Below are 61,679 nucleotides of genomic sequence, written 5' to 3' on the forward strand. Positions count from 1 at the left end.
TCATTTAATTTTACTGGGAAAAAAAAAAAACATTAAAAAAATTCTTGTCCTTAAAGATGCATTGAATGAAGCGGAAATTCTTTTTCTGTCTCCATCAGGGTGTTGGAGCCATTTCCTCTAAACTTCATTGAAAACTGGCTCTCAGAGCCTTCCGTATGTTTCATAACTTTAGTTGAAAAGGAGGAAGTGAAACCGAGGTCTAAGGTTTTACAAGTCGCTCCTAAACAAGAATAAAGAATTAGTGCAGGAAGATTAGCTGTTCCTCAGTATATGAGAAGGAAAGATCTGGAGTGACTTTTCTGGATCAGTGCAGGGCCTCGGCTGTTCCGTTAATAACAGCCTCTGAGTAACAGCTTTGCTGTGTGTCTGACCCACAAGGTCGCTCTTCCTCCCGCATGCCATGTAAAGTAGGCGTCCTCATCGCGTCTTTACGGGAGAGGCACCCACAAGGCTCACGGGTTCTTGTCTGGGACCACACGTGCGCCTGGTGATGAGGCTGCCAGCTGATTCCAGATCGTGTGGACTACATCCGATGCCTGCGTGGTGTTCACAGTGTGCCAGGGAGGGCTCTCTGCCCTGTCCGCATATGCGCGGTGGTGTCCACCCCTTGTGTCGTTGTGAGGATTCTGTTAGTTATCTGTCCCCTTTGTACAGATGAGGACCTGGGGGCCCGAGGAAGCCTGGCCCAAGGGGAGGATTGTCGCAGCCCTTCTGGCCCCAGTATCTGTGCTCTTAGTCACCAGGCCGACTGCATCCCAGGTAGGATAACAGAACGTGTCCACATCACCACCAGCAGAGGCTCTGATGACAAGGGCTGTCTCCGTTCTCACTTTCATTGTGGCACCAGAGGGGTGGGCCTGGAGGGGGTGCCCCGGCAGCCAGGCGTGGGTTCCACAGGGAGCTTGCAGAGAGGGCAGGACGGACAGGTCACGTGGAGATGCTACCGGCGACGCAGTTCTCGGGCTCCGACGCCTGGGTTCTCTCAAAGGCGCGAGGCTGGGGAATGTGAAACCGGTTGGGGGAGCTTGTTAACTGTGCGGGCAGGACAGTTTGGGTGGAGGGGTGTTGGACCACTCAGAGTCCGTGGTGGTCTCGAGGCAGATGTGGATGGATTGGAGAGGCATTGAAAGCTGAGCTGCCGGGCCTTGGTAGTGATGAGTTTGAGAGTGTCGGGTGTTTTTGTTTTCGTTTTTAACTTTAATTTTTATTTAGGACAGCTTTCTGATGTCCTACATATGGAGGTGACACTTGGAGAAGCACTTGGGTTTGTGAACAGGACTGTGTGTATGTGTGTGCGCCCGTGTGTGTGTTAATACTCGTTGAATTAGCTGATCATTGACATTGGTGTCCTAGATTTTGAGGCCTTCATGTAAGCAGAGTTGAATTTAATTGTTTTTCTAAAGGGCTTTGCTTGCTGTGTTGTTAAAGGAAATTGAAGACGCTACAATTGGCCTTTCCAGGTCAGGGGGGAATAGGATGTGTTTGGAAATCGTAGAAACTAAAACACGCACACCAGGACCATATGGTGTTCAGAGCCTTCTGTCATAATTTCAGTGAATAAATAATGTGCTTGACAGTCAAACCTAAAAGTGTGCTGAATGCTGATTGCAGACTTGGAGATGGCGCTTTGGGAGATGAGGAAGAGATTAATCAGGATTCTTTCATACCTCCTGATGCCCTCACGTGTCATCTCTTAACCGGAACCTGTGTCATGTGAAGATTATCTTTATCATTTGGTGTCGTATCTGTGGGGAGAAATTCAGATCACTATTGATGGACAATTTGCTGAATCAGAAAGAGCATGTTCTCCTAATAGTTTATCATCTTTAAATGTTGTGATTCTTTTTCTCTAACCAAATAAAATTTCATGCCACTAAATAAAATTTAATGCTTGGAAACCAATATTGTATGACCAGTAGCTTATTAAAATTTGCCATGGGCTTGTTTTTTCCTGTTGACATTAGCTCTGGGTGGATTATATAACTATAAGCCCAGTTGGGTCATATTACTCCCCTATCTCGTACCAGATTTCCGTGTGACAGGTCCTGGCTTGTCTTTACGTGGAATTTATTTGGCGTATCATGGTGTGAGTTGAGAGTGCTTTCCATTTGTCGTGTGTGACGTATGGTTGACTGCGGGCGTGGGCTGGTGGGTGGGTGGTACAGGTGTGCAGACGCGTGCACTCAGACGGTAATACGCATTCACAGTATTGATTTTGGCAGTTCTGAAAGCATGAAATACTTATTGGCGTCATAATACATGAAGGAAGAAACAAGTTTTATAATGTCTTGGTTAGTGTCTCTTTTTCTCCTTATTTGAGTAACTCATACTTTTACATTGAACTTGTAAAACCTACAAGCATAATAAAATGTCATTTTACAGGAACGAATGGATATTAAATGACTTATCCGAAGAGAAGATGAAAAAAATATGTTTCCCCATTGAGCGTTAAAAATGAATGATGTTTCCAGCATATTTATTTCCCTATACCTACAGTGCGGGTAGGTTTATTTTTCTTAAAAGTTGAAAAAGGAATAGTGACTTCCTTTCCGTTGCGATCTGCTCTTTGTTAGAGACGCACACCTGTGACAGGCCGGCTGTCCTCCGCCCTGAGCTTCAATGAAGGTGGCTCCGACGAAGCGGCAGGCTGGTCGCCTTTTTGGTGGGTGCACAGCACTTGTGCGCTTTGGTTCTGTTCTGTTTTCTGTCTTGGTGATTGTTCATAGAGTGTCTGGATAATACTTGTGCTGTTTGTGACATTTGTTGAGTGAGTAAACGAATGAACGAATGCACAGAGAAGGCCCTGGGGTGCTGTTTCTGTCCCCTGAAGCGCCTGCTGTGTAGAAGTAGTGGTTCCTACCCGAGCGCGTGGGAGGAACCATGTCCTTCACCCCCGTGTGGTGGGCTGAGCGCTCTCTGACTGCAGTTGCGGGGTGGCATTCAGAGAAGTTTCCATCAGCAGCTTACCAGTTATCTGTCCTTGTGTCTCGTAATTTTTGATGATACAAGTACAAAACGGATTCCTGTTTGGGAAGGTACCTTCCTTTCTCCCCTCAGATGAAAGAGGGACATCAGTTGCCCTCTTTACGCACTAGGTGTGATAAAATCTGTTCTTAGGTGCAAAGGGATGCTTCTGCTTGTGTGACATCATTCTAAAAGGTCCTCAAGTTCTTATGAGGAAGGAGGCCGTAAGGAATTACATCATAGAAATTCTTATTGGAAGTAGTAACGGCGGGGATTTAGACCTTGGTCTCAATTTTTTCTTCTAAACTTGTGTTCAGTATCATGTTAGAGTTGTGCTAAAGGTACTGATTTTCCTTTGTTGTCTTTTTTTCCTGTTTGTCATAGTCTTCAGATTTGTGCTGTCTCATGGGAGCCACTGGCCACATATGACTATTTAAACTTTAATTAAAATTAAATAAAATTTAAAAGTCAGCTCCTCAGTTGTACTAGCCACATTTCAAGTGCTGAGTTGTCACATGTGACTGAGTGGATAACTTACTGGACAGTGAGGATACAGGGCAGAAAGTTCTATCAGATAGATGAGATATGGTTATTCAGATCTTTGCCTAATAATTATTCCAAGAAAGACAGGGGAAAAAAATCTCGAATCTGAAGAAGAGAGAAATTTCCAGACTAGAATAAAAATTAAGCCCATCAAAAAAAATTACTACATAAAGAAGGCTCATCATTATGCCATTTTAGAAAATTATGAATAAAGGCAGTATCTAAGCACTTTCTGGATTGAAAAGAATCATATGAAGGATCTGGAATCAGAATGACATCATTTTTCTTAAGTTGGAACACAGACTGAGGTTTGAATTCTGGCAAATTTATTTTCAGTCAGAATTTGAAGTCATTCCCTCACTAGTTGTTCATTAAGAATCGCATAAAGATGTTTGTACATGTTCAGGATGTTGGTAGAATTCAGCTTTCATACATCACTTCTCAGGAAGCTACTAGGGAATATGTCCCATCAAAACGAGAGACTAAACCAAGAAAGGGGAGATTTGGGGTCCTGGAAACAGAAAGAAGCAGAAGGAATTCTGAAGATGCTGGTGTGGTCTCGGGGCATCTGCTCAGTAGCAAACTTAACTCTGACAGGCACACACAAGAGACCAGAAGTTTCCAAAGGAAAGTCTGGTGTGTGTATATATCTGAGAGTTGGGGGATGGGGTATGATGTACATTGGAGCTGACAGATTATTGGAGTGAAAAATTAAATTGAAAGATTGTGGAGTGTTGGAAGAATTATCAAAGAAAACAAAAACAGAGGCGACTAATAATCCCAGGAAAATTTAAGAGTTGCATAAGAAAGGAATCATAATCACACTGTACTGCTTGCTCAGAGGTGCCCATTCCATTGACAAAATAAAATGTGTAGAGTTTAGGTTTAACCAAAAAATGTGATGCTGTTGGGGAAATGTGGGAGGGTAAGCACAGAATCAGTGATGGGGATTTAAACAACCAAAAATCCTTGTTCATATGTGAGAAAATCAAGTAATATCTGAAGTTCATAGGATATATTATAAGCTGCTTATTTAAGAACATGGAAGTTTATACCAGAGAGCACCGTCAGTAAGAAAAATTGTTCTAAGACTTGAGAGTGGTTGCTTTGGGAAGTAGAATGGGGGCTAAATGGTGCTAGAAAGCTTGCAATTAAATAGAGGAGTCTTTTGCTTCACCTGTGTATGTGTATTACTTTGGAAAGAATAAAAATTGTTTAGAAAATCAAAGTATATGCCTTCTATAAAATTATGGAAATTTTAGTATGGTTCTAATTAGGGGTTCTCAACCTAGGGGATACTGACACTTGAGCCAGATAGTTCTTCGTGAAGCGTGCCTGTGCTGTGTGCTTGGGCAATTTAGCTGCATCCCTGGCCTCACTAGATGCCAGTGGCATTCTTCCCTGACTCCTGACAACTTGAAGTGTTTCTGGACATTGCCTGGCATCCCAGGGGGTGGGGAGGTGGGGCAGAATCAGTCGCATTTGAGAACCACTGATTTAAAGGATTTAAAATCTGATATTTAGTGAGTCGTCTCAATATATAAAAATGCGGGGCAGCATTGGTAGTGCAGGAAACAGCAGCTTTGTCGCACAGAACCTGAGCCCCTTACGGAACCAGCCAAGTGGCTGGGGGCGCTGGGGCGCTCTGACACCCCGGTCCTCATGCTGCAATGTGTCTTAGCCTCGGCTCTTCACCCGGTTAATTCGGGGCTCACTAAAAAAAGAAAAGGCCTCAGGAGGAAACCGTAGCTCCTCTATCATGCTCAGTGACTTCAGAAAACATATTTTAGATTTTTCACATTATTTTCATGATGGTACAACTTGGATTTTTCCAGAGCGGAAATACTAATCATTATGGCAACTTGGAAAAAAATTGCACTCTTTGGATCTATTTCTGTGCTCTGTTGGCTGCAGGACAGAGATACATCCCTCCTTCCTCCCTGCCTCCCTCCTTTCCTCCCTTCCCCAGCAACTCTTTTGCAAGTTCTTGGTTCAGTTACTTGCAAGGTGTCTTCTCTTAGAATTTACAAAAGGAAGTCAACAGGAAAATGGTTCCTCAGATTTTTTTTGATGTGGATGAAACCTCATAAATAATTTAATACCCTCATTTCACAGCTGAGGAATCTCTGGTCCAGAGAGAGTCTCGTGTAATTAATTAGGAGCAAAGTGAGGCCTGTAACTCTGCTCTTCTTTTTTTTTTTAAAAAACGTTTTCATTTTTTTAAAACACACCATATGTGCACAGTGATGCTGTGGAAGGGAGACGGGCAGTGGGGCGGCTCAGGCCCCTGGCATAGTCTGCCAGCACTGTCATAGCGTTAAGGGTTCCGAGCATCATCTATGGTTGTGGGGTGGGTGGGGGCACTTCCTTGTAAGTGTAGAGAAAATGAAGAAAAAAAAAAAAAGGCAGCAATTGTGTCTATTATCTTTTCATTAGGTGCTCCTTAACCCCGCTTCCTGATGGTACCCTTCCTGAGGGGAGAGGTCTAGTGGACGCAGGAGTGGGTCAGACGGGGAAGCCCCTTGGCTCCCACCTTCTGTCGTCCTGGTGGCCTAGGAACCGGTGTGCACCACCCTCACATGGTGACTTGAGAGTGAAGTTGGTCCCTACTGGTCAGGCAGCCCCTTCGTCTTCCCTGAGCAGCCTTCCAGTCCTCTGCTGTCAGCCCTCCCTTCCCAAGCACCATGAACGGGTACCCCACCATTTTTGGAAACCCCTGTGCCCTTCTCTTGCTCCCGTTCATTGCCTCTGGCACCCCTCGAGCTGCAGCCCCTTTCTCTTCCTCCTCACCTGCCTTCATGCGCCAGCAGGAGTGCCGCCTCCTCTGTGAAGCCTGTCTAGATTTCTTCCAGGCATCGAACATGTGCAGAGAAGATGGCGTGCGTGATTCCTTGTCCTATCAGTATCGGCTGGTCCCCCTTGTCACCCATCTCAGCAGCAGCTATTTGCTGATCTTTCCTGACTTCCGAGAGACGGGCTGTCAGTAGGTGCCAGGGACACCACCCCGTTCTGGATTCCCTCCTGCCTCCCTGCCCTTCCCCCCTGTGTCTCACCAGCTCCTTCTTCCCAGGGCTCCATCCTCAGCTCACAGTCCTGAGACCATTGGGTCTCAGCGGGGCAAGTGTGCCGTCCAGGGGACACTGGGCAACATCTGGTGTCAATTTTGGTTGTCACCTTGGGTGGAAGACGGGGATTGCTCCTGGCACCTAGTGAGAATACCCAGGATGCTGTTCAAAATCCTGCAGTGCACAAGGCAGCCCCACCACAGCGAACGGTTTGATCCAAAGCACCGGCAGTCCCAGGGATGAGAAACCCGGCTTTCGGCACTTGCATCCCGGTGCAAAGCTTCAAAGGTCTCGGTTACAGGAGGCCTCCGCTCCCACTTGCTCAGACCCGTGTTTAACTACCTAGTTAACGGTTGGCTTGGAGAGCCACCGGGCATTTCAGAGTGAAGGCCGTACAGAAGTCTGGATTTGTCCTCGGCCCAGCCTTCCTGCATCTTGGGCACTGGCACCACCTTCCGAATGTTGCTCAGGCTCTGAACCTGGATGTTGTCCTTGCTACTTCTGTCCCCTCCCCTGCCGACATCCGCTCTACCCCGGAGCCCTCCAGACCACACCTCCAGCACACCTGAGACCTCGTCGTGTCTCCCCATTGCACCTCGCCTTCCCGCCAGCACTGCGCGGGCCCCTTGCATCTCTCTACTAAGCAAGAGCTTCTTTGCATTTTGTTCTAGGCACGATGGGGGCCTCTGAAGGGTTCTTAAGTAGAAGCATGTTCAGATTTTATTTTCTCCTTCAATCTGGTGCTGAGTGAAGAAAGATGAAGAATGGATCAGACCCCTTTCCGAGGGCGGCAGAGTCCTCCATGACCGGGTCCTCCTGTCTCTCACTTTTGCAGCCTGGCCCACTGGCCTTCCTCCCTGTCACCGAGATCCTTCTCACCACAGGACGTTTGCACTTGCTGGCCACTTGCTTTTGGCCCCATTCGAGCACTTCCCGTCAAAGAGCTGTGTTTTCACCTAGCATGTTAGGAAGATAGAGAAAAATGAGCCCATCCTGAGAACTGAGCAGCTGATTGATTCAGTTGTTGGAATCCCCTGGTGTGATGGTGATTGGTGCTGAGATAGTGAGTCTTGAACAGATCTCTGTGAACAACCTCGCTGTATGCTTTACATGGACTTGGAAGCTTGAGAGTCAGTGACGAAGTTTGTCTACCCTCTGACAGCATTACTATTTCAGCTTCACGAGAGCCCCCTAATTCAGAAATCCGCCTGCTTCTGGAACAGTCGAGAATGTGCTTTGAGATATATTCGGTGACATTTCTTGCCTTACTTTGGGTATTTTTTTCATTGACAGGTAACTGAAGACAGAAGACAGGTCTAAAAATAAACCCCAGAAGGAAGAAGGGATTTGCCTACATTTGACTCTGAGTAAGTGAAATTGTAAAATGTATTTCTTATTCCATAACGAGTATCTTGTCAGCCTCTCCGTATTTTCTGCGCTTAAAAATGAACCATTTTTGTGTTAGGTTTACGTGCCAGAAACAGTGATTTCTCAAGATTCCTTGTAACAGGTGATTTGCTAACAGAAGAATGCTGTATATCTGCTTCAGCACTTCATAACAAACTCCTTTTTTATTTAGCTTCCGGAAGTCAGAAGTTTGAGGGAAGAGAAACGGAGGTGGTTATTAAAACGGGTGCTTTTGAGAGAAGCTCCGTTTCTGCTGTTCTTTCCCACGTCCCTGTCAGGTCCTTCTGACTCAGACGCCTGCCTGGTTACTGACAGACAGAGGTTTTCGACTCTTGCGCGGATTACAGGTGTTGGCTGTGCCCCGCAGAATGTGTTTGGAGAGGACAGGCGGTGTGTCACTGCTTGTGGGCCAGCAGAGTTTTCAGTGCAGGCCTGTCTGGCACCCCAGTGAGGCAGCCCGGCCTGTGTGTTGGCCAAGGGGAGGCATTTTCCTTCCGACTAGGCCCCAAGTGGACTCCTGTCGGCAGAGAGAAGGCCGGGCCCCCTGGGGTCTGGAGCTGCCGTCTTGACTGCCGTGTTTCACCCTGTTTACGATGAGGCCTGGTTTGTACCGCAGCTCAGACCAGTTTGCGTGGAAACTCTTCCATTTCTGGGATGACCACGCATGGTGGAGTGTACTGAGATGTGTGAGATGCGTCTTGCTGTTTAGGGTGCGGCATTCCTGCCAGAGTGGATGGCTGTCCCGTAGGTATGCAGACTCCCCTGCTGCGGGGGTCCTGGGGCCGCCCGTGCTGGAGCAGCTGAGGGAGGCTGGTTTGGGTCTGGTGACGCATGGCATTTTGAGACCTACTGGAGGAGTGCATTCTAGATGGGCCACTCTGAGGGCAAAGGTGAGGAACCAGGAGTAAGAAAGCTTTCTGTCTTTAGGGAAAAGTTGATAAGCTACCTGGTGGAATGCTGGGGAGTGCTGCGGGGAGGGTGCAGAGAAGGCGTAAGGAAAAGACAGGGAATTTGAACCGGACCTGTCTACGCACTGCCCACGGGAGACCCGCTCTGATCCTCTTAGCGTCAGTGCTGCCATCTTCTTCTGCCTGGACGCACCTGACGGACACTCCCCACCAGGGTCGTTTGAAAGAGCACCAAGGATGACTCTTAGAACCAGCCCGCACAGTGAAGAGAAAACAGTAAATTATGGCAAAACACTCATGTCACACTTACCTGTGCCCGACACCGCCGTATTTGGTGACAACTTTATTGAGTGACAATTCACATAGCTGACAGTTCACCCATTTGAAGCGTGCAGCTGAGTGGTTTTTACTATGTTCCCAGAGTTGCGCAGCCATCCCCACAATCGATTTTAAACCATTTCACCACTCCCCAGATAATTTCCTGCCCATTAGCAGTCACTCCCCAGTCCCGCCTCCTCCAGCCCCTGACAGCCACCAGTCTGCGTTTGGTGTCTGTGCGTTTGCGCACCCTGGATGTTTCTTATAAATGAGGTCGCACGGCTTGTGTTCCTTCTGACTGGTTTCCTTTACTCAGCTTAATGTTCTCAGGGTTCTCCCACCTTGTAGCACGTGTGAGTACTTCACTCCTTTTTATTGCCAAGTACTATTCCATGGTACGAGTAGGCCACATTTTGTTTCTCTGTGCAACAATCAGACACTTATTTTTGAAGCCTTCTATTTTGAAATGATGTTAGACTCCGCAAGAAGTTGCAAGAATAGTACAGTGAGTTCCCGAGCACCCTCCCCTACCACTGATGACGTTGTGTGCAAAGATCCGGCCTTATCAAAAGTAGGACATTGACATTGCCAGCGCTGGCGCACAGGCAGACCTTATCTGGATTTCACCAGTGTTTACGTGCACATGTGTGCGGGCACGCACATGTGGCAGTTGTGTGACATGTAATCACACGTGCAGACGTGAGCAGCCACCACCATAGTCTGAGGCTGGACCGGACCGCTCCATCCCCGCGAGAACAGTTTCATCATGCCTCCTCTGCAGGGTCACCCTCTCCAGCTCCAGGCCACAAGTGGGTCCTCCTTTCAAGACTTACATCAATGGACTCACCCCGCACGTGGCCTCGTGAGACTGCCTTTACTCACTCAGCCTGCGGCCCTTGAGATCCATCCACGGTGTGCTGTGTGTCAGCAGCTCCTGCCTCTGCAGTGCTGACTCGAGGTCTGTGTGTGGATGCACCAGCATTTATTCATCCACTCACTGGTGGAAGGGCGTTTGGCATCTGTCCACTTTGGGGCTGTGACAAACAGGGCTGCCGTAAACATCAGTGCACAGGCTTCAGTGTGTGGGCCAGACTGTTTTCAGGTCCCGTTTATTCCTCCTGCCGCCTGGGGAGGCGGGTTGCCTCTTTCTCCAGACAAGGACGGGGCGTCCTGGAGAAGCCCAGAGCCTCAGGGGTAGCACAGGCAGCCTGCTCAGCGAGGAGCCAGCACTGCAAACTGACCCCTCCTGCGGCTCTTCTCTGCATCCCTTTGCTGGCTGGAGGCGCCGAGGCTCCAGCGATCAGTCATGCTGGGCTTCTGCACCTTCAGGACCCTGTTCGGGAGGGAGCGCTCTGGCCAAGCAGATGCGGAGAGTGAGCACCCCAACCCCCTAAAGAGGAGCAGCGCTGGACCCGGCCCTGTCCTTTCATGGACAGAAACAGACCCGCCCAGATGCAGCCAAGCCCCTTGTTCTGCTGAGCTGCTTCCCCCCTTGAAGACGGCTTTCAAACCAGGTTTGTCTTCTTGAGTACCCAGACCACACACAGGAGCCCCGCAGACACTGCCTCTCTGTAGATTATCAGGGAAACTCTTTCTCTCAAGAAGCTACTGCTTACTGCCTCCCCCTCGAACCCTCGCAGACTGGGAAAGGGGTGTTGGGGGCAGTGATGCCCCAGCTAACGGATTGAAAGTCTAGTGAATTCCTTCGTGGTGGAATCTGACCCAGACGGATGTTAGGGGCTGATCAATTAAATTCAAGAATAAGCTCTTAAAATTGGCTGTAGATTCTGGTAGTAAAGTGGCCCTGAAAATAATGAGAGATTTCTTTCCTTTCTGACATCTTTGGCTATTTCAGGCTCTTTTACCAAATCAAAGTATGTTTTTTCCTTCATGTTTCCATTTGGTTTTCTTTGTAGACACGGCGGTTCCCAAAGATCTATTTCTTGGTTTAGGACAGTGGTTCTCAACTGGGGGCAACTTTCACCCCCAGGGGACACTTGGCAAAGTCTGGAGACGAATTTGATGGTTATGATTGGGGGCTGTGTGTGTGTGTGATACTGGCACTGAGTGTGCAGAGGGCAGGGATGCTGGCAAGTATCCTGCGATGCACAGGATAGCCCCCGCCCCTCACACACCGAACAGTTTTCTGCCCCCAGATATCAATAGCATGAGGTTAGCTGGTGGGGATAGGACCCCAAACTTTGCATATGTTGAATATTGCTCTCCATCTGCTTTCACAGTAGTTTAGTAGCATTGATTTTGAAGCACCAGGATAAGGAACTACACACTTTTGAGCCTCCTGCAATGACTCAGTACTCAGCATGACTATACGTTTACGAAAGAATGTCCCTGGGTTTCTGTTCCTAAATTGTGTTTTCCTTTGCATTAAGAAATGTATTTTTGACACTACGATCATGCGTGTAAATTCATAGGTATCGATTCAGTTGCACTCCATTTAGTTTGTAGTCTATGAAAAAGGAAAATAGTTTGCATGGTTTGGGTTTGTTGTGGTCAGGAGTAATTCTGAATCTTTATTATTTAGGATAATTATGGAATTCTCCAAGTTCCTACTTTTATAAGACACCCATATACAAATTAGCAAGTTTTTAATGGAACCTCCAACATGAAAATAGTCCTTCAGAAGACTGTAAGTGAAACATCATGCCTTTTTACTTAAAACTTGTCTAAGTTGGATTTACGAAGGGTTATTTTTATGGTGATAATATATGCATGACATTTAATTTACCATCTTAACCATTTAAAAATGTACATTTCAGTGTCATTAAGTCCGTTCACACTGTTGTGCAGCCGTCACCACCGTCCACGTGTGGAACTTCTGTCATCTTCTCAAACAGAAACCCCATTAAACAGTAACTCCCGGACTTCCCCCACCCTTGGGGACCCCCCCACTCCACTTCCTATCTCTGAAGTTGACTATTCTAAGGGCCTCATGTAAGTGGAACCATATAATATTTGTCCTTTTGTACCTGCTTTCTGTCCCCCAGCACCATGTCTTCACAGTTCAGTGACAGTGTAGCATGTGTCAGAATCTTTTCCCCTTTTGTGGCTGAATAATACTCCGTTGTGTGTATTATGCCTTGTTCCCTTCAGCTTCCGAAGGACAGAGCAGAGCAGTAGACGGACTCTTTGATCGGTAGCAGAGGTGTTCAGTTGGTGCTCCACACCGGCCCACTTCCCGCCCCGCTCTCTTGCAAGGAGACCTCTTCCTCCCTAGCTTTTGACCACAATCCTCTAACAGGGAGGTGGGACTGTCCCCCAACTGCCCCTGAATATGCTTTCCTCTTTCCTCCTCCTGTGACTTTACTTCTCTGCAAAAGTATAAACTCGCTCTGTGTGTATAAACTTTTGAGACTCCTTGCAATCAACATGATGAAGTCCGTATGTGAAAGGATTCTTGATTATTCTGAAATGTGTCTGTAACTTAAGCATCATCTACTAAAATCAGTGCTCTATATTGGGAGCTGATTTGGTCCTGACACGTTACTGAAATACTTAATCCTAAAGCAACTGCTGTTTACTTACAGGGGTATCTTTTCAACTCTGATGAGTTTGTAACTGAATTTACACAGAAGAATCAAAATGAATTTCTTTGACATTTTGGTGCAAAGCAGGAAAACAGAATTGATACTGTGCATGTGTTCGTGTGTTCAGTGCCATCTGAGTGCTGCGTGCTGAGAATCGGGCAGAATATTGATTTGCTAGCGTTGCCACCCAAAGATTTGGTCTGATTTTTTGTTGGGGATGGAGAATGGGGTTGGGCAGACTTGGAGCTTGTAGTAAGGGCGTTGACATAGTTAAAAAATCTGCTACAAAATTTGTATTATCCACAGCAAGTTACATTACCCAACAGAGTGCTCTGGTGGCATTTTTAAGTCTCTTAAAACATGCAGCTACCTTTTGTCTTTTCAGACTAACTAAATGAGGCACTGTCAGCCACTTTTTATTTTGTAAACCTGAAGAGAAGCTTCATTTGTAAGGCAGGAGGGCTTCCTGGTTTATACAGGAGGCTGCATTTGCCTTTATTTTATGTTGCTGATTAATTCTAAGTATGCTTCACATTTTCACTTACAGCTTCTTTGTTAAATTAATTACGTTATTGGGTACTTTCCTTCTTTCATTTACAAACTTTCCTTTTTGGAGGCACTGCATTTGACAGTGATGAAAGACTGGGTATTTCTTGACCTTTAATATTCTTTCATCCACTTTAAAGACATTTTTCTGTGTGACCACGGAGTCCTTGGTTTAAAAACTATATATCCCTCTAAAACATCACATTTAAACTGCAAGTATGTTTCCGACGAAGTCTTTCCACAGTGTTTACTTACACAGAATACTGTTACCTTGCACTGTAGCTGTTTGTCTTTGTCAGCAGATGTAGGTAGAATATTAATCTCGTTTGAAATTCAGATAAGCAGGGAACACATGGATTTATGGCTCTCGAAACCTCTAAACTGTGTAGCTGTGGTGAGTTGTTGAACTATGAATAAAGAAATTCTGGACTGTGGCTTGCAAGGGCTGGCGTGACCTAATTTGCCACAAAATACATCACCGTGTCGGGGATCTGTTCCCTGCGATGCGCCTTCTCTGGTTTGGTCCTGATGCTGTGTTACTGCAGCACTGGGCTCCCTTTGAGAGGAGGGTGAGGGGCCTCCGTCATGCGGGTAGCCCGAGTGTGGGCAGGCCAGCTTCCCATCCCCAAGAGGCTGTGGGGTCCCACTGGCTAAAGCAGGTTCTCGAGTCCTTTTAGTCTCTCTTGGGGAGCATCTGCCCCCCAGGCTCCAGGTCAGCTAGGTCGGGGTGCAGGAGAGGCCCGGCTGAGCAGGGATCCTCCTGGTGTCATCATCTGTGTGACTTCGTTGAGAGGACGGCTGCAGATGCAGAATGATCGGAGTGGGTGTACTGGGCCACGTGGGGATCTTGGAAATGGTGGCTGAATTAACACATTTTGGAATCCCTTTTTTGACTTTAGCTGAGGGTCAAAATGCACCAATAAATGTGCCTGATGCAAAGGTCCAAGAAGCTCAGCTTGGTGACTTGCTTCCCAGAGCCTTGGCCAGGGCAGACTTCGTGCCCCCACATGTCTGCTGTTCACCAGCAAGAAAGAAAGGTTCCTTGTGGAAAGTGCAGAAATAGTTTTGAGAATGTTAACCTTCTCTCGATTGTGCAAAACTGACAACCCTGCGCCCACACCTCCTCACTTCCCCAGAGTGGAAATACCCCTGCTTGCCTGCGTCCCCCGTCTCAGAGAGAAGCAATGAGCTTTACTAGTGCTTCTCTGATTCATCCACCAGACTAAGTGGGTTGTAGCTGCTGGAGCCAAAGCCATTTTTTAAAACAGGTTTTTGAGGTATGATTCACTTACCATCAAGTTCACCCATCTAAAGTGTATAATTTGGTGGTGTTCAGGGTCTTCACAGAGTTGTACAGCCATCACCACAATCTAAGTTAGTTTAGACTGTTTTCAGTATCCCCGAAAGAAACGCACACCCCTTAGCAGCCACACCCCATTTCTTCCTCCCCTTCCCCAGCCCCTGGCAACCGATAATCTGCGTTCTGTGCATGTGGGTTTGCCTAGTCTGAACATTTCCTGTAAATGGGGTCATACAATGTATGTATGGCCTTTGGTGACTTGCTTCCTTCACTGCATCATGTTTTCAAGGTTCATGCATGTTGTGGCATGTGTCAGTGCTTCATAGCTTTTGCAAGCCAAGTATTACTGTTTCTCAGTATGGCTAGACCCTGTGTTGTCTACCCACTCATCGGCTGATGGTCACAGGTGGTTTCCACCATTTGACCATGTGAATCATGCTGCTGTGAACATTCAATTACTGGGTTTTGCATGGACATGTGCAAAGGAAGATCAGTATGACCCAGTGAACTGTTTGCTACCATAACTAAAAAGGGAGGTTTTTAAGATGAAAATGTATACTTTTTAAAGTTAAGGATGTTAAGTATACTTTTAAATATGTGGGGTTTTTTAGCCATCCCCGCCAAAGTCTAGCACATCCGGGCTGTTGCACAATTAGAAGGTGTTGAGTACTTGCCTGGGTTGGGACGAACCAGGGTGCATGAGTGCCCTGTACCCAGGAGTCAGGCCCAGCCGTCTGTCTCCACATTTGGGCAGATACCAGCCGGTTTAATGTGGTGCAGTCTCGAAATGGATTTATAGTTGGACCTGGACGACTCGAGGAGTACAAACCTGGGACTAGGCCCATCGGAAAAGATTGGGTTACATGGTGAGATGAAGTAACTCCTTTAAATGGGTCCACATAGCTTGTTTGGATGAATAGCTGGAGTTGGTGTCAACCATTTTCCTTTTCCCCAGACCTGTATTTTTAGGCCAATCTAAATATTTTCCAGGTTCATACATTTTTCACTTATTGCATGTAAATTTGGAATAAATGCCTTCTTGACTTCCAGTTTTTGAAGAATACAGTTCTGAAAATCATAAACTTGACCAAGATCTACTGGTCAGTTTGTAGAAATTCCAGTTCTTTAAATCTTTAAAAACCACCACATTTAAAAAAATGAGTTATTCTCATTTCCCCAAGCCTAGATCTTCACATATGCCTGGTGTTAATTCGCCTCCCAGTTGTTCTTTCCCTGAAGTCTTCGAGCCGTGTGCGTGGTGCTGAGACAGGAAGGGACATCTTGGACGGCCCGGGACCAGACCCCTAGCAGAACCTGCTGTGAGGACACCTGTGGTGTCCCCTGCAGCGGCCACTGGCCACACGTGGCCCTTGATCACTTGAATTGTGGCCGGTGTGCCTTAGGAACTGAATTCTGGATTTTTTTTCGTTTTAATTTCTTTAAAGAGCCAGTGTGGCCAGTGGCCACACTTTGTGGACAGAGCAGGCAGACAAGAGCCTTATTTGTTGGCTGAGTTCAGCAAGGCCCAGGGTGGTGGTATGAGACAAGACACGTTTGTAGATGCACCAGCCTGACCTGGGCTTTTGTTTGGGTGGATACCTGGAAAGCAGTGTGGAACTAAGCTCTTGAGGAGGTGATCTTGCCTTTCCTTCCCCTGCCCCCGCCTCTGATATCCTGCAGCTTTGGGTTGTCACAGCTGGGGGTAGGGGTGCTAGTGGCTCCTAGTGGGTGGACACCAGGGATGCTGTTCAGTACCCTACAGTGCACAGGACAGCCCCCAGCGGAGAACTGATTTGCTCCCCAATGTTACCAATGCCCTGGGGAAGAAACCCTGCTGCAGATACACGAGGCTGGCCTGGTCCTTCATACCGTGTGGACAGCTGTGGACCCGCCTTATAAATGAAGAGATGGAGCTTGCTTGCGGGGTTTAGCCTAGGCAGGTGCACAGCCTGGCGGTGCCAAGGCTAAGCTGGTGAGCGAGAGTCTTCCCCTGTGGTTCATCCTCTGCATGGGAGACTGGGAAGGTGGCATTTGTCAGGAGTCACAAGGGCGACATGGCAGTGGTCTTGCAGTTTCCTTGTTAAGGGAGAGAAGCCAAATCTCCTCCCCACTCTGCACTGCTTTCTCTCAGGTTGAATTTGGGGAAACCTGCCCCTCGACTGTGCACGCCCTTGTTGACCAGCATAATGGGTGGTGTGACCCCCTGGCCCAAATGTGTCCTTGTCACTTGAGGTCTGTTTACTTACCCCTCCAAGACGTTCAGAAAGCATTTGGAAAGGCCCTTTTCTTTGCAAACCAGCCTTGGCAGTATGGGGCCCAAACAGATAATCCACTGGGTAATTGCAAAGGAGCTTCCACTTCTCGTTAAGGGCCCTGGTGAAGTTCTTAAGGGTGTCTCCTGGGTACATTAAACCTTCCCAGCACGCACCCCAGCTGCAGGTGGTTCCCTAACTTCCCAGCGCAGAGTGCTCACTCCCCAGCCCTCCCCAAAGCAGAGAGCTCTGGTTGGAGGTGGCCCTGGTCCTGAGATCCACTGGCTGTCATTAGTAACAGGCACACGTTTGAGCGTCGAGGCTGAGCATTGCGTCAGGCCAAGCTAGAGGAGGCAGAAAGGGGCCTGGGAGATGCAGGGCTGAAAAGAGCTCTGTGGATGGTGCGAACTGGAGCGAGATGCCACGGTCAAACAAGGGCGTCCTGTGCTCGGGCACAAACGGGTCGCCGGGGCAGGACGCAGGGGCGGCATTGGCAGCGAGGCCGCTCCCGGCATCGTGGAATTGAATCGGCCGTTTCTTCTAAGGATACTGCAAATTGTTGCAGCCTCTGTCATCCTAAGGAAGCTCGGACAGCTTGCCAAACAGATAATATCGACATTTAAAAAAATAAATAAATAAATGAAATGAAACCATGATGCTTCTATTCCGTGAAAATCATTTTTATATTGTTTGCAAAAACCGTAGATTTCAGTTGGACAAATGTGTCAGCAACTTAATAAGACAGTTATCCTTGGAGTTAAATTGAAATCATTCACAAAAACAAGCTCCCTGGCAAACTTGAAACCCCAGGGGGATTTTAGATCTTACTTAATGTAAAATTCCTTGAAGCAAAGACTAGCAGGCATTATGTTACAGTTCCAGGCAGTTTATTGTTTTTTTTCCCCTCTAAATATTTGTGGATGTGTGAATTATTCTGTGCCAACCGTGGAAGATAAAACCACAGAGAGGGAAGGGGAGGTGTCAAATAAATTCCTTCTCAGCAGAGAATTGAAGCATCTTGTTACAGCAGAATCTGTCTCCACAACAACGTGATGCAAGAAGCTGTAACAGACCTGAAATATGACATGCGTGTCCACCGTCAGTGCATTGCGACACCCTCCCAGGCATCGTCACAAGCCCCGGTCTTAAATTGGGTGTGATGGGGCTTTTGGACACCTGCCTGTGGGGTAACGAGTGTGCACTTCCAGGATTTCAATTTTCCCTCTTTCAGGGACTGGCTTTGACATTTCTTGTGTCGAGGTTTCTGCTAGAATTGGAGATGGAAACCAGAGTAATCAGATTGACTCTCTAGGTCCCGAAGGTGAATTGAGCAGGCATTCGAAGCCATGCCCTGTTTGTTCTTGTAGGGCTGAGGGAGAACACGATGGGAGTGACTTGCTGCGAGCTGGTTGTCACTGTCTTGTCCGTGGCACAGCACCTGGGGATCCCCGATCCAGCGGGTTGGACAGCAGGATCCCCGAGTGGCCACACCCTCTTGGGGAACGTTATTCGTTTCCGCTGAGCCCCGTGGTGACAGAGCCGTGTGCTGATGTGAACGAGAAGCAGTGTGCACGGGGGGCGTGTTCTGGCTTATACCCTGGCTTCACGCAACATGTCAGCCTTTTGATCCTTCTCCCCCTGGGAAGACAGCAGAGGAGGGGACTCTGGATTTTGAGTGCGCTTGGGCAACCAGGATTGACAGACAGTGGAGGAAGGAACAGGGGAAGGTGGAGATGATGCAGGGAGTCTTTTAAGTGAGTTCATGAAAGTGAAGGGAGCCACGCTAGTACTGGCTTTGGTTTAAGTTAAAATCCCATCTGTCCTCCACCCCTGACTATTAGTGTTGCTGTGATGGTTCTTGATGCTGCTGGGAAAACCACGGCACATCTGTCTTAAGTCCCTAGAGATGGCAACCCAGCTGAGGGAGACTTGTAAAGACCCCCTTTAGGAGGGTACTGACTTATTCAGAATTTTTTTTTTCACCTTCTGCAAAGGCCACCTGAGTGATTCTGATGAAACATGCATGTTTGCATGCCTGCGTTCTTTTCTTGTGCTCCGCGCATTCTACTGGTTCCTCCATTTCTTGTCCACCAGGTTGCACTGAAAGGAGGCAGAGTTCACACTTGGCCCCAGAACATTCCAGTGATTGGGCTGTCCAGTGGGGAGCTTTCTAGGACTCTGGTTCTCACTGAATGGGGATTTTGATTGTCCCAGGTGGGGACGTGCCCTTGACGTCTCATGGGTGGGGACCAGGGGTGCTGCTCACCGTCCTGTAGCATACATAGCGGTCCCCATGACGGAGCGTCACCCAGCCCCGTGTCACTAGGGCCAAGACTGAGGAACCCTGTTCTAGGGTCCTCTACACTTGCTCCGTGCTGTAGGAAGGGCTGTCTGTCCCAAGACTGTCCCCTTGGAGAGGGTGCGGTCCCTGTCTTGGCCAGCTGGGCAGGTCTCTGAATTCTGAAAGGAAGCTGGAAATGTAAGGGTCAAATCAAAGGAAGCGTTACTGCACATCAAACAAATGAGGGGCCCCTGAGAGCTGGTGGAGGCCTGGCTGTGTTCTTCATTTCGGTTCCACCGAGGTTTCCCCTAAAGGACGCTGACTCAGGGCTGCCCCCTGATTATACTTCTTTCCAGTGCAACTTAGGTGAGGCTGCAGCTCAGTGTTCTCTGAGGAGGGGTTATGAGAAGCAGGCCCGGCCTCTGCTAAATAAGTGTGTCCGGAAGCTGCAAGCACTTTACCAGGACGCTGCTAACCGTTTTTCCAGAGTGTTGTCGGGTTGGAGGCCACGTAGCCGACGACTGTGGCTTGCACTGCGCAGACGAAGTGCGGCCGAGGCTCCCAGCAGTGCAGTCACGTCCTTCATTACTGCTTCAGAGCCGCAGGGTGACGTGTAAGAACTGTTCTCGTGGACGCTTCATGTGCGACCTCCCCCCGATGGTCGTATCGCAAGGCTCGCCCACGTGGCACTAATTAGCTCTGTGAGCTGAGCACCTGCTTGCTGATGTGTCCCATTGGGAACCTGGTTCCCACAGCGGGACCCTGAGGAAAGGGTCACGGGTTCCACGTGGTAATTCCCTTCCCTAGTTCTGTTTGAGTGCTGCGGGCGTAGTGAGTGGAGGAAGGTATCCTTTATTTCTATCAGAATGCAAGTGTATCCTTGACGCTTTGATGTTACTTATCTGAGCAAGCATATAGGGGGATGAGGTTTATGAATTTAAGATTTAACTCAAGAAATTCAGTTGGATGATTGCTGCTCACACGGCAGTATGTGGTGGCGGCTTTAGTGAACAGAGTTCCGCTGGTTTTGCTGCTTTTTCTATTTCAAAGAGGGTAGTGAGTAAGATGGGATACTAGCACTGTTTGCACTGGGACACATGTTCCATATATAGTTTAGAAGCTAGTCTGCTCACCCCTGACATGCACGCTCTTAACTTGTTAATACGGAAATTGTCAGACATACCCAAGTATGTGGAATACTCGGTGTATTTCCATGTACTCCTCACCCTGCTTCCACCATTGTCACTATTTCATGAGCTTGTGTCTCCTGTCCCCACACTGTTTTTTCCTTTTTATTAGAGTTATTTAAAGCAAATCTCAGACGTCAGGTTATTTCACCCATAAATATTACAGAATGTATCTCTAATACAGAAGGAGTTTTGTTTTTAATGTATGTACCAAGATACCATTATTCTGGATAAGTGTCCCCTGGCTACCACAACTTACCACAAACCAGGGGTCTTAAACAACAGAAATGGATTTCTCACAGATCAGGAGACCAGAAGATCAAAGTGTTGGAAAGGTTGGTTCCTTTGGGAAGCCCTGAGGGAGGATTTATACCATGCCTGTCTCCCAGCTTCTGGTGGCTCCAGACGTTCCTTGCCTTGTGGCCACATCACTCCAGTCTCTGCCTCCATCTTTACCTTCAGGTGTCTCTGTCTCCAGATCTTTCTTTTCTCTAGTAAAGATGCCATTCATTGGATTTAAGGCCCACCCTAATCCGGTGTGACCTCGTCTTAATTTAACTCCATCTGCAAAGACCTCATTTCCATGTAAGGTCACATTCACAAGTACTGGGGGTTACAACTTCAACATGTGTTTTCAGGGGACACAATGCACTCACAGATACACACACACACACACACACACACACACACACACACACATACACACGCACAGTGACTGTGAGCGCAACCCCTCTGAGCCAACTATGCTGGGTTGATTAACTCACCCGCCACCGGAAGTCACTGCTGGAACGTGGGGGGTTCATTATACAAATGGTTACCTTTGATTGAGAGGTGTCTTTACAGGCTGCCACGTCCCTGGGAGGGAAGCGGGTGTACCTGCTCAGCGTCACACCTCTTGTGAGTGGCGGGGCTGGGGAGGAACCCTGTCTGGCTCCAAATCCGAGGAAAATGGCCATGGTTTAGAATGCTGGTTCACGAGAAATGCTTGTTTGCCTGAACTTTTGGCACATAAACTGTATGTTGGATGATCTTTGTGATTGTGTCAGGCTGTACACCCACTCCTTTATATCTGTTTAAGAAAACTGTTGGTGGTTTAAAAATATACGGTTTTTCCTTAGGGTTTTACATGTGTTTTGCAACTTTATATAACTGTCTTCAGTGTCTTTCTCTAAGTGTGCTGAACTGGCCGTTCTTCTCATTGGTACACCATCCACCATGCCCGTCTGAGGGGGTGTTTCCGTTGGGTCGACCCCTTTGAGATTGCAAAGGTTACCTGATGCTTGCAGGTAAATGAATCTGCTGGGCGGGGCTCCTAGGTCTCAGTGACGGGTTTAGAGTGTCGTTTGTTCATGACTTCAGGTCAAGTGGATGCTTTTCTATGACAGTGCATCATAACTCATTTTCGTTAAAGTAATAGACTTTATTCTTTTAAAAGCAGTGTTCAGTGTAGAGAGATCATTCCTCTTTTCAATGGAAGTGTTTATTGGCACTAAACTTAGCCAACAATGTACTTACATTTACAGTATCACTTTGAAATAGATACTCTAAGAACGTTTGTTTATACTCAGGATACAAATTACACAAAATTAAGTGATTATTCGAACACCCCTCGGATGGATCACTGGCGAGACGTGGACCCGGTCTTCTGTGCAGGTTGTGTCGTTGGGACTGGCCTTCTTGCTGTGGAGCTGCCTGGACTGCTGCTCGCACACGAATAATCCCTCGACATTCTAAGTACTGTGCTTACTCTTATCTAACTCTCATCAATGACTGAATGCAGGGGCTGTTTTTAAAACTGCATCTTTGAAGATCTCAGCTTGGAAGTTTTCCTCCTCCAAAGGATACAAATGGAGCTAACCATTTAAGCTGTACACCGTGAGCCACATGTTAATTTTTGTATCCATAACATCGAAGAATCATGATGTGATATTAGGACACAGTATCTCCCCCAGGATACTTACCAATTACCAAGGAGACAAGAACAGCGATTTATGGGGGGAATCCCAGCAGGTACCGCCTGAGCCACGTTATTGTGGTTAACCGCACCAGGAATATGGCAGAGTGACATCATGTGTTGCCACAGTGTCCCTTCTGTGGTATCCCTGCCCCAAATGCATACCCTGCATCTAATCAAGAGAAGAATTGGACAAACCCAAACGAAGGGGCAGTCTACGAAATAACTTGTCACATTCATCCAAAGAGTCCAGCCCTCAATGACAAGGAATGAAAGAGTAAGTGTCACAGATCTGCGGATGACTGAACGGAGTGTGGGGTCCTGGGTGGGATTCTCGGACAGGAAAAGGACGTGTGGGTTTGCATGAAGGCTGTAGTTAACTGTATTGTGTCCACGTTGATTTCTTGTTTTAATCATTGCTGTGTTTATTTAAAATGTTAACATACCAGGAAGCTAGATGAAGGCTATATGGGAACTTTTTACTATTTCTGCAACTTTTTCTAAGACCAAACTTATTTTTAAAGAGTTTTTTTTAAGGAATTATTATACATATTTTATGTGATTAACTAATGTTTTGGTCAGCATTGCCATAACTTTTTGTAGTCATATTTCTTTGTAAAGAGCATGCATAAAAATGTATTTTCATACGAAAATATCAACTGAGACCTTATTTAGTTTGGACAACATGTCAAGACAGAGCTGGTTTTGTGTTGGAATTCTGAACATTTACAAGTTTTTTTTAGGAAGTTCATTTTGTTGTGTTCCTCTCCTTGGAGGAAAACCTACCTGTGCTCAAAACACAGCATCTTTTTGGTGCATTTGAATTTTTAAAGTTTTTTCCTTTCTTTTGCTTTGCTTTTTATGGGTAGGGCTGAGTAGGGGTATTGTGAGGTTTTTTTCTTTGTTTTTTTTTTTTTTTTGGTGGGGGGAGGTAATTAGGTTTACTTGTTTATTTATTTTTAGAGGAGGTACTGGGGACTGAACCCAGGACTTTGTGCATGCTAAGCATGCACTCTACCACTGAGGTATAACCCTCCCTGCAAGCGATATTCTGACTTCAGGTTTTAAGTCACTGCTACATATCATTCTGTTTGATGTGTAGTCTTGTCCTCAAAGTCACTGGAAGGGGCACCTCCTTCCCATTCTCAGCGATGTTAAAAGAAACCAGTGAGAAGATGGGGCTGTTTGAATCTTGACTGGTATATCATGGAGAGCAGAGGATGCCTCTGGAGGCTGTGCCCCTCTCAGAGACTCGGGGGCTCCCTTTGAGTTACGATGGAGTGTGGGGGTCTTGTGAGGGGAGGAGTAATGGGAGAGTGGTCGGGTCCAGGAGCAGCCCAGCAGGGAAGAGCCGGCCCAGATCCCAAAGCTTGGAGCTGGTTCAGCCTTTCTTGGGCTCTGCAACCCCAGCCGGGCCTGTTTTCCTGGGGACTCCCGTTCATGCCATGTGCGCCTGAGCGAAAGCTTCAGGTTTTAAGCCTCAGTTTGGTGCTCTGTCAAAGAATAATCGTATCTTTCCCCTCATATGAGGATTAAACACACTTCTTCATGGTAGGCACTCAGCACAGTGCCTGGCCCTTCCGCAGACACTAGGCCAGTTGGTGATGTTATCTTTTGTCATCATTTTGTAGCAAAAGAGGTCACTGAATTGCACAGCCTCCTCTCTGCCTCTCTTCGCTAGATCTCTGTGTTCCTGTTCCAGCTCTCGTTTGTCCCAGCTGATTTAAGCTGTCTCATGTTGTTGATTTAAGTATTTAAAAACTAAATCCGCAGTAACCTGAAATGTGTGTATTCATTCAAGGATGACGTAGTGACTCTGGCTTTGTGCTGGTTATTATGATCCAGTTGTAGTCAGGGTGCATTGGGGGGTGCAGAGAACCAGTTGGTCATCAGCTGTCTTCCAGAGTGCCTGGTGGGGCTCAGAGCCCCACCTTCTGCTGGGGAGAGAGGACCACTGAGCATCATCCTGCGGGATCAGATACAGGACTACACCTACCTTCTGGAGGTCAGGGAGGTGACATCTGGGCCATTGCACTGGTGACGAAGAGGTTTCTGGAGTCCAGAAGACGTCGCCCTTGGCTAACAAGGCCCGTTTACTCCTAGGGCATGTCTGGGAAATGGGGCCTGGGGTGCAGCTGGGACACAGGCAAATGCCTAAGGGACAGGGGCTCCTGTAGCACATGGCCTGGGAAGCAGCCAGCTCCGTTACTAATGAGTAACCAGAGCCGCTTGGTCAGCTGAAGAACGGCTTTCTGAAGAACGGTCATTGCACTGTTTTGAATAGGAATGTGAAACTAAATTTTCCATGAGATAAATGCATTTCTTAATTGTTCATTCCCTTAAACATCCTTAAGTTTTGATGTCTTTTTTCCCCTTGTTGCAGACTCCCGTTCCTGTCTTCCACTTTTGCTTTTTCCTCCATAGTCTTCGCCTTCTTGACATCTGTTATCTCCCACTGCTCCGCATCCGAGCCCTTCCTTTGTTTCTTCCCACGTGTCCACACTGTTTCCTGCCCGAGTGGTGTAACCTCTCTGCCCAGCTTTTGCTATGCAGTGTTTTAAGGAAGCAACATCGGGTCCCAGCTCCTGGGGTGTAGTTGTGGCTTCTGGAACCTGAGACTTCTCACCCGCCTTGGTTGTTGACATTTAGGAAATTCTTAACCCTTGAGTCGTTATTTCTATAGCAGGTCAAAGAGACTTCCAAGTAATTACAAAAACTTTTCATGTCTGGTCACATGTTCTGTTGTTTTTTTGTTTGTTTTTATTGTGGTAAAATACATATAACATAGTATCATGTTAACCATTCATAAATGTAGAATTCAGTGGCAGTAAATACATTCATAATGTTGTGTAACCAACCATCTATACTCACATGTTTTCTATAATCCCCCCAGGTAACTCTGAACCCCTGAAACAACTCACCCTTCCCCATGTAACCTCGATTCTACTCCTGTCTCTATGAATCTGACTCTTGTCTCTATGAATCTGACTATTCCAGACCCCACATAGACGTGGACTCATACAACATGTATCCTTTCATGTCTGGCATATTTCCCGGGTGTAGTGTTTTCAAGATCCTCCCGTATTGTAGCATGTGTCAAAATTGCATCCCTTTCTGTGGCTGAATATTCCACTGTATGGTCACCTGTCCTTTTGAAACAGTGGGCAGTTCACTGCCCCTGTCTGGGTGGGAGAGGCCGCCATGTTACGTATTGTACCTTGTGCCTTCTCAGGAGAGATGTTTCCTCCGTGAGTTTTCATGCACGTTGCCTGTTTTCACACCTAGCTTCGCAAGCTGGGCGTGGAGATGTGTGCTTTGTCTCGTTGATACTGTGGTCATGGGATTGCCCCCACCTGCCCAGTGAGACCAGGCAGAGGCCTCATTCACTCATTCATCACTCTGCCGGCATGTGCTGAGCAGGTACCGAGTGGGCGCCGTGGTGAGCACTGAGGGTACACCGGTTACACTGGCCGACGGGCCCAAGACCAGTCTCCCGTGTGAGTTTGCAGCTTCGGGATGTACTTAGCTCAGCTATGTCCTCTTCCCTGTGTATGTCTTTATCTTGCCTTCCCAATGAATTGTTAGACTTTTTAATTTCAGATAAAAGGGTTTATATTTGTTTCTGTATATCTCACCTAGTGCCCTTTTAAACCCGTGTTTCCTATTTTCTCTTTTACATGAGAGCAGCCACAGCCATGAAAAAAATCAATTTAGGAGTGATTCGTCACCACTATTTGTAACTGATTTCTAAGTCAGATTTGGGGGGAGTGGTTCTCAGATCAGTGTAGTGCAGTCTACGTAATCCCTCTCTACTTGAGGGGCAAATAAATGTGTGTGTATCTGGTGGGAGGTGTGGGGCATCTTTCTGGCTTCTGGGGCTCTCTGGCTACCCTGTCCTGGTGGTTGCATGTCCCTGGAAGACTAGCACAGCCGACATCAAGGTGATGACTAATTAAGCCATGATGTTTCTGTATTCTGTGTTGTAGAGAAATTGGGCGTATTTTCACGCCTTGAATGGTGAGTAAATAGGAAACACGATGGCAAGTGAAGGCTTGGCTACGGCCCTAATGAGAACAAATTCTTCTTCCTGCACCGCTGAGTGCTGCTTAGTAACTCGGAACCCAGTGCACACCTCTGTTAAGACCGGTGCGCTCCGAGGGGAAGGGAGTGTACGCTCGTGGTTTAGCCTAGTTTCCGCTCCAGCACCGCAGGGTGCCTTCAGATACACTCTGCTAGTGCAGTGTCCAGGAGGAGGGAAGGTGTTAGGTGATGATGCTTACCTGGTTGGAATGTCACCCAGATTAGAGAATACCAGGTGTTCTAGCAGACTGGGGACTCCCGGGACCCCCATATCACCCTTGGTGACCTGCATCTCAGCTAGCAGGCTGAGGTCTAAGACTAGGCGGGGGCCACAGGAACAGCTCTGATCTGGGGGTGGGTCCTGGTGTCCCCGGGTTAGAGGCCTCTCCTGCCTTCTCCCCTCCCCCAGTGCCCTTTCACCTGTCCTCTTGCCAGCACCTGTCCCCATCTGTGCTCGTCTCCCTCCCCTCGCACCCAAAGCCCTCCATCTCCCACCGCACCCCCTGAAGCCCAGCCCTACTCAGGCCTTCCGCCCTACACGCGTCTCCCCTCCCCCTCCCCTCCCCCATCTCCTAGCTGCCCCTCTCCCATGCCCACGCCCACCTGAGCTCACCCTCACAGCCTGCCTCACCACGCCCCAATCCCACCCATGCCTTGAATATCAGATGCAAGGAGACGTCATTGGTGCACAGCTATTAGAGGAAATGCATTCTTAGGCTAGAGCATCACAGTTAAGGGGCCTGAAAGCAACAGGGTGAGTTAAAACCACGTTTATCAGGCAGGTGCTCTCCCAGCATGAACTCGTCTGACATTCCTGAGAAGACCCCTGAAACCGATTTCTTATATCTGTGTATGTTACTGAAGTTACCTTCCTGGTTCTAGGTATCTTTATTTGAAAAAGAACATGGTTGTGGGTGAGCACATTTTTAGGCAGAGAATAATATGTTTTCGTTCTCAGAAATTCCTAGGCGGTAATTTGATAGCATTGGTATTAATAGTACTCGTCTTGGGAAAATTTCTCCATGAAAATGTTCCCTGTTGATGCTGCTCCCACCCCCGTCCTGGTTTACTTTCTTCCTGGGGTTTATATGACTTTATCTTTAGCCATCTTTGTTGTGCTTTTCCTAGATGCAGGGCGAGGGGAATCATTTGGGAAACTAACTTCTTAAGAATACACAGGAAATAGATTTTAGCCTTAGGGGATCCTTGCATTGACTTCTGAAATTAGAGCTTCAAACAAAATGGACTTTTTAGAGCCACATACTAGAATCACTATGTTGTACCTTGGCAAGTTTACTTTATTTTCCTTTCCAGTTATGAGCATATACTGGTCTCCTTCTAGCCTTCCCATCCCCCATCTCTCCACACACCCTAACTTACACGTAATCTGTCTGACTGCATAACCCTGTAAGTAGCAGGCTGAGGTTTCAAAACTTGCATTTCACTCTCACCACAGTGTCAGCTACCGGAGTGGAAGGGTCACAGTTTCAAAGGTCTCCAAAGCAGAGTTACAGTCAAATCAAATCAGTTTCGTGATGTTAAGATTAGACACGTCAAAACAGAACAGAACAGACCAGGCAGGTGAATTCCCTCCCTTTACTAAGTCTCTAACCTCCGAGATGGTTTCCCTTCTCCCCTTGGTGTTTCCGCAGCTGTGCTTTTCTTTGAATGGGGTTATAGAAATGATGCTGTGGAGGGAGACTTGCTTGGCAGCCTGGTTAATGGGGAGGGGGCTTCGGAGTCTCGCAGTGCGGTGCTCCCCCAAGGCCAGGGACGGCTGGGAAGTGGTCCAGTAACTCAGATCGGGAGGTGTTCTTGCCAGTAATGAGATGAGACAGCGTACCCCGTGTTGACTCCATTTGTGGCTGAGAGGTGGCTTCCCAGCCTTGCCGATGAGAGGGAACTCATCATTTCTGTTTGAAATGGAAGTACCTTTTTGCCAAAATGTTAATCTGTTTGATGTTTTTCCGTTTAGAGGGTTCACATCATAAATAATTCCCTTAATCGAGTCACTGCCGGCCTGGCTCCTGGGAGCTGGTGTTGGGTGCCCTTCTCCGTGTCCTACTGGCTTTTAGGAAAAGGTAGACGAAAGTGAAGGGAATCCTTAGCCACACCCCAAATCCCTAGGACATTTGAAGAATTGAAACCCCTCAGTGCCAACAAGCACAGCTTATAAATGGAGGTTCCTTTTCTTCTAAGTACCAGTGCCCCGAGTGGGGTTGCTCACCAGCCTGAGTTGAAACCAGTGCCAGGTTTTCACAACGTATCCCTCTGGTCTGATTTGTTCTGTGCTGCATTTGAAACAGCTTGCCAGGAAATCGTGCAGCAAGCATTGGGATGTCCTTCCTGCAGTTTTAGGTAATTCTGTTTTTTATTTTGCTAGTTGTTTACATAAAGTCGTTCTTGTAAGTGTCAGGAGAGCTACAAATCAACGTGTGGAAACCCTGTGCACGGGCGGCGGGGTTCTGGTCTGCACTTGGTGACATTTCACCATGTGCCTGGGCTCAGAAAAATAAATTATGCTGTAAATAAAATCCCGAGGAGACTGTTGAGGCTACCTCGGGGAGAAGAATGTTACAGTAGCAAGTGTGGGAGGATGTCATAGGCAAATATGTGGCTTCATTAGTGAAGAAGAGATGTGAAGTTTTTAAAAAATCCTTGGAGATGTTGAGCTAAAGACAGTTCTGACGTGGCTCCTTGTCTCAACTTGCTTACAGCTGGCAGGGAAGATAAGAAATGTTTGTAATTATTGGTCATACAAGCCAGCCCTCTCAATCTGAGTATTCATGGAAAACATGGGTCAGCAAAGTTGGCCTTTAACCTAGACTGCAGTCCCAGGCCAGGGCAGTTTTGGCCCCTAGGGGACGCATGGCAGGGTCTGGAGACATTGCTGGTTATCACAACTGGGGATAACGGTGTCACTGCCATCTAGTGGGTGAAGGCCCGGGGTGCTGCTAAATATTCCGCAGTGCAGAGGACGCCCCCACTGTGAGGAATCCCCCCACCCATCTCTGCTGGGAATACTGCCCCCTCCACTGCCAGCAGCCCACAGTGTCTGCAGACATCAGGAAAGTTAAGTGGCCCCTCGGAGCTGGCTTAATATTTTGTAGGGGCAGAAGGAGAACCCCCCAGGTCTTCTTTTCATATCATGTAGCATGCCAGCCACGGACATGCCACTGACTTCTGTCGTTGTGTCTGGAAATGCACACGTTAGCATCTCGGGGTACACTCTCTGGGTCACATCAATTTTCTCTTATTTTAGACGTGACTTTAAAGTAGTTTGTGGGGGCTGGTGGACGTGTGAAGCACACGTGCGGGAGAATGAAAGATCATCACAGAGTCTTCCGGCCAGAAACCCACGTGTGGACTAGGTTGTGTCCAGGCTGTCTGCAATAATCCCTGATGTGCCAGGTTGTCCCGTAGCTGTGGGTTTTGCTCACTTAAAGCCACACGAGGTGCAGATGTCCAACCCAGGCACAGAGCTATGTAACCATTAAGAGCCCCCTGCAGTTTCCCCCACCCCTTTTGGGGAAGACCTAGAAACGAGCTGGAGGACCCTGAAGCCCCACGCCCGTGGTTTCCCCTAACACCAGTCAGGCCTGGAGTGTCGAGTTATAGACAATTGGTGGAGGCTAGACAGTTTTGACACTGATTCTCTAACATTCATAAGGAAAAAGTCATAAATGGGACTAATCATTAAGAAACATAGTAAGACCTCAGTGGATAGGAAATTCAGGGGAAAGCGAATTAGAAAGAGATTCGATGCCGATCAAAAAGGGGAAAGATGTTTAGGCTTGAGGCGTGTGTTCTGCTTTCTTTTAGATGTGACTTCAGTTGCTGATTTCAGAGGACTGGAGTGTGTCTACCGCTTGACCCTGTAGAATTCTTTGCCTTCCATTTTCGTTATGATCGGGGAGCATTTTTCCTCCAGAAGAAATTAATTGGGAACAACAGTGAATGCCCCCTCTCTCCCGGTTCTCCAGCCCACACACATATTCAACCACCCACTGGACAGAATATATTCTAAATGCCGAAAGTCACAGACGCTGACGGGATGCTTTTTTTTTTTTTTTTTTAAAGAAAGAAATGCCTGGTATGCCCAAAATTTATGGAAATTGTTTAGATCGAGTCGCCCTCGAGTCAAGTGTGTGTCTTTTAGGAGTTGTGCAGTGGGATGGCCCTTGGCCTGGCCCGGCCCCCGCTGGTGCAGACTCAGATGTTTTATTCAAGCTCAAGCCTGAGGAAGGAATTCTAAGGCCAGCCCCAGTCCTGTGTCTAAGCAGTGTTCTCCTTCCGTGCATTTGTTGTTAATTATTGCCACTGCTAGGACATTATAAATTAATTAGTCAATGTCACCATTATGGATTGAGCTGTGTCTCTCGTCATGCCCTCTCAAGACGCATTGGGTCTCTGGGGTGGGCCCTGGTCCAGTGTGACTGGTGTCCCTATACAGAGAGGACATCTGGATGCAGGTGCGTATGAACATGAAGACAGCCACCTGCAAGTCAGGGAGGAGGGCCTGAAACAGACTTCCCTGCCAGCCCTCAGAAGGAACCCATCCTGCCAACGGCTTAATCTCAGTCTTGGAGACTCAGAACTGTGAAGGGATACATGGCTGTGAACCCACCCAGCTTGTGGTCCTTTGTTGTGGTGGCGCTGTGAAACGGACACTGTTTGAGCCATGAGACTAACATGTCGGGACTGGTCCTTCTTGAGAGTTCAGTCCATGAAACGTACCCAGCACTTGTATGGCAACTCCTCAGCTCCTGGGAGTGGGGGGACGGGGAGAGAAGGAACATTGTGGTTAAGTTAACTGGATTCCTTCTGCAAAGACCCTGTTTCCGAACAAGGTCACATTCTGAGGTCCTGGGGGTTAGGACTCCAGCATATCTTCTGGGGGGAAACGCAAGTCAATCCAATGCATCGTGAATTGGAAGGTTCTATTTGCTCATTCCATGCAGTGCGGCCTGGTCAGCAGAACCCCCAGGTGGAAGTGCTGGGAGGGTCTTTCTCAGTGGGGTAGGGTCCTTGCAGTGAGGAGGAGAGCCACGAGAGCAGATGGGTTCTCTTGTCGGAGTGTGTGAGCCATGAATCTGTGCATTTTTACAGAGAGTCAAGTTGACTATTTTCAGAACTGTTCTCTTGGAATTCTCTAAGTCTTCTTGTCTGTATCCTCCCTCATTTCCTGGGATGGCTCTGGCCGGATTACTCCTTCCAGTGCAGCTGATTCAGTGACTTGTTTGTAATTCAAAATTCATTTTTGGATCTAGGTCTCCCCAGAGTTTAAAAAAAAGGGTACCCATGAAGATGTTACAAAATTTGCCCATAGATAAGAGTATGTGATTGACAAGCAATATCTTGACTGGAAAGTAAAATATATCATATATTGGAATACAAGGAAAAGAAGGGTTTTTTGTTCTCTTAATCATCATCATTTCAGATGTAGCAGTAGCACCAGTTGGTAGTGGATGGCCAACTCAGAATCTCCCATGAATAAATTTGGGTGGGGGAGGTGGAGACAGACTCACACTGGGAGGGAAAGTAAATGTGTCCAGCACATGTTGGACAGTGTCTGAGCACTCAGACATTGGAGGTGGGAGAGAAGGAGGGACCGCAGCCAGTACCCAGAGCTGTATTTGGCCAGAACTGGATGTGAGCTTCCAAGAGTCCTGCAGTTTGTACTGTCAGGCAGCCTACCTATAGGTAGACTCTTAATTAGACTTGGAGTTGAGGTTCTTCTCCCATCCCCCTCCCTGCCACTGGGGCTCCCTGGTGGGAAGAATAAAAACTCTCCTGAGTTCACAGGAAAGCAGTAGGTGTCATGAAAAATTTAAACTTGTGCCTTCCCACCAGCTTCTGCTTGCTAGGAGCTGATGTGGTCTTAATGAGGATGAAGAATTGGAAGATGGTGCCCAGCTTTCCTGCACCAGCTTGGAGCACAACGCAGGATGGTCAGTGTCACTTTGGAAGTGGGGTACTGAAGTAGCTACAGGGCAGTGGGCCCTTTAATTAAAGATCAGGAATGTTGGACTTCTCGGGGTATTACTGAAACTTCCATTTTAGAAGAGGCTCTTTATAAAATTGAAGAGGGGCTCCCTCACCTCTCAGACTGCCGATCGTACAAGAACCCCACAGAAGCACTGGAGAGAGGGTGGGATAACCAGGGAGATAGAACGCCTGTTCACTCTGTGATTCTCTGCTGTCAGTGGGCGTATTAGTCCCGCATCCATGATGGGAAATCAATCTTGGGCGCTGCTGCATCTCTCTCAATTAGAGCAGTAAAGCTCCCGAGGACTTCATTTGCTTTAAACTGCCTATGATGGAAACCCAGCAGGATGTCACAGCTTGGAAAAAATTCCACAGAGAATGGCATCGTTCCTTTGTAATGGAGAAAAATACTCACCTCTCCACTTGGGTAACGTGGACGAGCATTTCTGACCCCGGCCGGAAATACTTGTTGACAGGTACTCGAGTCATGCAGTTGAACGGGGCCAGAAGCTTGCTTTGTGTTTCCAGATCCATGGAAAGCCCTGCTTTTTCCTACAGTGCTTTTACAGTATTATCTCTCAGTTTAATTCAGTGCAGCCATTACCTGAGGCGTATCTTGTGTTCATCGAGCTCTGTGCTGGGCACCGAGGTATACTGGTTAATGAAAGTTCCTTTTTTATCATCTGATTGGATAGAACAGGCCTGACCATGACCAGACCCCTGAATATTGTGGGAGCAGAGAGATTGGTGGAGGGAACAAACCAGTCAGTTCATGTGGACTTCGTTACATGTGCTCAGGGGACCATTGGAGAGTTTGTTGAAAGGAGAATGATGCAATCGATGTGGGTTTTAGGGCGTTCGTTCCCTTTGGCAGCAGTGGGGTGCGAGTCTCTGGGGTGAGCAAATCAGTGATAGATTGTGGCAGAAACCTGGGGGGAGTTCAGGGCCAGGAGGGCGGCACCCACGCACTCGGCATCGGCCTTCACCAGCTAATCTCTGACCTCACGGTTGGACCAGCATAAATATGTAGGGTTAGTTACGGCTGGATTCTCGCGGACACGTGTGGTCTCCATGGAGTTTTCAGGAAGGGGGTGTGGGTGAGGGCTGAGGGCTGGCATCTCTTGGTAGGAGTGTGCTCCCGGGCTGGGTGCACAGAGAGGGTATTTCATCACATGCTTGGCAAAGGTGTCTCTGTAAGGGCAGAACTTGTTTCTGGATGTGAGTAGCAGAGGCAGACCCGTCCACTCCCCCTAGAAGTGTAACTTGGAAAAGAATGTCGTTGAAGGAAATGAGGCAGCCAGCATGATGTCTTACGCTCCCGTCACTCTGCTCAGATCCCCCTCCCAGCCCTCTGACTGTGGCACCGAGGAGCTGCAGGACCTCGGGAAGAGATCCCAGGGAACGAGGCGCTGGAGTTGCAGCCCTGACCCATGGCTGTGTGCTTGGTTAGCTACAGGTACTGACTACACCTGCGGGAAGTCAGACGTGCTTACCACAGTGTCGTTTTTCTTCTCCTCCTTAGTATCGCACGCAAATACTGTGTTTCTGAGAGAGATGGTTCTGGGCTCGGTCGTGTTCTGTGCTGTGTGTAGTTCTCATCTGTGGAATGACCTGGAATGGCTCATATTTCTGTTACTATCATGTTACTATTAAAGCTCACTTAGGTGACTTCAAGGCTGGGAAGGATACAGATCATAATCATTAAGGATACATTCTGGCTATGTCTTCTGGTTTCTTTCCTTTTATTGTGGACTAGGAACATTTGAATTTCAGCTTGTCTCACCTCCAGTTTTCTGGTTTCTTGACCAAGGTGAATTATTTCCCTTATAAACCCCTTCCTCTTGGGTTGACAACTCCTGGCTCTTGGACTTTTGCTGTGAAATCAAATCAACAGCAGTGACTGGTCCTGGATTCAAAGCTCATCTGCTTTAAAATATATAGCTTCAGTGGTGTTGGGGTGGGGAGAGTATAGCTCAGTGGTAGAGCACATGCTTAGAATGCATGAGGTCCTGGGTTCAATCCCTGGTACCTCCATTACAGGGAGGGGTTTTATATATACATATATATGTATGTATTTTTTTAAATGGTGGTTGATTAATTAGATAAAGTCAGGTGGTTTTTTCCACACCGAATGTATTACAAGTATTGGATAGAGTTGACTAAAATTTCTTCAACCTTCTTTCTCATGTATGAACTCACTGAATTTCAATTCTTATACATGCTGTTTAATAAATGATAGTAGACCTTGTTCTTTCCCTTTTATAAATGTGAGGAAAGCCTCCACGGTGGCCCTTGTCTTTTCTAACTGTTGGTCGCGGTTGGCTGGATGTGGAATAACAGAATCCAGAAATTTGAAAAGCAGGTTTAGTTCTTGATCACATATTGAACTGTTTGTCATCAGTCCACGTGGAGCTGACATTCTGCTCGTCCTTGTAAATGAGACACCCCACTGCTCGAATCGTAGAGGGATACACTGGAGAACTCTTGGAGTAAATGAAGGTCCCTTTCCCTGCAGATGTCCTCGAAGGTGAAAATTACAGGCAGGCGTATAAACATGCGCAGAGATTTGCTCTGGTTACTCGCTTCTCAGCAAGACCGTCTTTCTCCTTTAAGAAAAACCGTTTCAGAATTTTTAATTAATTCTTCCAGAGGACTCATCGCTGGGGGGATGGAGGGAGAGCTCGTTATGGTAATGGTTTCTCATCCCTTCTGTGGTTTGATGTCACAGACCTTGGGGACCTGTCTAAGCGGTGGTTCCAGGGCCTCTTTTATTGATCTAAAACCTGCACACCACCTCGGTTTTCAGAATAATTATCTAGCCATGCTAAACCCCATAAAAATTGTACTGTTTTGAGAGACCCAAAGATGCAAATGTGGACCTGCATGCAGAGACCACCCTTTTAAACAAACATGCTTCTGTATGTATATTTGGGGGCAGTGTTTTGTCAGCCATGAAATGTCATCTCCGTGATCTGGGATCTTGTATGGGGATCTGCATTCCCACCCAAGCCTCAAGCTCGTCCCAGGACGTGGAGGCAAATGGTGGAGGTGGGGTGACTGTGGTGGAGCGGGGTCATTCGTCTGGGTGGGGGTGGGCCAACATCCCATAGCCAGGACCATAGCCGACCCTCAGGGCTTTTCCTCTGGAAGGCTGTGACGGAAGCTTGTTTGTGGTCACGTCGATTTCTTCAGGCTGCCCTGAGCCTGACCGCAAGCGCTGTGGCTTCCAATAGAAATGTGTTCTGTCACAGTCCCGGAGGCCAGAAGTCCCAAATCCAGGTGTCATCAGGGCTGCCCTCCTCTGAAGGCTGTAGGGGCCCCTCCCTTGCCTCTCTCCTGGCTTCTGTGCTCTCCGTTCACCCTGGACACTCTTGGACCTGAGGGCTCGTCACTCCCATCTCTGCTGCCTCTGTGCGGCTCTGTCTTCGTGCAACCACTTCTTATAAGGACACCCACCTTGGATTAAGGGCCCATTCCACTCCACTGTGCCGTCATTTAATGAAGTGTGTGTGTGTGTGTGTGTGTGTGTAATTAGATGCATTTTTCTCTCTCCCTCCTTTATTTTTATTTATTTGATCTATATCTGACCTCTAGCACTGTGTTAGTTCCAAGTGCACATCACAGTGATTGGATACTTCTGTATATTATAAAATGATCACCACAATAAGTCTGGTTACCTTCTGTCACCACACAAAGATACGACATTATTCTGACTGTATTCACCACACTGTGCATTTCATCCCTGTCACCCGTTCATCTTGTAGCTGGGTTTGTACCTCTTCGTCTCCCTCCGTGTCACTCATTCCCCTGTCCCCCTCTTCTCTGCCAGCCACATGTTTCAGTGAGTCTTCTTCTGTTTTGTTGTTTGTTCATGAATTTTGTTTTTTTAGATTCCACCTGTAAGTGAAATCATGCAGTGTTTCTCTTTGTCTGACTTATTTCACTTAGCATAATGCCCTCCAGGTCCATCCATGTTGTCACACATGGCAAGATTTTATTCTTTTTTATGGCTGAGCACTGTTCCAGTGTATATGTCATATTTTCTTTATCCAGTCATCTGTTGATGGACATTTAGGTTGTTTCCATGTCGTGGCAGTTGTAAATAGTGCTGCAGTGAACATAAGGGTGCAAATATCCTTTTAAATTAGTGTTTCTATTTTCTTTGGGAAAATACCTAGAAATGGGATTGCTGAATCATATGGTAGTTCTATTATTTTTAACTTTTTTTGTGTGATTCTTTTCCATTATAGGTTATTACAAGATATTGAATACAGTTCCCTCTGCTATACAGTAAATTGTTATTATTTATCTATTTTATATATAGTGGTATGTATCTGCTAAGCCCATAGTCCTAATTTATCCTTCCCCCACTTTCCCCTTTGGAAACCGAGATATGCTTTCTATGTCTGTGAGTCTGTTTCTGTTTTTTTTTGTTTGTTCATTTGTATTATTTTTTTAGATTACACGTATAAGTGGTATTATATTAGATTTCTCTATCTGACTTATTTCACTTAGTATAGTGATCTCTAGGTCCATCCATGTTGCTGCAAATGGCATTGTTTTATTCTTTTTTATGGCTGAGTAGTATTCCATTGTATAAATATACCACAACTTCTTCATCCAGTCATCTGTCAGTGGGCATTTAGGTTGTTTCCATGTCTGGGCTGTTGTAAATAGTGCTGCTGTGAATGCTGGTGTGCATGTGTCTTTTTGAATTAGAGTTTTCCTCTTTTCTGGATATATGCTTAGGAGTGGGATTGCTGGATCATATGGTAACTATTTTTACTTTCTTAAGGAATCTCCATACTGATTTCCATAGCGACTGCACCAATTTACAGCCCCACCAACAGTATAGGAGGATTCCTTTTTCACCACACCCTCTCTAGCATTTATCATTTGTGGACTTTTGAATGATGGTCATTCTGACTGGTGTGAGGTGATACCTCATTGTAGTTTAGATTTGCATTTCTCTGATAATTAGCCATGTTGAGCATCTTCCCATGTATCTATTGGCCATCTCTATATCTTCTTTGGAGAAATATCTGTTTAGTTCTTCTGCCCAATTTCTGATTTGGTTGTTTGTTTTTTTGATATTGAACTGTAAGAGCTGTTTGTCTATTTTGGAAATTAACCCCTTGTCAGTCAAATCGTTTGCAGATATTTTCTTCCAGTCTAGCTTGTCTTGTTTATGATTTCTTTTGCTGTGCTAAAGCTTTTAAGTTTGATTAGGTCCCATTTGTTAATTTTTTCTTTGATTTCTTTTGCCTTGGGAGCCTGATCTAAGAAAATATTGCTATAATTTATGCCAGAGAATGTTTTGCCTGTGTTCTCTTCTAGGAGTTTTATGGTGTCATGTCTTATATTTAAGAATTACCCTTTTTTATTATCTTCTATGCAAAGTTAACAGGAAAAAAAAAGAATGAGAATTTTTCCAGACGTTCCACAAAGGTTACAAAATTTTGCCTTACTCATGGTTTCAAAGTGATAACATCGCATAGCACTAAAAATCGTTCATTCGTTCAGCAGATACTGACACAGATACTGTAGCTCTGTGTGCTAGCGTCAGTAAGGGCTGGAGTTGGCTCTGTGAAGGCCAAGTAGACTGTCAGGGCAGACAACTTTTTAACAGTAACATAAAGCACATCAGATAGAAAGAAATGAACCTGGTGCCCATGAAGTTTTGTCCAGTTTCCTCTGCAGGAAATTATGCTGTGGACAAGGCTTTGGTGCTGAGTTAGACATCTTTCAAGACTCTCCAGTGTTTTGAGGGGGGAAACAGATTAAACACACAACATGTCCTGCTCAGAAATGTTCTGTATTTGGAAGCCTCAGAGCGTGGCAGGTGAAACCTTGACCTGTGAATTGCCTCTCTGGGCAGTGGTGGCTTCAGATGGTAAACAGGAGGTTGCCTGGGTGTCATCACTGTGTTTGTCCCTTGGAGACGGACTTGGGGCCTTGGAGGATCAGCTTCCAGTTGCAGCTTGGACTACAGGGAATATGACTTCACATTGTAATTACGGCACCCAAACAAGACCCAGCTTCATTTAGAGTCCCAGTTAGAGCATGTACACATCCATCGGGTCTGTTCACTCTGGGCCTTGATGTCAGACTCATGAGAAAGCTAACGAAACAAACTGAAATTCTGCATCAGAGGAAAATAAATTCTCTTATGTAATATAAGTAATTTAAAGCTACAGAGAAGACTCTTTCTCTCAGGTAAATGTAGTCTTTCATGGTGATACAAAATACAGCACAACTTCTCAAGTCTTTATGTCAAAAACTTGCTTAAATAAGCCAGACAAGTTTAGGATTTACCTCATAGTGAATCAAGAACTTAAAGTAGGAACTTTTCTTCAAATCTAATGAAAAAATGCCACTTGTACCATTTGGACCTGCAAATGCCTAGCTGAGGGCAGCAAGTGATTTATTTGCCTGGGGAAAATTTAGTGGAAAAATACCAGTCTGGTTTGTAAGGCTGCATGAATCTGGAAGGTAAATGATTTATCAGGTAGACCCAGATTTTACTAAAAAAGAACTACTTGGTAGTGGCAGATAGATCCATGTAGTTTGCTGGATCTTATGTTTGTTTTGCTTGCATGCTTGGCTGAAGGCAAACCCATGGAATTAAGTAATAATTGGCTCAGAGCGGGTGGAGGGGGCGCGAACGGATGGGACTAGTTTCTGTGCCACTCTTCTTTCATCTTCACTGACACACTCCAGCTTCGGCCCCTGTTTCGTTGTTGGTCACCGTGTAACAAATTGCCCCAGCACTCAACTGCTGAAGACAACAGACATTTATTATCCTCGCGCCCCCCCCCCCCCCATTTCTGAGAGTCAGGAATCCAAGCACAGATTAGCTGGAATGTTCTGGCTCAAGGTCTCTCACAAATTGTAGTCAGCACATCGGTCCAGGCTACAGTCTCTGAAAGTGGTCCTGGGCCGGAGGGTCAATCCCAAGGTCGTTCACAAACGTGGCAGTTGGCGGGAGGCTCCAGTTCCTCCCCTCTTTGCAGGGCTGCCCATGACTGGCTTCTTGGTGCCTGGTGCCTGGTCCGGCATGCTGGAAGCCATAGTGCTCGCATAACCTCATCTCTTAAGTGACTGCCTTTACTTCAGTCATGTTCTCTGGTCACACAGACCATCCTGGAGGATGTGGATTTGGGCTGTTCCAGGATTCAGATACTAGGAGGTGGGGCTCTTTGGACACCATCTAAGAGGCTGCCTAAACACAGCCCTCTTTCACTTTTTACCATAAATTGGCGTCTCGGTTAGAGAATTACTCATTTGAGTCCATAGTCAATTACCAGAAAATGCTGGGGAAGTTCTTTATTTGCCACGTGTGTGCCCTAACCTTTGGAGCATTGGAATCTACACATACTCTTGCTTTACTGCATAGTTAAATAAAAATTATGGATCAGGATTGTGTTCTTAATTATATTCTTGGACAGAAAAATGGTTTCCATCCCATCAAATGAAAACATCCTTTGAGCCCATAGAGGACGTGCCCCATCAGCTCCTGTCTCCGCCATAAATTCACGTTAATCTCCCACTCACTGTCAGAATCCCACCGCCGCTCCCCGTGCCTTCTGCTCCAAGGCATGTAGGAAATGCTGACCTTTCCTTTTCAAAATAATGAAAGAACTGAATTACCCCCTTTTTAAAAATTGTCGTCTGTGCAGAGTTAACAGGAAAAGAAATGCGAATTTTTCCATTCACAAAGCTTACAAAATTTTATCTTACTTATGGTTTCAACGATGATAACATCGCATAGCGCTAATCGTTCATTCGTTCAGCAGATACTGACACAGATACTGTAGCTCTGTGTGCAGGCATCAGTGAGGGCTGGAGTTGGTGCTGTGAAGGCAGAGTAGGGTATCAGGGCAGACAACATTTTAATAGTAACATAAGGTACATCAGATAGGAAGAAATGAACCTGGTGCCCAGGAATTCCATTTTGTAGACTTTGGACAATCAGGATGACTCAATGAACATCTCAGAGGATCCTACGATTTTACAGTTGAGAGGGGAATCTTCGAGATTCTCCCATGTTTTCTAGACAAGGCAGCTACAGAGCAGCGAGGGGAGCGCTTCCCCGAAGACAGAGCTGGAGCTGTCACGAGGTGGGTCCCGAGAGTCTGACCCCCACGGCAGCGGGCGTCCCCGCACCAGGCTGGCTCTGTCGGCATCTGCATGGTCAGAGGGCCCCGGGTGATTCATTCGCGTGCATGTCTCAGCTCTGGGGCTACATTAGCCTGCCCTGCGTGTTGCAGATCACTTTGGCATGAACCTTGGAGATGCCAGTGTTTCCATCTTTAAAGGCAGCTCGTGGCCCTCAGCCTGAGACCCAGGGCTTGGTGGCCAGCCCCTTCCTGCTTGAGGTTTTCCCTGATGGACTCTCATCTTCCCTGCTTTTCAAGTTCAGTGACAGCAGATAGCCAAAGGTCCCTAAGGTGGGAAGAAGCTGAAAATAAAATAAGAAAGAAAGAGAATGACATTTTGAATGGTGGAAATGGGGACTTTGTAAAGGTTGCAGCTTGACAGTATGGTGTGTGTGTGTTTCCTCCAGGGTTGGCAGGGCTAGTGTTTTGTGACGTGCTGAAGGTTCGCAGGGGGGCAAACTCACCGAACTCTGAAAGAGTGATGGGTGGTTTTGCCTCAGTAACAGCGTTAGGTAAATCGGGAATGGAAGGAATGATATACATATACATTATTTAAAATTTCTTTAGTTACTGTATTTCAAACTTTTTTCAGATTTACCCTTTCTTCCACGAATGTCCTTTTTCTGTCTCAGGATCGCATCCAGACCACCCCTCTGAATTTAGTCGTCGTGGGCCCATGTTTCCTCTGGGCTGTGACAGTTTCTCACACTTTGCTTGTTTTTTATGGCTCTGATCGTTTTAGGAAATACTGGTCATGAATGTTGTGGAATGTCCTTCAGTGTGGGTCTGGCTGGCGTTAGGCTGGAGTTCTGAGTTTGGGAAGGAGGACTGCAGAGGTCAGGGCCTTTCTGGTCATGTCACATTGAAGGTATGGACCATCAGCATGACTTCCTCTGATGGGCTCAGCTTGATCCTGGGCTTTGGAGGCCATGTCCTGGGTTTCTGCTACCAAGTACCGCTTTTCCTTTCCCTGTGCTGTTCCTTCAAACCCATACTCAGGTGTAGGGGGTGCAAGTTAAGTGTCAGCTCCTAGAGAGCTTACGTTAAAATATTGAAATGCAAATGGATCCACCAACCTCTTGACAGAAGGGAACAGACCCTTTTCTTGGAATGTGGATCCAATCATTCTAGTCTGAGGTCAACTTTCCTTGGAAGTTGTACCCCTGACGCACCCTCTGTGGTTGCCAGTGTTGATTTCTTCAAAGTGGAGTGGGACTTTACCGGCATTTGTGCAACCGCCTCAGTGCAGAATCCACCTGCAGATTTATGCCTTTCCCCAGATCTCTTCCCATACCTTGTCCACCTACCATCATTTCCGGGATCCATTTTTGTGTGGCCATTTCTGTTAGGTAAGTCTACGACAAAGCATCTGGACTGGTTTTGGTAGGAAGATAAAATTGTGCTCCTAGTTCATTAGTTTATATAACATAAATTACTTTTCATAAATGCAGTAATAAGTCCAACTGGCATAAGCAGGTTTGGGTCTAGTGGACACTTTGGATTACGAAGCACACAGGTCACCGGCTCTGGCAGAAAGGCCCTGGGCCCATGGAAAGGAAGGCAGCCCCAGCCCAGTGAGCTCCGGGGCCTGTGGGCAGCTGTCAGCACGTCCGCAGAACAGACAGTCTTGGTTAATTCAGCGACAAGGTCAAGTGGAGGCCTCGTTAAGAGACCGTCTTCTCCACGTATTTTTAGAAGCGGCAAATATCAACCATAAATATTTAATGTTGTGTTTATAGACTTTGGCATCATAAAACTTCAAAAAGGTGACTCAGAGGAGGTTGGTAAGTGTGTACCTCAAAGAGAAAAGAATCTCCTAACACACTGCAGTGTGTAAGGAAAACCATCATTGACAGCCTTAGAAAAGAAGTAACTAGGTAAATAGTTATATCTTATTTATCGTAGTCATACTCAACCAGATGAGGCATTAGTAATGATTCTTTGCTGGCTAGGGTTTTCATAACTCTTTCCTGATTTTAAAAATAATGTGCTCTAAGTAATGAGCAATTTGGAAAAATAGAACTAAATCTGCAAAGAAAATAAAAACGTCTCAACCTACCCAGAGCAGTTCCCCATCAGCATTTTGGTGTATTTTCTTCCAAATGTTTATATTCATGTGTGTGTAACGTCATGTCTGTTCAGCTTTGTGCCACGGCTCTTCCACTTAACCTTACAAGTGAGCATTTGATCATCAGCTGACTTTTACTGAAAATATTTTCATGTATCTATCCCGTCAAGTGCATGTACTGTAATTGATTTAACATGTGCTATTGGAGATTTAGATTGCTTCCAATTTTTGCTTTAGGATAGATTGCTGCAAAGAGAGCTGTAGGGCTTTTGAGACCGATTACCAAATTGCTTTCCTGAAAGGCTGTGCCAATTGTGATGCGTTGCCAGGGGCTGGGGGTTGGGTGCCGGCCTTTCAGACGGCTCACATGACTGTGGTCAACCAAGCTGAGAATGCAGGCACTTCTTTTTCTTTCTTGCTTTCTTTCTTTTTTTTTTTTTTTTGCATTTCTTTGATTACTAATGAGGTGGAATATTTCGTCTTGTTTGCCAGTCATTTGCGTTTGTTTTCCTATGAATTAGACACAAGCTGCTTTGCAGGCACATCGCAGGTTCTGTTTTGAACGTTCTGTTTTCCGGGTTACACGTGAAGGCCAGCTGTTTTAAAGATTGCAATGTTGAAATTTCAGCTAAATGAACCATTTATGATGTTTGCTGGGACATTAGTCTCCTGACTTTAGCCATACTGTGAGTTTGCATATCAGGGCTGCATGTTAAACAGAAGTTAAGTCCAGAAAGCAAGAAGGCAAGTTAGCAAATTAATTTGTTGCTTGGATTCTACCTACACATGCACTCTGTCGTTAGCTCTTTGACCCCTTTCTCTCCAGCTGTCGTGTGTGTGAGTTATGAGTGCTGGTTAATGAGGGGTGATGTGTTTGAATGTCACCGGGATAATCTGGATTCAGTGGCTCATCTCTTATTTCCCAATGTGTTTGTCAAAAGACAGTATTTTTATAGAATGACATCTGTAGGAAAAGCACAGATCCCGGTTAGCCAATAAAAGGTTTAAAAATACATGTGATTATAAACTGGCCAGCTTGCCAGTTTGTTTCTACTTGTCATTAGCCAAAGTTTGTTTCCCAAGGATGTGTGTATATGTGTGAATGAGTGTATACATGTGACATATGTTTTATTGTGCAAATGAATTAATCAAGTATCTATTATGTGACAAGCTCTGTGCTGTGCTGGAAGCATTGGGCTGTTTTGTAGTGCACTGGGGACCAAGAGAGAATTGTTTGTGTTCTATATTGCTCTGAAGTCATTATTCAGATGTCTCTGCACTGGCTGTTACTGCTCTCTTTCACCGTTTTGTAACATCACACAGTTAGAAAGCTTTGCAAACGTCAAATTTCAGTTCCTCCTTTTATAGTGTTTAAGTATTTCTCTTTTTTTATTCTCTAAAGAAAGCTTTCCAAACTTTGAAATGAAACTAATGAAAGGGGAGGGAAAAGATGATTCAGAAATGATGGAGAGGTTGCTAAAAACAAACTGCTGTGGTACTTTGGGGTTACAGTGTCTGTCGTTCTACAGCGTAACAGACTTAGCTTCTTATTGGTGTTTGTATATTTTCACTCAGAATTAGGTTGAATAGGTGAGAGTTTAGCCGTGAATCATTTCCTGATTCTAAATGTCAGTGGATGAGATAACACATGGAAAATGGCCATATTTCTGTAATAACGTGTATCTTCTCAGGACTCAAGATTCTGTTTCCTCTCTGTTTTTTACTCCTACAAACCAGGAGTGGTTTTCTTTGTTCTACATGGTGCGGCGCGCAGAGAAATGGGGATGGAGGCAGCAGCAGCAGCACCGCCAAGTTCCTTCCAAAGTGTGGCTCCGTTTCTCAGGGCACGTGTGGGTGCACCCACGTGCAGGGTGCCAGTGTTGTCCGTACACAGACGGAATCCATTTTCTCAGCCCAGATAATAACACTCAAATGCTCTCTTGTAATGTCGCGTCATTTACATCCTGCCAGATGAATTGCTTCTCCTTAATGCCAACCCCTCTGTGGGTGGCTTTTTTATTAGTTCAAATTAGAACTTAAAGTGGCCGTCACATGTCTCTTGGTAAAACAGAGACTATTGAGTGTTCAGTTTGTCGCACCATTGGTGGGTTGCCTGCAGTTACCCCATGCCAGACGCCCAGGCATCTGCAAGGTGTTGAATCTCCCAGGCTTAGAGTGTGTGGGGCTTAATGAAACCTTAAAGTGAGAGCTGACAGTTTAAGGGGCAGGGCATCCTATCTTAAGGGGGGTTTACAGTAGCAATAAGAGCAAGAGTAACTCAGGGCAGTCCTGGTTAAGATACCTGGGGTCATCCCATCTTAGGCAGTGGCAGGCTGGTACTGTTGACCACGGTGCACTGCCCCCTGTAGCATCATCCTCTTTGGTCTCCCGTGGCAACCCACTAGTAAGAGTGGCACCAGTGTGGGGATGTTATGTCACCTCCAGTTTACAGTGGAGGCCACCTCAGCCAGGCTGGGTCCTTGCCCAGGTGCTCTGCGGTGAACCCTGCAAGTTCACGGTCCACCTTGCTGTTCAGTGGCCCAGGTGGCTCTGAAATCGAAATACGGTGCACACACGGGTGAGAGGTCGGCGTCTGCCCCACACACAAGCATCCTTCTGATGACCGCTTTGCGGCTTTCTGACACCCACGAGCTTTCACCCGGACCTCACTCAGGTGTCTGACGGAACTTCTCGTAAGTCACTGTATTACAAATAACGTCAAACAGAAGATCACTTTTTTCCTAGAGAAGGCTGGTCTTCAACTAGAACAATTTGTGATTATTAATCTGTTTCAAAGTGGTCAAGGAATAAAGATGCTATCAGCACATAATTAAATATTTGCAATGGATACAGTTAAAGGAGGTCCCCCCAAAAGCTCTATGCCTTCATCTTGCTGACTTTAATCTACACATTTTAGAGTCTGCAGGCACCATAGAAACCATCTGGCTTTGCACTGTCCAGTAGAAATAGAATGCAAGCCACGAATGTAATTTAAACTTTTCTAGTAGCCACAGTAAGAAAAGGTAAAAAGAAACCATGAAATTAATACTGCAGTATGTATCTAAATGCATATTAGGTTAATATTATTTGCAATACATATTTTAATATATAATAATCCAATATCTTCTAATTAACTCTGTATATCCAGAATAGTATTATTTCAACAAATGATCCATATTAAAAAAGTTTTCCAAGAGACATTTTATGGTCTTTCCTTTTTCAGACCGGGTCTGCAAAATCCAGTGTCTCATTTTCACCTATAGCACATCTCCATTTGGACTCAGCATATTGGTCAGTCCAACCTGAGACCCCCAAACTCCAATATCTACCAAAAATTGTGAAAATAAACTCATATTATGAAAAATAATTTTCAAACATTATTTTTAGGAAGGAAGAGTTTTACACTTGGGCAGTTTGTGGTTTTTAATCTATTTGGAATTGGGTGAGAAGAAGGATGTTGTAGGGACATCATTTAAAAATTTGCACGTGGACCAATTAAAGAAGAGTCATGTGGCCTAGAGAGTCCCGGTACCCTTCCATCCTGCAGACCACAGGCAAAGGGTTTTAGCTGCTGAAGACTTCCTCGTAGCCATGCTGACCTGCGCTGCCCAGGAAGGTGGCTGCTAGCCACATGGAGCTGTGGAGTACCCCAGTGTGGCTAGGGTCACACTGGGGAACAGACGTGAGAACTGTATTTGCTTTTAATTGACTTGAATTTAAACATAGGTCCTCAATTCAGCTTTTGGAAAAGTTTTATGTTGAGAACCCCATGGGTATGTGAGTTTGCGTTTTCAGTGTACATTTTCTGAACTGTAATAGAAGTCATGTATTTCCAGTGAAAATTTAGTTTCCTGATTGAAATGTGCTACAAGTGGAAACTACATAGACTTTTGGGGATTTTGGAGATTTGGTAGGAAAAAGGAATACAGAAGATCTCAGTAATTTTTTATTTTAGTACGGACTATAGTTGAAATGATACTATTTGGAAAATATGGGTTAAATTTAAATAAATAGTGAAAATTCATTTCACCGGTCTCTCTTTATATTTTTAATTTTTTTAGTCTTAATGTCAGCTGGCCTGACATTTCCTTTGGACTATGCAGATCTCTATCTGAGTTCTCACATGACAAAGGAGGGAAGCAATGCTTGAAATTCCAAGCTGTTGGTTGGCGATAAAATCCCAGCCTGAACACGGGGCCCTGCTTTCACTCTCACCCTCGGAAAAGCATTCCGTACACTCGAGTGAGTCAGGCTGACGACTTGTTTGGCTCACCGTGAGGCGTGTTTGTGTGTGGCTATCCGCCTCCCGTGTGCCAGTCCCCACTTTGGATGTGTCAGTTGTTGGCCATGAGCAGGTGGGGCTCACTTAGAAGGGAGCAGGTCCTTGGTCTATGCTGTTTTTCTTACTGCTCGGCATCTCCCTGAGATAAAGATGGGTATTCCCAGTGTTCACTTAAGGGACAAAGTCTCAAACAGATTGACTAATTTGATGGTGACTGTGGAAACTGGTAAGGGTTCAGAGCCAGGAATTACGCCCAGGGCTGCATCCAGCTGATGCCTCCTCTGATGAAGGGGATGTTTTTCAGGCTTTGTTTATGTGGTGAAACACCCCAGGGCACGCCAGAGAATTAAAACTGGTTCGAAAATGCACTGAATACTTAGGTTTCTGACCAGGAAATCATTTGTAGCTGTAGTTTTATTTCTTTACTCCCTCTTCCCTGTTGATGAATCTGTGTTATATGAGGTTAGTTAGCAGCTTTTAACCTTTCTGGAAGGTAGGTTGGAATTCAGAAGGTGAGTCGTTCAAGTCAGCTGGTGGCCTAAGATGTAACTCTCTTTAACTTTGGGGGGTGGGGTGAGGGACCTCTTTCTCCCTGCAGCACTGCCTCACAATGGAGGCTCCAACATTCTGTCGTACCTCATGTGTGGAATGGCTGCTGTAGCTCCTGCCATCACATCACATCCCCATTCCAGTCCCTGAGAAGGACTGAGGAGGGGGACTTCATTGCCTTTACAAGCACAGTTGTGAAGGTTCATATTTGAGTTCTGCTCGTAGCCATTGGCCTGTGACCCATGGAAAGCTTATACTTTGGGGAAGGGGGTGTGTGGCCATGTATCCACCTAAAATCCACGTGTCCTATTTTCAAAGGGCTAAGAGGGGAAGTGGATAATGATAATCTAGGTGACTCACCCTCGACCCTGCCCTCACTCTGGTGGGAAAGTGACATTACTAAAATAATACACATTAGATGCAGAATTGTAGACTGTGGGACAGTGTCGTATATGATGTGACAAGAGCTTCTGCAGAGAGCATCGCTGTCCCATCTTTGGAAGCGCAGCTTTGAGTACCTCCTGCCTCTCACCCACTGCTTACTCTGAGTTGTAGCCAGGTGACCAGATTTCTTTGTGGACAACGTGGGAGTGTGATCTACCCCGTGTCACAAGTACTGAATGGAGTGATGGAGATGAAGGGGGAGCATCTTTGTTGCCTTTCTCATCTCGGGTGGGAGATGCTCTGATGCAGTGCTGGGAGCTGTCTCTTGGCACAACATGTGCTGTTTATAACGCAAGCTTCTTGTACAGGAGGAACTTGTCTTCTGTCTCCAGGACCCTTCCCACTGCATAGCATGTCATATACTGTCTGCACATGTGAAGCTCTCAATGAACAGAGATGTTCTTCTGTCTCTTGCATTCACTCCGTCTCTTAGAGGAACACTGGTCCCCCAGCCATGAATGTTTACTGAGCACCTAGTGCATGTGTCAGGAACTCTTGTAGCTGCAGGGAAAATAGCGGTGAACAAAGCAGACAAAAAATCTCAAATTCTAGTGGGTAAAAATACCTGTTCACTATGGCATGTTGGGTGTTTGGTGCCAAAAATGAGAGCGTGTGAAGTCACTTTGATATTTGCATTTATCTTATACTTCATAAGTTTCAAAGACGGGCAGTATTTACCAAAGCGCAGATACTAGCAATTGTAGACACTCCCCCACCCACCAAAGAAGAATCCAGCAGAAATGTTGAGTATTGATTGAATGCTTTTAAATGTTATTATGGTGTGTTTGAATTACTTATTGATAATTATCAGCCATGTAATTAGAAAATTAAAGTTCATTTAAGATCTTTTTCTGTTTCCAACAAATATGTAAAACACCACCTTCTTTCATATAATAGCACTTGATTGGGGAAAAAAACCAACACTCTGTAGTGTATCTTTGCCAATTAGAAAGATTATAAAGAAAAGTGGGTTCCTCCTGGGGTTTGTGGAGAAATGAGCAGATGTAATGATTTTCCCTGGGCATGGTCTCATTTAAACTACTGAGAAGTTTATAGCCATGCAGGTTGAATGGGGTTATTAGTGATTCAGGGGAGAACTGAACTGATGAGTAAGTAGCCCCTGATTTTGTTTTAATAAGATATTCTGACCCAATAAGGTAAATTCAGACTGTATTTTCTTACAGTGGCAGTGCTGTTACAATTTATGCAAATGGAACATTTTTATTGTTACTAAGCCTTTCATAGTATTTTGCTTTCCAGGGAGCTTTGTAAATCATTATAATTATTTTTACGCAGCACATCGATTCTAAATGCTCCTCTTGACCTGCCAGCGTGAATTTCCATTTGGTGAGGATCACGCTGTTAAGTGGAGGTCTGTGCCCTGTGGAAATCAGGGAGAGGGCAGTGCAGACCCAGGCGTTGGAGGCTGCAACGTGTGGCAGAGCGCTTCCTCACGTGTACGGCGGACTTTTATCCCCCAAGGTGCCAGTGGGAGCAGCACCATTTACGAGGCGTGCTTAAATGTGGACTTGGGCCGTCTGACACCACCTGACTAATTGAGCCATTAAAATCCAGTAGGAATAGTGCGATGGGGGATGAACAGCTACAAGACACCATATGTTTTATTTGACTGATTAGTTTTGGGCTGAACTGGCTAGATTTTTGGTGTGTGGCAGGCATTCTGATGAAACAGTATTTATGATGATGGTCTACTGCGTTTATGTAGATACCTTGTAAATTCTTAGCCCGTTTATGTACGTCTGATCAGTTTGGTCTTCTCCCCCTCTCTCCCTCCATCCCTCCATCCCTCCGCAGAGCCTGCCCTGATCGTGCACGTGGGGTCTCTGGTGAGAGCGGTGCAGGACCACATGCAAAGTGCCTTCTAGGTGGAGGAAAAGGTTAGACTCATTCAGACCTAGAAGATTCAGACCGTCCTTGGGCTTTTGTCTTGTTCTTTTTTCCATTTTGATGAAGCTGATGCTCTAAATGTACATATTTTTGTAGGAAATATGATGCATTGATAGTGGTATTGTCTGACCTATAATTCGTAAAATTGAGTGGCATATCTACAGTGTTTTCAGTCTGTAAAGCTTTGGGAGCATGTGCATGCTTCCCAGTGGGAGTTAACCTGTGGAGGCTGAAGGAGTGGCAGGGGTGCAGCGTGAGCGTTATTTTTCAGGACAGTAACTTTAGAAGAGAGAAATGTTGAAGCTCTCTGGACTGCCGGACTGTGAGGCCATCCTCCCTGCCGTTGCTGGTTACAATGTGAAGAGTCTTTGAGCGCTGGAAAAAGACAGCAAGATAGAGCTCCTGCCAGCAGAAAGAAGGTGCCTTATAGACAACATAGGAGCGGGGGTAGGGGGAGGTTACACTTGTCTAGAACAGGAATACTGGCTCCAGGAAGAACAGATAAATGCATCAGGTACGAGGAAGGGGATAGACTGGGTTTCCGAACCTCAGTGCTGTTGACATTTGGTCCTAGATCATTTTCGGTGGTGGGAGCTGTCGTCTGCACCGTGGAATGTTGAGTAGCATCCTGGGTCTCTCCCTACTAGATTCCAGCGACTCTCCCCTCAACAGTTACGGCATCCAAAAACGTCTCCAGATATTGCCAGATGTCCCAGGTAGGCGGGGGGGGGGGGGGGGAGGAGCCTCACCCCCAGGTGAGAACCAGCAGAATAAGGAGGTAAATGCAAACAGATATGAGGGTCTTAGGTCTTGCATTTGGAGGGGGCAGCAGAACTTCAAGAGGCCATCACAGCACCTTGAAGTAGGTTCTGTCGTGGCCAAGAAGGCAGGATACCGTGGGAGCCCAAGGAGGGACCCTGCAAATCATTCCTCTTGGGGTCCAGAGGGCTTTGACTTCATGAGCTCCTGAGAAGACGGGTTTAAGCCAGTCCTTGAAGGTGGGGGGTGGGGGGAGGAATTAGACGCAAAGGATCAGCTTGATGTATTCTTTTTTCATGGGTTTATATCTCACTTTACAAGCAGCTGCATTTTAAAACCTTTCATAAATGTATTCATATAAGCAAGCTGATATAGTCAACAAAGTGAAGAATTTACTCATTTCATTTGAATTTACTTATTTCAGATCCCATTGTGTATCATTTTCTAATATTAAGGAGCTAGTTGTAGTGAAAATACTCTTCATTTATGTGTGTTATATATTTAGCAGTTAGACACTTGTATTTTGTGAAGGGGCCTCAGAGAATTCAGGGTGACTAGAGTATTGCATGATTCTACTGCAGTAACTTCATATTGTAAAGTTACAGCCATTTAATTTTGGGTCTTCTCAGGACTCCAGAAAGTAATCGCTTTAACAGTTAGGACCTCACGGCGTTTGCACACGTTGATTTATGTGCATTGTACGCAGTTACTTATCACAGGGATAATGTGGGCAGCCTTCTGACAGGAGAGTGGAAGCACCCCCACCCACCACCCCCCGATCTGACCTGAGCGCTGCCGTGTTCACTGGGAAAGCCAATAAATGCTGGGAACCAATGGTGCGTACACACCTTACTTTTCTGTCATTTTAACCTAAAACCTGTGACTACATGGTCATCTGCCAGTCGTCTGCCGGCAGGGTGAGAGCAGCCCGATGCCTTGGCTTCCCAAGGGAGGAAGATTCCTCACCGTGAAGTGCCACCTGGTGATTCCTGCACCGTCCCCGCCGGAGTGGGTCTCCCCTGGTTTCCAGTTTCTAGTGAAACCCTAAGGACACTTGCACAGAAACCTCATTTCTGCGTCTTTCTGAATTTCCACGTCCCCTCCCAGCCATCTTGCTGTTGCCCACATCTAATTGCACCACGTTTGTTCAGATCATTCCCACTTGCCCTGTCTGGGGAGCATCGACTTTGTTTTAGCTAAAAACCCATAACCGGCTCATACTTCATCATGGGGAATATCTAAATAAAGTGGGCAGTTAACAACGGCAGGGCGGCAGAGCAAGCTTGGACCTGCTCTGGGAGCCAGCAAATCCAGAGGTGGGGCGGGAAGCGCAGGGGAGGCGCGTGGGCATCCCTGGGCCTCGGGGAGGTGCACATATACCCCTGGGCCTCGGGCATGCTTGGGCCGCGGGCATTCCGCCTTAAGTCTCTTCCTCAGAGGAAGTGAAAGGCACAGCTGAGTGCATGTCTGGTCCCTGGGACTCCCGGGGTCACTTTCCTGAGTTGTGCCCATGTAGATCCATGCCTGGCTGGCAGCGGCAGGCTCGGCTGCCGGGAATGGCAGGATCCTTTATGAGAATTGGTTGTCGTTTGTCTTTTCATTGTTAGCCCTTACAGTAAAGAGTGCCGCCTAGTAATTGTGTATGTGTCAGACTGACTGGGTTCTAAGTTTTATGTAATGATTTAAACTCTCACAGTCGGTGACATGGGGAAGCATCGCCATCTGCTCACGGCCGTGTGAATTTACAGGGATGTGATTCCACACAGCTTCTCCTTTCCCGCACACTTTATGGTTGTCCTTAACGCTTAGTATAACAGGCCCTGCGAGACCTGAAGGTGGCACGTGAGTCGGCAAGGAGGAAAATGCCATCCCTCCTGGAGCTTTGGTGTTAAGCACATTGTATTCTGAATTTGTTTTAAGTTCATATACTTGTCCGTTTTCATATGTCCCAGCCTGTATAGTAAGCGTCTTTTGTTGCGCCTGTCGTGAAGCTCAGCTTTGTGGACACAGAGGATGAGCTGGACACACTGAGCTCAGCCACGTGGCTGCAGGGGCCGCGCAGGCTGCTTGAAAGACAGCAGTGAACAGGGAAACAGATAAACAAGATGCTCTGATAGGACTGCATCTGTGAAGCATGAGTGGGGCGACATGACCGAGGGGTTCGAGGTGGAAAGGGTCCTACATGAGAGGAAGAGGAGATGGAGGAGCTGAGGTCTGAAGCATGCAGCCAGGAAGAGCCGGGAGAAGAGAGTTCCAGAAGGAGGGAACTCCACATGCAAAGGGCAGGCAGCAAAACTGAGCTCTAGAGACTTGAAGGACGCAAAGGAGGCCAGACTAGCATGACGGGAGCAAGTGACTGAGCAGGAGATGAGATGAGAGCTGTGTGCGGGGACCAGCCATTCAGTTCTTTGCAGGATGTGATGGTAGCGGTGATGCGCTTGGACGTGAGTCCTGCAGGGGCTTCCCACCGCACTGAAGGTGGCTGGCTGCTGGGGGTGGTGGTGCTGTGGAGTGGCTCCAAATGGGTCCCAGCAGAAGGCAGTCTCATTTTCTACTCACATAGCTCAGATTTGGGGCACATCTGTGGGGAGCGCCAGCAGATGTGCAGATGTCCTGGCCAGAGGAGCCAGTGTCTGCACGTGACCCCTGAGTGGGAGGCAGGTGTCATTTACTCAGGTGGCCGGCTGGAGGGAAGGGCATGTTGGTGTCTGTGGCAGGAGGGTGGAGGTTCCCACTGTGGGCGTGCCATGTTTGAGATGCTGGCAGGACCTCCATGTGGACACATCGTGCAGGCTGGTCCAGGGATGAGTGTGCCGCTGGAAGGGCTGAGACCCAAGGTGTGCATTTGGGATTTGGCGCCAGGCGCCGGGTGAGTTTATAGGGTGACGGACGGCAGTGCAGTCCTGTCCAAAGGCACTCAGTTTGCAGTCGACCAGAAAGAAAGCCAAAGGTCAGGAAGATGCCTTTTGGAAGCTTATGGTGCCTAAAAGGTTTCCAAAGCCTCTTTGGATCCTCCTGTATGTCATAGAGGCTTCTCCTCAGCTTGTAGGAGATCAGAATTTAGTGAACCTGCCTTTGGGAGACTTTCTGAGAAAAAATGCAGTAAGGTCATTTATTCTTTTCTTTTTTTTTTTTTTTTTTTAAGAGATAAGCACTCTTTCTGTTTTTCTCTTCTCTCTTTCCTTTCCTTCCTCCTTTTCCTTTGCCTGCTTTTTAAAAAACATCTTAAGTAGCTAATGTGTACGCATAGTACAGAATTCAAATGGCATTACATATTGTTTAGTGACAAGTCCTCCTGCAACTGTTAAACTCCTCTCCTTGGATGTGACGCTACTTTTTGTTATGTGCCTTCCAGACCCGTCTCTAATGCATGAAGGACATAGTGTTCACCCTGTTGGGTCTCTTGCTGCTTTCATTTACCAGTACATCTTGAAGGCTCTTTTGTGTTAGCAAATATAGAGCTACCAGAATCTTTCAAATCGATGCACATGATTTCCACCATATGGGTGTATGTATTTCATCCAGCTTCCGTTAAAGGGCATTCAGCTCATTTGCCGTGATCAATGCTATAATCTTGAGAAAGTTGTTTTTCTTTTAGTAGATGAGTTTATTTCCATTGCAATTATAAATATTTAATCTTATTGATTGATTTTATTGCCTTTTGAGGGGGGCAGTTAAACTTTATTTTAGAGCAGTTTTGGAAAAACTGGGACAGTAGTACAGAGAGTTCTCATGTACTCCATACCCAATTTCCTCTATTATTAACATCTTACAATAAGATAGTATATTTGCTACAATTAATCTACCAGTATTGATACATTTTTAAAACTGAAGTCTATACTATATTTAGATTTTCCTTGCTTTTCACCTGTTGTCCTGTTTCTGTTCCAGGATTCCATCCAGTATAGCACATTATATTTAGTGATCATGTTTTCTTAAGCTCCTCTTGGCTATGACAATTTCTCTCTCTCTCTCTCTCTTTTTTTTTTGATGACCTTCACAGTTTTGAGTAGAACTGGTCAGATATCTTGTAGAATGTCTCTTCAATGGATTTGTCTGATGTTTTTCTCATGATTTGGCTGGAGTCAGGTGTTTTTGAGAGGAAGACCACAGAAATAAAGTGCCATTTAAGATCATCTTATTCTTGTGAACTTTTTTTTAAATGAGGGAAACAGTTTTCATTAAGAATTGTGCTTAAACTTCCCCTTTTCCTCACCTTACAGCTTTCACCTTAGGTGGGAGAAATGATTCAGCCTAGATTAGTTACATCTGAACACCTGCCATTTTTCCTGGGCTTCAGAGGTTTTGCTGACAAACCACAAGTACAGTCCTGAGCATCTTGTGACAGCATAACAGGTTAATTTTTTGAATGACTTTTATGATAACCTTGATTTAACAAGAACATCCATCCCCGTTTCCCAACCACAAAGATTAATGCAAATTTAATTAATCAAAATGTGTCATTCTGCTACAGTGGAGCTATGTTCTCCAAGGACAGAAGCTGGCCTAAGAATTTTTAGGTTTGACTAACATTCAGATATGCCAGAAACGAACAAGATTCTGAAACTGTTTTCCAGGGAATACCTCTGCTCCACCGGGAAGTATCTCAGAATGTCACCTGTGTATTTGAAGTTAACAAAGTACATGTTTTTTTACTTCACAGTGAAGAGTTTGAATTTGGCTCATGAAAAGAAAGCAGATATTATTCTTGAGTTGCTGGTTTCCAAGTGCACTTGTGAATGCCCATTTGAACTGTCACAAAGATTTTGATCTAAGTTTCTCTGTAACCAACAGCCAGGATTTTAGAAGAATTATATTTGCATTGAAGGTTTGTTTTCTTTAAGATCTTTTTTATTATGGTAAAATATGCATAACATAAAGCTTTCCATTTTAAGCCATCTTTAAGTGTACAGTGTACTGTTCCATGGCATTAAGTACATTCACCAGCTGTCTCCAGGACTTTTCCATCTTCCCAGGTTCAAACTCCAGCTCGCTTTGGCAGCACATATACCAAGTTCAAACTCTATACTCATCATGTAATGACTCCTCTCTATTCCCCCTCCCCCAAGCTTCTGGAAACCACCATCCCACTTTCTGCCTATGTTTTTACCCACTCTGGGTACTTCATGTAAGTGGGATCGTGCAAGATTAGTCCTTTTATGTCTGATTTCACTTAGCATAATGTCTTCAGGGTTCATCCACATTGTAGCCTGTGTCAGAATTTCAGTCTTTTTGTAGCCTGTGTAATATTCCACTATGTATATATAGACCAAATTTTCCGTACCCTTTCATCTGGGTTGGTGGACCTCTGGATTGTTTCTGTCTTTTGATGATTGTGAATAATGTTATTAAGAACACTGGGGTGCAAATATCTGTTCAAGTTCCTTCTTTCAGTTCTTTCGGTTTTATACCTAGAGTGGAATTGCTGGATCATATATGGTAATTCTACATTTAATTTTTTGAGAAACTGTCATCATGTTTTCCTGGAGGTTCAGATTTAAGTAATCTTTGTAAAATAGAATTAGAAATGGAGTCTACCCACACCTCATCGTATCTGACACAAGAGTTAACAAACTATAGCCTGTGGGCCAGTTTACTTTTGTACAGTCAACAAGCTAAGAATGGTTTTTACATTTTTAAGTGGATGAAAAAAAAATCAAAAGAAGAAGAATAACAAGTCATGATGCTTGAAGATTCTCTTAATTGCATTGTACATAATGAATGTTTGCTGGGAACACAGCCACATCCGTTGCATCGTGTGTTGTCTGTTTCTCACTCTGGTGGTAGAACCTAGTGGTTGTAACTCTGTGTGGCCCGTGCAGCCAACAGTATTTCCTCTCTGGCAGTTTGGGAACAGGTCCACCAACCTCTAGTGGAGCAGGTTTAAGGGACAAGAAGTCAGACGTCTGTAGACAGCTCTGCCCAGGTATGTGGGTACACCAGGCGATCTCCCTAATTAAGCACACAGTTCTAAACCTCATTTCTGTCACTGTTTCACATGTAAGCATCAATCCTTGAGACTTAAGCCCCAGGGAGCCTTCCTTTAGTAGGAGATGCAGACTGTAAAACCCCAACCAAGTTCAAGACTCACCCGTTCCAGATACATTTGCCTTTCTGTTCCCAATTCCAGAGTTTGTAAGGGACTGTCTCTTCCCATTGAATAGGAGGTAAATCTCTGTGTAGTGGAGGAACCACATTGAGGAAGATTTCTCACAATTCATTTACTTTTCTCACCCATATTTTTGGGGACACGATTTGTGCCCTACCAAAAGGCAGTGTCCTCTATTTTTAATCTGTGATATTTCTATTAAACCATGTAAATGTCATACTCTGAACTGTAGGGTGTTTTCAGCACTTTTTTTTTGCAAAGCCTTTCTATGCAGTGGGGGGGGGGGGGGTCGGGGGGACTTGTGAAAAGTTCTATTCACACAACCAGAAATCTGACAGAGCACTGGTTCCCTCTGTGAAAATACCATTTTAGGGTAACATTTTGTTTAGAGTTTCCTTTGTTGTCAGAAGTCTTACCCCCAGAGCTTCTCAATATACACACCCAACTATACTGCAGGTACTTATATTCTTAGGCATTTAACGTCTTATTTCCTTTAATTCATGAAGGTGGTCTTAGGGCCTGAGAGAAATTTGAACAGGGTCAAAGGAAATCAGGCTAAGCTTAAACTAGGAGATTCACTTAAAATTCTGTTTTTCCTTTATATTTGTTTTTTTATAGGAAATGGGCTGTTTGCATTTTCCCTTTTTGAAATTGTGTTTGAAATTATATTTGCATAAGGAAGCCTGTTGCCTACTAGATTGGTAAAATGGAATCAATGAAAGACAGAAAGGTCAGCAGATAAAATCACTTGGTAAATAAATACAGCATGAAGCTATTACAAGTCAAGAATTCCAGCATCTACACTCAGTCTAATCTGGCTTGTTATCTCATCTGACCCTATTCTTTTTTCTTTCTCAAATACACTTGCTTGGTTAAAAATACAGTTGTTTGAAAACCAAGTAATGTATTCCATTGAAAAGCCAGTGACTCACAGACACAGAAAACAAACGTATAGTTACCAAAGGAGAAAGGATTGGGGGGGGGGGACAAATTAGGACTTTGGGATTAGCAGATACAAATTAGTATATATAAAACAGATAAACAACAAGGTCCTACTCTGTATACCGCACAGGGAACTACATTCAGTATCTTGTTAACAGCCAATAATGAAAAAGAATCTGTATGTATATGTATAACTGAATCACTGTGTTGTACACCTGAAGCTAACAACATTGTAAATCAGCTGTACTTGAATTTAAAAAAAATGAAAAAGAATTTTGAGAAGAAAAAGAAAACCAGAGATAAATGTGACTATGTGCCAGCTGAAATGAAAACCTCACCGAGTTACACTTTAACTTGTGTGACCGTTTCAGTCCCTTTTAGGAAATCTCTCACATTTATTCCTTTGCACAAGTAACTGGTGAAAATGTTTGTAAGTTTATCTTGGCTTCAGATTTTTACTTACTTTTCAGTTTTTAATTGTGGTAAAATTCACGTAAGGTTCATTTTGGTTTTTGTTTTTTCTTTAAAAATCAAAGAAAAAGAACACAGCAGCATCCCAGTGACCAGTGTGCCACTGTTCCCATGCTGTGGTTGTCGTCATAACTGTCGCTGGGTACAAGCCTTCATGTCTGGCTTTATGTGTATTTGAATATGTGAATTGGTGCATTATAAATTAATTGTATGCTTGTTTAGTGGCACAGAGAGGTTAAGTCACTCACCAGGGGACACACAGCCCTCAGTAAAGGATTCTGGGATTTAGCCGAGGTCACTCCAGGACCACACTGCTTCTCAGAGGAATCTGCCAACTTGTGTTGTAAGGGAGCCACTGCTCTCCAAGCACTGAGTGTAATTTCTGGGAAACAAGGCCACACTGGAAGCCAGAGACGAGAAAGCCAGCTTAGACTGGATATAAATACAGCGTGATTGAGATAGGTAAAGAAAACATAGGCAAGAATTTGCCTTCAAGGCAAATGTAAACTGATAGAAGAGCAAGCATTTATTTATCTTTTATTTTTAAGACTCCCTTGAAGGCGCCATCTAAAGATAGGCCAGGTGATGTTGTGGAAGGGGAAGTGATCCAGGGCCGGACAGCCTGAGATCACTTCTGGGTTCCAACCTCCTGCCGAAGGACTCTTCAAGTCTGTGACGTAGTGGAGGCTGGGGACAAAGTGAAGGCTGGAGACTGCATTCGTGTAGCCTGGAAGCACAGCACAAGGGCTGTGGTTCCCTCTGTCCCACACGTGCACACTTGGGCAGACATGTTCCTGATCCCGCAAGATGAGAGTCCCTATGTGCCACGTGACTTCAGCATCCTGGGCCCAGACTGGAAAGCCAACAGGGACCGTCAGAAGCCCTTGGGGATCTGGGAATTCGGATCACCTGTCAGCAGAGCTGTTTGACTCACAGACATGCCTTAGATTGGGGGTTCTTTTTCCTGTCTCAAGATTCAGTCGCCGTTTTAAATGACAGGAAAGCACAAGTCTTTCTGACAGGTGTGAGGCTGGGAACCGCACTGGCCGAGGCTTCCGTGATGTCAGTACCTTTCATCGTCGTGTGACGTTAACTTAGGGTTCAGCAGCACCTGCCACCTTGCAGGATCTCTGTCAGAGTGCACCCTCGCCTTGAGAGCAGGTTTTCATTAACTGGTAGATTTCTTGGTCATGCTTCAAGCACATTGTGTGAAGCATTTGTTTCCCCAAGTGATTTCATACTAGAAACTGCCTTTTGTCGGGATGCGTATAGCTCAGTGGTAGAGTGCCTGCTTAGCATGCACAAGGTCCTGGGTTCAATCCTCAGGACCTCCGCTAAAAATAAAAAAATAAACCTAGTTACCCCCCCAAATAAAATAAAATAATTTAAAGAAACCACTGCCTTTTACAGCCACCACACGTGAGAATAAGTGTATTCGTCATCGACGTGATTCAGCCGCACAAAAGTGAGGAAGAAGAAGACGTAGGGCTGTTTATCCCGCGTGTCCTTCCAGCCCCATCTCCAGAGGCGCGACCGAATGGCACTCACTCCAGGGTGTATTCTGATTAGCAGTGTCAGAGAGCGTAAAGGGCACCGAGGAGCCACAGTTCTGAAAATGTGTAGGCCGCGCTCACTTTGCTAATTGGAAAATATTCGTATTCAGTAGCTGTTGTTGCCCGAAATTAGGCCTGATGTAAGCGTGCTCTCCGTACATTTTGAGCTATGGTTTCACAAGTTTCCAGTACCAGTGATGGAATGAGGGAGGCTTTACATCTTGAAGGCAGATTGACCAACGGAGGAAGAATTTTAACAGGGATTAGGGTGTGTCAAAATTGCCTGGGTTTTATTCCCCAAGAACTGAATTCCGTAACTGAAAAAGGAAATTCCTTTTCCTCACGTTCACGTACTCCGCCGACTGCTCGCTCTGCGGCTTTCTTGGTGGCCGGAATAACCCACTTGGTCGTCCTCCTTGTCTATAAATAAGTGATCTCTATAAATAAGATATTTGCTGTTGATCTGAGACTCCGTGAGTCTGGATTTGACATAGTGGGACAGATGCCCATGTGAGCGAAATGCAGAACCCCTCCTGTCCCAGCTGCGATGTTCTAGACGTAAAGACTGACTGTAGGAAAATCTGACGTGAGTCGCTTGAAAAAAAGAAAGTATCCTAGAAAATCCAAAAATGAGTTCAACACAAGTTGCTTGTACGTACAGAGTAATGACTAAATACATCGCAGACCAATCCGAAGTGTTAACCAAATGAAAGGGTTACAACTGTATGTCGTGAGTGCATTGTGTATATTCAGACTGATTGTTCCACATGTTTGGAAGGCTTCCCCCAATACCTGTGTTATCAGTTGCAAATTCCACATTATTTGCGTGGTGTAAAGACAAGTGACAACCCACTTCTGTCCCAATTATTGTGACTTGAGGATTGGTCTGATCTGAAGTGTTGAGAGCCCCCACCTGTGAAGCCAGACTTGAGGGTTCAGATCCTGCCACTTACTGGCTGTGAAACCCATGTGGATTGTCCCGTTCACTTAAACTCTCTGGACCTCGGCCTCTTTACCGAAAGGGTGGGAATAATGAAAGAGTTGCTGTGCTGGTAAATTGTGTAATGGACCTAACGGGACCTCATAAATGTCCACCTCCTGTGTGGCTGGGAGGATGGGGAGTCACTGTATATAGGTGAGTAAAAGCAGCTTTGCTGTTCAAGGGCTTTAGTGATGAAGGCAACCGGTATGTGCCCCTCCTGACTAAACTAAAAGGTTTTCGTTAGCAAAGTATACTTGTGTTACAAGTGGGAGCTCGCACGTGTGGGAACTGTTGGAAGGCTACAGGAGAAGCTACGGGCAAGGGGCTGCCTCTGCCCAGTCAGCGCGGGGCGACCGGGAGAGTTACAGGACTTCAGTGTTGCACCCCCGTGTCAGGATTTCTCACCCTTGCCTCAAGCGGCATTTGGGGCCCAACAATCCTTTCTCAGTGGAGGAGATGTCTTGTGCGTTGTACGCGGTTAGCAGCCTCCCTGGCCGCCACCTGTTACATGCCTGAGACTCCCCCCGACCCCAGTTGTGACAAGAAATCTCTCTGGACAGTGTCAGATGACCCTTGGGGGACAGAACTGCCTACAATTGAGAAGCACTTAAAATCTCTCCCCTGGACGTGTGTTATTTATATAATTTTAATGGCATTTAAAAAAAAAATAAAATTTACCCAAAGGAGTTGAAAACTATATCCACATGAACATCTGCGTGCAGATGTTTATAGCAGCTTTTTCCTCATTTCCAAAACTTGGAAGAAACTGGGATATCCTAGGTGAATGGATAATAAACTGTATTGTATCTTGACAACAGAGTATTATTCAGTGCTAAAAAGAAATGAGCTCAAGCCAAGAAAAGATTTGGAGGCACCTTAAATGCATATTACCAAGTGAAAGAAAAGGCTGAAAAGGCTATACGCTGTGTGACTCCTGCTCTGTGTGATTCTGGAAAAGGCAGAACCACAACTAGCAGAAAGATCTAGTGGTTCCAGGCCTTAAGGAGCAGGGAGGGGGGAGTAGGTGGAGCGCAGGGCACTGCTGGGGCAGTGAGACTGTTCTTCATGATTCTGTAGCGGTGGACATAGGTCACTACACATCTGCCCAGACCCAC

The 61,679-nt window shown here is 46.0% G+C and overlaps 1 non-coding gene across 1 annotated transcript; it reads left to right on the plus strand.

Moving 5' to 3' along the window:
* Window positions 1-34,299: 34,299 nt before the first annotated feature.
* On the plus strand, window positions 34,300-34,372 carry TRNAS-AGA. Its single transcript has one exon. It is a non-coding gene; the product is annotated as a tRNA-Ser (tRNA).
* Window positions 34,373-61,679: the final 27,307 nt, after the last annotated feature.

Source organism: Camelus ferus, chromosome X, assembly GCF_009834535.1.
Source record: "Camelus ferus isolate YT-003-E chromosome X, BCGSAC_Cfer_1.0, whole genome shotgun sequence".
NCBI lineage: Eukaryota > Metazoa > Chordata > Mammalia > Artiodactyla > Camelidae > Camelus > Camelus ferus.